General features: G+C 41.2%; 1 long non-coding RNA gene across 3 annotated transcripts; it reads left to right on the top strand.

Moving 5' to 3' along the window:
* Positions 1-19,656: 19,656 nt before the first annotated feature.
* Positions 19,657-51,956, top strand: LOC139230393 (uncharacterized). Of its 3 annotated transcripts, none has more exons than XR_011587915.1 (4): positions 19,657-20,199; positions 34,596-34,663; positions 49,584-49,722; positions 51,243-51,956. It is a non-coding gene; the product is annotated as an uncharacterized lncRNA (long non-coding RNA). The 3 variants fall into 3 exon arrangements; XR_011587914.1 differs by lacking the exon at positions 19,657-20,199 and adding an exon at positions 32,590-32,701 and having other exon boundaries at positions 49,601-49,722; XR_011587913.1 differs by lacking the exon at positions 19,657-20,199 and adding an exon at positions 32,590-32,701.
* The last annotated feature ends 20,133 nt before the right edge of the window (positions 51,957-72,089 follow it).

Genomic DNA, 72,089 nt, shown 5'->3' with positions numbered 1-72,089 from the left:
CGGCTCAAAGTGGATGAGAAGCATCTGGGAAGGCACAAGCTCCTCGAATCTCTTCACTGGGAGCAAAAGGAAGCCAAGCTCAAAGAGCAGATGTAGCACACGACAACTCAAACTCAACATCTACCCATCCCCTCAACCACTGTCTGCCCCACCTGTGACAGAGACTATAGGTCCTGCATTGAACTCATCAGTCACCTGAGAACTCATATTAGTGAGGAAACTAGTCATCTTCGACTCCGAGGGACTGCCTAAGAAGAAGTGATAATTACTGCTGAAGAACCTCTCTGATTCTGTAAAATTAATTTGAAAAGTGTAGTGATTGATTCCCTCAGAAGTAAATACATTTCTCAGATTTTTTTTAAAATCTGTATTTTATATAATTTTCCTGTTTTGTTATTTTCTATATTTCCCTTAACGGCATGTATATGTCTCAGTATTGATTTTGCTTCCTGTACAACTTTTTAAATGTAATTTATGTTTCCTGAACTTTATATGTGTCTTTGCTGTCTGTGTGTTTCTGTGAGGATTCTTCAATGCGTTTGCTTGAGAAGCCTTTGAGCGGATTTTTCTGATTACAGCCGCCGTAGAACCGCTGCAGAGAGTGAAGAATTGTTGGCTTACTAGAAATCTCCGCTGTCAAGCCTGTGAAGAGTCTGTGGGCAAGTGTACATGAGGTGAAAAGCAAAAGTCGTTTATTCGCTGCTCATTGCCAAATCCTTGCAAATACCCACAATCCTGCGAGCCCTAACCTTGTGTAAGAATCTTTTGTGTGGCACCTTAGAGAACTTCTTCTGAAAAATCAATTATACTACATCCACTGGTCAACCTTATCTACCCTGTGAGTTATATCCTGAAAAACTCGAATAGATATGTCAATCACGATGTCTCTTTCATGAAACCGTGCCGACTCTGCCTCATATTATTATGATTTTCCAAGTGCCTTGTTACCACGTTTTTAATAATATTCAACTTCACACGAAATAATGAGACTTAGGTACTAACTTGTGGTTTCACGAAGTTTTTGAAGTTCTGATTAAAATGAAATACTTATTATTTGTGTTGCATGATCCACATCAGCAAAGTGAAGGTTGAAATATTGCACAACTTTGAAACATAGCACATGACCAGCAGTTTGAAATATTGGAAACAACATATTAACTATACCTTTCCTTATTTGACTCAAACGTTCATCTGCAGAATTAAACATGTTGCCAGAATGTAATCGTTCACTCACGACACCACATGGTCCACTTTGGTAGAATTAACGTTAAAATTATAGGAACACCTATAATTGCAACTAACGGTAGCAACAATGCCACAACTTAAGAAGGAGTGTGAAATTGTGGAGAAAAGTGTGAGGACCAAAGACATTGACCTTCATCTTTGACTGCATTAAATATGGGCGATACTGCATCCCAGCCGTTTTTCACACGTCAGATGGCCTTTCGATAGACTTAAATGGAACCAAGTTGGGTGATGTAAAACGGCCTGCTGATGCGCTATAGCGCATTACACACAAAATGATGCTTCCACTCCCCCCCCCCACGCCCGTATTGAAATGTTTTACTGTAAAAAAAAGTATAAGTTCTTGCCCCATCTTATAGTGCCCGATTTGTGCTGTCACCTACAATGAATTTCTACCCCTTCAAATAACTGATTTGATAAATATATGTAAAGGTTAACAAACAAATGAAGTTGTTCCAAATACTAAAACAACCAAACATCCAATTAACTCATCAGACTTTATTAATATGCTATATTATGAACGTGATAAAAAAATGTTAGATTCTAAAAATGCTGCTGTGGGCAGTGGCAGTTTGCTAAAAAATGACTAGAACCACGTCCTCGAGTAAATTGTAAGAATATACTGGAACAACATCGCAACTAAAGGTTTGGGCAATTCTATGCAATGTCAGAGATTATCAGTGTTATATGTAATAATAACACCCAGAATAAAAAGAATCTCACAAGATCAATAGTGTGAAACATTGTAGTGCGATGGAAAGTTTTATCTAAACAAAATCTATTTGAAGTAATCATTCAGAAACATTAAAAGATCGTAAATTGGGAAGAATTCGATGGAGTGAAGCAATAGGCATACCATTCTTGTAATAGAAGTGGTACATTCACACAAATCAGAACTTCAAAAACTTCGTGAAAGGTGTTTGGATCATTTTTGAAGAATCAGAGTGCTTCAGCATAGACACATGGGATCATAGATCAGGGGATTCCCGATATAGCTAAGTCTGTAGATACACCATTTAATTTCCTCCGATTAGTTTTAATATATATGTTTGACCCAGCTATTTCTTTACGTATGACTCACCATAGTTTACGAACTTCCAGTCCTGAGCTAAGTAATAAAAATAATAATAATTATCGCAATAACAATCACAATATAGAATGTTAATTTATAGTTCGCAGCATTCCTTTGAGTAAAACAAAAATGGTTTAGAAGAAACTACAAAATATAAAGTACTGACATGGATTACCTGCTGGGAATTTGCAGTTTGACACTGCGGAGTTGAGTACAGTGTAGTAGCCAATGGATGCCAGTGTAACTGGCATCGTGTGGGTCAGTGCTCAGCAAACAGAAGATCTCTCATTCATCCCAGTCTCTCACTCGCGAGCCAATAGGGTATAATTTTTAGCGTGGGAAATTCTTGGGTCATATATAAATGCTTGCAAAACCCAACTAAAATGCAGCAAAGTTCTATTCACATCCAAAAATAAAAATAGAACATATATGCCAGAGTACAATGGAATGTTATTTTATTGATTATTGAACCTGGCAAATTTACAATTGTGTTACTAAGTTATGAGGTAATTATTCTAGTCCGGTTAGGAATAACACTAAAATTATTATTTTCAGACTTCCTGTGGTGGTCATCACAATTGAATACTCCAGCATAATTTCTCTAGATTGGCCACACAGCATTCGACTGTAAAACAGCCGAGAATTATTCAATTTAAAAACACCCTTTACAGTGACATTTTTGGAAGAGCATTCTACTCTGATAGGGCTGTCATTACCCGTGTTTCCTGAGGTCAGGTGCATAAATACTTCCAGGCACCATTGAAAGTAATAACTAACCAAGGCAATTGCCAGCCAATTATCAGCCTGTTTCCATTTCCAGCTTCTGAATCTTAAAGATAACCGTTTCACTCAGAACACCACCCAACTGAAATTAAGTTTGAAAGACTGGCTTGTAGTTTAAGCTTTTAAAATTAAATATATATTCCTTTCCAAAAAATGTCACCTTACATGGAGCAACCAAATGCCTGCGCCTGTTTGCACAAACTGTAACATTTTCATATGTAATTGCTGAGCAGTTGGTGGGCAATTAGCCCAACTCTGCGCAAGCAATTAAGATTTAAATTTAGGACCCGATGACTTGTGAAATCGGAAGTTGACATTTTGCAAGTTGCTCCTCATTTTGAAAGGTGGTATGGTGATGTAATCTAAGAGTACGTCGTCATCCCAACCACAAAGTCTTCCCCATTATCTTTAAAGCACATGGTATTGGGGGTAATATATTAACTTGGATAGAGAGCTGGTTGGCAGGAAGGAACCAGAGAATCGGCATAAATGGGTCCTTTTCAGAATGGCAGACAGTGACTATTGGGGTGCCGTAGCGCTCAGTGCTGGGACCCCAGATATTTACAATGTACATCAATGATTTAGATGAAGGAATTGAGTATAATATATCCAAGTTTGCAGATGACACTAAGCTGGATGGCGGTCTGAGCTGTGAGGAGGATGTAAAGAGGCTGCAGAGTGACTTGGATAGGTTAGGTGAGTGGGCAAAATGCATAGCAGATGCAGAATAATATGGATAACTGTGAAATTATCCACTATGGTGGCAAAAACACTAAGGCAGAATATTATCTGAAAGGCAGCAGATTAGGAAAAGGGGAGGTGCAACGAGACCGATGTTTCATGGTACATCAGTCATTGAAAGTTGACATGCAGGTACAGCTGGCGGTGAAGAAGGCAAATGGCATGTTGGCCTTCATTGCTAGGGGATTTGAGTATAGGAGCAGGGAGGTCTTACTGCAGTTATACAGGGCCTTAGTGAGGTCTCACCTGCAATATTGCGTTCAGTTTTGTTCTCCTAATATGAGGAGTGACTTTCTTGCCATTGGGAGAGTGCAGAGAAGGTTCGCCAGACTGATTCCCGGGATGGCAGGGCTGAGATAGGAGGAGAGACTGGATCGACTGGGCCTGTATTCACTGGAGTTTAGAAAGATGAAAGGGGATTTCAGAGACACATATACAATTCTGACGGGATTGGACAGGTTAGATGCAAGAAGAATGTTCCCGATATTGAGGAAGTCCAGAACCAGGAGACACAGTCTACGGATAAGGGATAAGCCATTTAGGACCGAGATGATAAGAAACTTCAGTTGTTAATCTGTGGAATTCTCTACTGCAGAGAGTTGTTGATGCCAGTTTGTTGTATATATTCAAGAAGGAGTTAGATATGGCCCTTATGGCTATAGGGATCAAGGGGTGTGGACAGAAAGCAGGAAAGGGGTACTGAGGTGATGATCAGCCATGATTTTATTGAATTGTGGTGCAGGCTCGAAGGGCCGAATGGCCTACTCCTGCACCTATTTTCTATGTTTCTGTTTTTCTATGTTTCGATTGTACAAGTGCTTACTTGTCTCAATTTCGGCAACCCTTCGCTCTGTTGAGAAACACTGATAATAATATAGAAGGAAAGTTTAAAAAAAATTATATATCTGTTATTCACACTGGCAGGAAATGAGCGTCGTTGCAAATAATTGACCTTGCCATGATGAAACTACAAAGTATTTCCCTCTGTTAAATAGACATTGTTTTTTCAGCACTCATAATTTGTCTGTCATTAGCATACAGTCAGAATTCTATGTTATACAATTGATATCTAATTACCTTTAACTAGATTTAACATATCTTGCTCTGTTTCCAAGCTGCAGTTATGCGTCTTGGGTGGTTGGGCAAAATAGGTGGCATTGCATGGGATATCTCTAATTTGCTTCTCCCGATATTAAGTTAAGTTAAAATCAATAAAACTCAATGTGGGCAGCCCATAGGATAGCGGTCGTCTTATGTTTATGCCTGAGACGACATTCCACCCCATTCCATTTCATATACCTGAATTTTGTAGCATTTTAGTCAATTCTGCCTTTTCTGAAAAAAATAAAATAAAAACTTTAAGTTAGCAAAATCAGTAAAATACACGTCGTTTTGTGCATTAGAGATACAATTTTCGATTCCCCAGTACCTGAATGCATGGCCAATCCGATCCCGCACGTTTTACGCAACCACCCAAGACAAATTTCTAGGCCATGTTTCTACAACAATGACAATTGAAATGCACATCTTCCAGATTAAGTGAAATCTAAGTTTATCGTATCACTTTGATTCAGCACCTGATATTGCGTTCCAGTGAATATTATTGACTGCAATGAACTGACTATCAGGCGCTACTTTTAACAGGCGGCTGCTCCATTAGCTTCCATTTTGCGTCACTGCCCAAGATGAATTGCTCGATCATACTCTTGTGTGTCAGTAGTGTCCTCCCTCAGTTGTGCGAAACTCAGCACAGAGCCGTATTCACCAGAAACTGTCGAGAATATCAGGGCACGCAGCCTTTGAAGAAGAGACTCTAAACTTCCATATATGGAAATACGGAACATATCGGATTAGTTTTTAAATAGCTATTTTTACATAACTACGGTGTATAAAGATTTTCGATCGGTTATCTGTTGTAAATTTACCCATGGTTGAAGTTAACTATTACAGCTGGAATATCATAGCTCAATGCTTCTGGTGCGACCAAATGGGTGGAAATTCGTGTTGGGTGCTAGTGCAAAACCAGTGGTATCACTTGAACCGCCTGCTAAAAGCCGGTCCTACATTCATGTCGTTTGATTTCAATGGGATTGAATATCGTGTGAAGTATATAACGGGTGGCTGGTGTGATGGCGCTTGTTTTATACCGCATGAAGCCTACTACAAACTTCCAAGATAATAGATCATTTTAATAGATTTACAAAATGGGCAGCCGATTAATAATTTTGGAAAGATTTAGTGTAAGATAGAGTAAAATATACGAACTTTTGTTTTCTGAGCAAGGCTATGAGTGACCCATAATTTAAGGCGTTAACAATAAAGCTGTGCAACAAACTGTTCACTTTCGACTGGTTCTATTCTCCTTGAAATTAGGAAGTAGGTAATTAAATTCTCTTTCTGTCGAACCGACTGCAAGCTGATACATCTGTCGTTGCAATGTTCGAACCAGTTAAATCATATTTGGTGGACTTCCTAATCTAAACCGGAGGCAATGAATATCTAGGAGTTCTGCAGGTTGATATAACCTAGATAACCACCAATGTAAACTAACTGGCTACAACCATCGAACAGCTATTATCACCAAACACCCTGAGATGGTGCAAAATTATTTATTATATGTTTAATAGGCAAGAACATCTAATACAAGCTTCGATCAAATGCCTGAATCTGTTCTTGCTGCATTTGCACGCAAAAAGCGTAGCCGGCCCAGCTAGTTATCAGCTACCACAGTAATAATTATGCTGATGCAAGGATTTTCGTTGTCTCCCTAGCTAAATACTGCACTAAACAGCGTAGTTACCAACTGTGCCATTGCAAATTGCCACGATATACACATTTTTCTACACAGAACTTGAAGTCAATATAACGCTGTAAATAAAGAAACAGAAAACAGAAATTTTAGTCTGTGCCTCTGGCGCACTTTGTGATAGCATACACATGCTGAGGCTTAGACGACTGATTGGTGGACTTATAAAGACCTTTCAGATTATGAAAGGTATTCATAGGGTACATGTAGATAAGATATTTTCCATCTGCGGACGAGACCAGAACTAGGGACCATAAATAAAACGTCACAAATAAATCCAAAAAGGATTTCAGGATCAGCTTCATTACCGAGTGAGTGGATAGAATGTGGAACTCGCTACTATAAGGAGCAGCTGAGGCGAATACAATAGATGCATTTGAGGAATCTAAGTAAGTATATGATGGAGAAAGGGATAGAAGAATATGTTGATATGGTTAAATGAAAATAGTGGGTGGAGGCTCGTGTGGAGCATAAACTCCAGCATGGACCAATTTGGACTGAACGGCCTTCTGCTGTTGTGTAAGTACTTTGTAATACTTGGTAATAAGGAAAAGCTGCAAACTCAACAAGAGTTTCTTATGGCCAGTAAAATCAACGTTTGGCATATCACTATGGAGAGCTACATAATTTCACATTATGCACTGCCCGCATGCACCGCGTGTCCACACAGGACAATTCCCACACAAATTATACTCGATTTTTAAATCATGTGCATAGCATAGTTCACGAGTAGAAACCTGTTTTATTCCAGGGTATATTACCTTTGTCTTTTAATTCTTTTTCCTTGTCTGTAAAGAACCAGAATTTTTTTTTATTCAAAAGAGGAAGGACAATGCAAGAATATTTTCTTATCAATCTGACAGAAAGTTGCTATTAATATATCTGACCTGTTGTATTATCCATAGTGTACGAAGCATTGCAATGTTTCTTTCGAGTCTCTTCTATTGCGTTAACGTTTCCATTATTGATGGAGTATCCCAGGTCGTCCTGGAGCGACTCCATCCATGTGATTGGCATCAAGCACTTCGAAGCGGACTGCCAGTTCCAGGCAATCCCCAAAAGCCACGATGTGCTGTGTCCATGCATGAACAACTAAGTATAATGGAGCAGAGTTGCATAGAAATAGTGCTGAGGCTGCTGGAAATCACCATTACTTACTTGGAGACGGATAGCAAATTCGAGTGACTGCACATGCACAGTTAAACGCGGAAATCGTGAAGTTGCTGTCTGCCATGCCCTGCCTCATGAAAAGGTTGTGCGATAACGATATCTCGCCGACGTGCGTGAATGGCGTTAAGTTGTTGTAATTAGGGACTAAGGACTCCTGCAAAGCTTAAGGTTATCTATTCCAATGAAAGCAATCTTTTATGGCGTGAAATGTCTTCATTATTGCCTACCTACCTCACTGGCACTGCAAATTAGCTTTTAGAAGTGCTGTGTTTCATTCCTTCAGATTTTAAGTATTGAGAGAAATTATAGCCCCGATATTGAAGAGCTGTAAACCCCGCCGATTTTTCCGCGGTCCCTGGGTGGCACATAGCTTTTTGGCACCCGCTACCACTGGGGCCCGCCGGGATCCATTTTCAGCTCGGTATTGTGGGTGGCAACAGGAGTCAGTGGGTGGTCGCGGGCATCAGCGGGAAGCGGCATCAGGAGGAGAGACTGGATCGACTGGGCCTGTATTCACTGGAGTTTAGAAAGATGAAAGGGGATTTCAGAGACACATATACAATTCTGACGGGATTGGACAGGTTAGATGCAAGAAGAATGTTCCCGATATTGAGGAAGTCCAGAACCAGGAGACACAGTCTACGGATAAGGGATAAGCCATTTAGGACCGAGATGATAAGAGGTGCAGGCCTCTCGAATCGGAGAACTTCACACCTGCACGAGATTTGTTCTTTTATTATTCTATCAGCACACACGTCATTTTTGCTGCAATTGAGGCTGCTGGGACAGCTGCACATATGTGTAAATGTTGAACATTCTCTTGTACCTGCCAGTTGCATAAGGGAGAATTTCGGAGACACAGAGCTGCAAACCTTTCATTATCCATTCCTTAAGTCATTTAGCATGAGTGGAAAAAAAAGTCCAAAGACTGTCAAGACCAGGCCCCCAGCTCCTTGGTTTAATGGTGAGGAACTGTAGCAGCATGTATCAAAGGTGGAGCGCAGAAATAAAGACCTCACCCGTGTATGTCGTGGCAAGGCTCCACCACCTCAAGAAGAAGATTGGTGAGGCCGTGTTCCCAATGGGCAACATTGAGCGAGCTGGAGACCAGTGTAGGAAACGTTGGAACAGTATAGTGGTGTCAGCAAGAGTGTGTAAACACTTATGTGACCTCTCCTGTGAAACTACAAAAGGTTATGATCCATATGTGGGTGTGTGTGTGGGTATGTGTGTGTGGGGCATGAGCAAAGGGGATAAAGGCTGCAACGTTTCTTTCTGCAGAAGAAACAAACTTCCAAGGCAACAAGCCATAGTGCCACAGAACTGGGCCCATCAGAGGTGATTGATTGGGGCATCCTGGAGGAACGTGCCTTGGCATTGGTTGGGTGACTTCCGCCGTGCAACCACAAAGGGTGATGAAGACCCCGTTCTAGAGCCTGGTAAGAGACGAATAATCTCCGGTGTGCCCCTGTAAAGATGGAACTCCCTGATGACACATTGTGAGATGAGATGGCTCACATGTTATCTTGACCTACAGCCTCCCCCACCCCGCCCCACCCCTCCTTTGGACTGAAATTATGTCCACTACTTGCAGATGGTGAGTCAGATAACAGCGATCAATGCATGCCATCCAACTTTGGCACTCAAAGGAGGAGTGTGACCCCAGCCTCTCCCACCCCAACCTTGTCCCCAATCCAAGACATGGGCTCCTCCCTCCACACTCCCGCCAACATCACCCATTTTCACCGCACCCACCTCCACTACCCAGAGTCATAAAGAAGAGGAGAGAGAGGGAGGAGAAGATCCCATCGTTGAGCCCCTTCAGTTCGGGGAGCTGGAAGGGGATGACACCAGCCTTTTGCCACGTGTGCCACCTGTCCGGAGAACCTCGGCTTCGGGCTCAGAATTCATGGGCTTTGATCCGGATGCAACACCTCCAAGCACTGCCAGATACAGAGGCTGTGGAGCTGACCCAACCAAGGCGCATCAACCCACAATGACCCAACAAGCTGCTGACGTTTCAGGATGGCCCACAGCGATTCATGAGATGGTGCAGCTATCGAGGTCGCCAATTGCTGCAGACCATGACTGGTATAGATGCCAGCTTTGAATTACTCGCTCAGCATCATTCTGACCGAATGGACTCGCTCATTATTGTCGTGGAGCACAACACCCAGTCTGCTGAGGCGATGAGGCAGGAAATGGCGCCTTGGCATACTGTGCAAGACCCCGAACCCACACTCTCAATGCACTCAGATCCAGAGGAGCCGGAGAAGATGGTGCCTTCGGTGACACCCCACTACCTTCTCTCCAAGGCAGATACATCTGCGGAGATTTGGCTGTCGTTCTGCACTACCTGCTCAAGCAGAGGCAGGGAAGGGGAGGGAAGTGGGATGCTGTCTTGAAGGCGGGAAAAGAAGAGGATGATGGGCCTCACATCAAGGGGGGGGGGTGCAGAGAGTTGGTGCTAGTGAGCAGAGGGGTGGGTGTTGGTGATGGAGATCTTCATAAAATCTGTAAGGTTAGTCACTTTTATAATTTTGTACTTTTAAATATAATCACAATGTTAACCCTCACTTAGTCAGTGTCTCATTTCCACATCATGTGTGATACCTTGTGAGAAACACACAGCTGTCCCTCAGCTGTTTCGCTGCATCTGGAATATATTGTGCTTCACTTATGATTCCACCATATAATGGGTCTTATCATCAGGACATCACGGCATGACAAGTAAGTGCGACCAACGCAGAAAGGCTGCTATTCAATCAGAGTCACTTGAACTACTTGCAGGGCACACAATAATGCTTGCAAATCAAGCCACTTGTTAAGTTGCCAAATATAGCAGAGTGCCACCCCTGAGATGACATGTTCATTAGCTACATTGCAGTCCATTATATGTATTTTCCCCTTTTCCACACCTTATGTCATGATGTCCTCAGTATTAGTTGCAGCTATGTGTCATCGTTTGAAATCTTAGAACTTTTGCATAATAACTCTGGCATGAGCTCATACCATCTCCGCAGTCACATCAGTAACTAAATAGGTTCAGCATGAAATGGTCTCCAAACTCTTGCAGGGCATCTCCATTGAGCCTTCACCTTCTTCCACAAATCATTGCCACTTCCTCTACCGCACCTCCCTTCAACTGACTGATCGGGACTAACATTTCTGAACTCTCTCTGGGCGGGTTAAGGTCCATCACCTCAATATTTAAGTGCCACTGATAATGCTGAAGGATGTGAATGATATCGGGAAGTGCAGCTCTGCAACACCCTGAGCGAATTGTGGACGGTCCTCGATGAGGGAAAATCTGGATTTCCAGTCGCTGTCATGGGCGGGCAGCAGGCCGGTGTGCTGCAGGAACCGCCAGGAGCAATCTTGCAGCGGGCGGATCGTGGGCACCACGTGGGTGGCACCGGAGGAATTGCAGAAAAAAACGTCATTTCCAGCCTAATTTCGGCGGCTGTGGGCGGCACTTCCACCAATATCGGGGCCTACATGTTTTTACTTTTTCTTTCTATCTCTTAAATCCCATCCTTCTTTCCTTCTCTTTACTTTGCTTTCTGTAGGTGGTTTCGAAATGATATCATTCTATCTGACACTCCCTGATCTAGACTCTATATTGCTCATTAATGAGTTTTCAGTATAATTGGTTAAGGAGATACTCAGTTGGTTGCTCTGTTCACACAGGTCCCAGTTCACTGCAGAGGGCGCTGTGTTTTGGGATGTTTGGCCAACAGGAACTTCAAGTGCAAAAGTCCACACAGTGTCCATGTAATGAGTGAATTCAACATCACCGCTGAAAGCAATATCTTTCTCAATGTGCATGAAGGGAATATTTTATCATTAGATTTATTGCCTTTGAATCAAATTTTCCCGTGATTCAACAAAATACTTCAAGGAGCTACATATAATAATGAAAAACAGTATAATTTCGTGATTAATTCCCGAAGCAGCTGCGAATGAGGTTGGTAAATGTTATGTTATTTATTTTACTATTTCTCTTTGGAAAATTATGTTCAGGTAAGAATATAAGAATAGAAGAATTAGCAGCGTGCTGAGCCATACGGCCCATCGAGCCTGTTCCACCATTCAATAAGATCACGATTGATCTTTGACCTCAACTCCACCATCCGGCCCGATCAGCTTATTCCTTGATTCCATCAGAGTCCAATAATCCATCTATTTCAACCATGAATATAATCAACGACTGAGCATCCATAGCCCTATGGAGTAGATAATTCCAAAGATTCACAACCCTCTGAGTGAAAAGGTACTTCCTCATCTCAGTCCAAAATGGCCAATCTCTTATCCTAAGATTATGTTCCCATTTAGCAAATCAGACTCTCCAGACAAGGGAAACAACCTCTCAGCATTTAGCCTGACAATCCCCCTCAGAATCTTATTTGTTTCAAGGAGATCACCTCTCATTCTTCTAAACTCCAGAGTGTATGGGGCCAATCGATTCAATCTCTCCTCATAGGAAAAGCCTCTCATCCGAAATGTTAGATGATGGGGGTACCATTCAATTACAGGAGAAAGAGACAGATAGTTGCCATTCATTACCAACTGGTTGGAGGATATTCCGTCAAATTACTGCAGTGTCCACTTTGCCAACAGATTTGCTGATGATCTCAAGTTGAAATAAAGTAAGGGAAATATTCGCTTATCTTTGAGATTCAATTTTGCAGGACCATATCCCAAACATTAACAAATATTTTCTCTTCATAGATACTGACGAACCTGAGCGATGGTTAGAATTTACCTTACCGCTATAATTATTTTCCACTTTCCACAGAAAGCAAATTTAGAAAACTAAATATTCACTAACCTGCCCGAAATATTTCTGGCATGTATAATATATGGGCGCTGATACGAACCTGATATTTTAAGAAGGTTTTCTAATTCTGTTGCAGAAAATAAAAATAATCAACATCATACTCACATCATGATACTTTGGAAATTGTGTTGTCTGAACAGTACATCATACATTCTTCTGGATGTGTGACAGGATTAGATTTTCATATCATCACCAGAATGATATTCAGCACCAGGTCCCGGAGCCGAGGGGAATATGTAGTTGAGAGGATAGTAAACTGGCAATAGAATCCGCACCCTCCCCACCCCCCCGCCCCCAGTCCCCACCTTCGAAACTATTTCTATTTAACGTAATGAAAGGAAAACCAATCGACTTCTTTAATAAGCATGCAACTCCACCCTACCCCTACCCTCCCTACATTTCTTCTCTGGGCTCTACACTGGTGAAGCTTAACGCCCAAGCGTTATAGACCAATTTAACTGCACCTTATTTTGGCATACTGGTCAATGAGGGCGTCGCTGGCAAGTCCAGCATTTAATGCCCGTTTTGAATTGCTATTGAGTTTATTGGATTATGAGGATAATATACAAAATTTTGGAAACTGAAAAAACAAAAAAGTATACTTCTTGGATACAGATTCAGCTGTCCCTTTCCTAGATGTGAGCTTATAACAGCGTTTGTACAGGAAAGCTATCATCCGGAGAGTCATTTTTACTTTTGTAGGATCCATTCTGCAAATTCAGACGTCGAGTGTTTGGAATTTTTGTCATAGTGTAAAACATTCCAGACGGTTTTCTTCAGGTCAAGATGAGTAGCTCCAAAAATACTCAAGAAGCTTGACACCATTTAGAATAAAGCAGCCCGCTTCATTGGCACCCCATCCATCACCGTGAACAGTCACTCGCTCCACCATTGCCACGCTGTGGCTGCAGTGTGCACCACCTCCAAGACGCACTGCAACAACTCGCCAAGGCTTATTCGACAACACCTCCCAAACATACGAACTCTAACACCTTGAATGACAAAGGCAGCAGGCGCATGGGAACACTACCACCTGCAGGTTGCCCTCCATGTAACACACCATCCTGAGATGGAAATTTAGCACCTTTCCTTCATTGTCGCTGCGTCAAAATCCTGGAACTCCCTCCCTAACAGCACTGTGGGAGACCCTTCACCACACGGAATGCAAAGATTCAATAAGCCAGCTTACCACCAGGTTCTCAATGGTTTTGAGGTATGTGTAATAAATGCCTGTGTTGCCAGCGATGCTCACGCGCCATGAATGAATATAAAGGTCCATAATAGATCAATTAATACATAATTCATTGAAAGGTCCAGCTTCTGTTACAAACCTTTTTTTATGTCCTTACCAGTCTGTTTTTCAAACATTTGATTCTCTGAAAGTAAGAAACCCAATGCGTTCAAAAATAAAATAACGAATAATACAAAAGAAACCTTTCCCTAGGTGGAGGATCCCACTTTTTCACGTCCGCTTTCCTTGAAGTTTTTTCTCGAATCACCCGTGCTACAAATTGGATATAATGAATGGATGGTCCGCAATACCAGTATGACAATGAGCTGGTAAGCTGCAAATCTATCCCACTGACTCAAAGGCTCACATGCTAAGAACTACTGATGAGTGGCAAAATCAGTAGCACAACTCACTTCTAAATACCTCGTGGTTATCCTCTTGATACCAATATGTGTACATACCATACTTCATCAAAAGTAGATTCTGCCAGCTTTAAATGTAAAACTGTTGTATCCATTGCTTCATTCTCCACATCCCAATCATAGGCATGGCAGCGTAGTGAATATGTTGCTCTACCAGAAATCCAGACAACGTGACTTCAGATCTCTCGAGGCATTCTGGCAATAATAATTGAGTTCAAAAACAATTGGAAATAAAAAGAAATGCATCAATAAAAATGCCCATGTAGAAGTTGATTGTCGCAAAAACCCAACTGGTTCACTTGATGTCTTTTAGGGAACCAAACCGGACGGTAATTCCAGGCCTTTTTATGATTCCAGCCCCACAACAACGTGGTTATCTCGCAACTGCCCTTTGAAGAAGCCATGCCAGCGACGCTACATCCCTAGAATTAACAATTATATCAAAGGTCCTCCAGCAGTGACTATTTCAGGACGTGTTCCTGTATTCAGCATCGATGTAGTTTCATGGAACAAAGTTATTTTATATCTGAAGCCTTCTTCATCAGTCAAGGGACTAAATTACGCCAACAACATAGACTTTGCTTTTTTAATACACAGCTATGCTAATCCAGTGCTTAATCGGTCTGCGGGATAAATTGCAACGGTTCATGTAATAACATGCCTGCACGGTCCGTAACCATGTTTCCTTTTTCAGCATTAATACACCTGACCCGTGAACCAGAGGGAGCACTTCTGCTGCACATTTAGAAGTCGATGCGATAAAGATTCTTTCTGGACACATTCCTGCATATCTACCTGAAATGAACTTTAATGTTATCGAAGCAGGATTAGCATGGCAAGTGCACCGTTTAATCCACCTCAACACAATCCCAAAGAAGTATGCCCTGACTAACGTTGGCATTTACGGCTTGTGCAGAAATCTGAATGCATCAGCAATTCGGAGAAAGACTGAGCCCATTTTGAACTGTATTATCCGACTTGGAGACGTCCACCAACTTAGCACAATTGTTATCCAATTGTAAGTAGAGTATACTAGATTCACTGCATGTCCACAAACATAATAAAATAATTTTGCTAAAACAGCGCTAACATTCATTGACAATTGCATGGAGCAGGAGCTCAAAAACCTTAGTTGCAGAGCATGGAATTGAAACATAGAAACCTAGAAAATAGGTGCAGGAGTAGCCCATTCGGCCCTTCGACCCTGCACCGCAATTCAATAAGATCATGGCTGATCATTCCCTCAGTACCCCTTTCCTGCTTTCTCTCCATACCCCTTGATCCCATTAGCCGTAAGGGCCATATCTAACTCCCTCTTGAATACATCCAATGAACTAACATCAACAACTCTCTGCGGCAGGGAATTCCATAGGTTAACAACTCTCTGAGTGAAGAAATTTCTCCTCATCTCAGTCCTAAATGGCCTACCCCTTATCCTAAGACTATGACCCCTGTTTCTGGACTTCCCGAACATCGAGAACATTCTTCCCTCATCTAACCTGTCCAGTCCCGTCAGAATCTTATGCGTTTCTATGAAATCCCCTCTCATCCTGCTAATCTCCAGTGAATAAACGGCCAGTAGATCCAGTCTCTCCACATATGACAGTCCAGCCATCCCTGGAATCAATCTGGTGAACCTTTGCTGCACTCCCTCAACAGCAAGAACGTCCTTCCTCAGATTAGAAGACCAAAACTGAACACAATACTCCAGGTGAGGACTCACTAACGCCCTGTACAACTGCAGTAAGACCTCCCTGCTCCTATACTCAAATCCCCTAGCTATGAAAGCCAACATACAATTTGTCGTCTTCACCGTCTGCTGCACTTGCATGCCCACTTTCAGTGACTGATGAACCATGACACCCAAGTCTCGTTGCACCACCACTTTTCCGAATCTGCCGCCATGCAGATAATATTCTGCCTTCGTGTTTTTGCCCCCAAACGGATAACCTCACATTTATCCACATTATACTGCATCTGCCATGCATTTGTGCTCTCACCTAACCTGTCCAACTCACCATGCAGCCGCTGAACGTCCTCCTCACAGCTCACACCGAAATCTAGTTTCGTGTCATCCGCAAACTTGGTGATATTACACTCAATTACTTCATCTAAATCGTTAATGTATATTGCAAAGAGCTGAGGCCCCAGTACTGAACCCTGCGGTATTCCACTAGTCACTACCTGCCATTCTGAAAAGGACCCGTTTATCCCGACTCTCTGCTTCCTGTCTGCCAACCAGTTCTCTATCCACTTCAGTACATTACTACCAATACCATGCGCTTTGATTTTGCACACCAATCTCTTGTGCGGGACCTTGTCAAAAGCCTTTTGAAAGTCCAAATACACTACATCCACTGGTTCGCCCTTGTCCACTCTGCTCGTTACATCCTCAAAAAATTCCAGAACATTCGTCAAGAATGATTTCCCTTTCATAAATCCATGCTGACTTGGTTCAATTCTGTCACTGCTGTCCAAATGCGCTGCTATTTCATCCTTAATGATTGATTCCAACATTTTTCCCACTACTGATGTCAGGTGAACCGGCCTATAATTAGCCGTTTCTCTCCCTCCTTTTTTAAAAAGTGGTGTTACATTAGCTACCCTCCAGTCCATAGGAACTGATCCAGATTCAATAGACTGTTGGAAAATGATCACCAATGCATCCACTATTTCTAAGGTCACTTCCTTAAGTACTTTGGGATGCAGACTATCAGGCCCCGGGGATTTAACGGCCTTCAATCCCATCAATTTCCCTAACACAATTTCCCGCCTGATAAGGATATCCTTCAGTTCCAACTTCTCACTAGACCTACTGTCCCCTGGTACATTCGATAGGTTATTTGTGTCTTCCTTCGTGAAGACAGAACCAAAGTATTTGTTCAATAGGTCTGCCATTTCTTTGTTCCCCATTATAAATTCACGTGAATCCGACAACAATGGCCCTACGTTTGCCTTCACTAATCTTTTTCTCTTCTAATATTTATAGAAGCTTTTGCAGTCAGTTTTTATCTTCCCTGCAAGCTTCCTTTCGTACTCTATTTTCCCCCTCTTAATTAAATCCTTAGTCTTCCTCTGTTGAATTCTGAATTTCTCCAAGTCCTCAGGTTTTTTGCTTTTTCTGGCCAAATCATATGCCTCTTCCTTGGCTTTAACACTATCTTTGATTTCCCTTGTTAGCCATGGTTGAGCCACCTTCCCCGTTTTATTTTTACACTAGACAGGGATATACAATTGCTGAAGTTCATCCATGTGATCTTTAAATGTTTGCCATTGCTTATCCACCGTCAACCCTTTAAGTATGCTTTGCCAGTCTATTCTAGCCAATTCACGCTTCATACCATCAAAGTTGCATTTCCTTAAGTTCAATACCCGAATTAACTGTGCCACTCTCCATCTTAATAAAGAATTCTGCCATATTATGGTCACTGTTCCTCAAGGGGCCTCGCACAACCAGATTGCGGATTAGTCCCTTCTCATTTCACATCACCCAGTCTAGGATGGCAGGCTCTCGAGTTGGTTCCTCGATATATTAGTTTAGAAAATCATCCCCAATACATTCCAGGAAATCCTCCTCCACCGCATTGTTACCAGTTTGGTTAACCCAATCAATATGTAGATTAAAGTCGCCCATGATAACTGCTGTACCATTATTGCACACATCCCTTATTTCTTGTTTGATGCTGTCCCCAACCTCATTACTACTGTTTGGTGGTCTGTACACAACTCCCACTAGCGTTTTCTGCCCTTTGGAATTCCGCAGCTCCACCCATACCGATTCCACATCATCCAGGCTAATGTCCCTCCTTACTATTGCATTAATTTCCTCTTTAACCAGCAACGCCACCCCATCTCCTTTTCCTTTCTGTCTATCCTTCCTAAATGCTGAATATCCTTGGATATTGAGTTCCCAGCCGTGGTCACCCTGGAGCCATGTCTCCGTGATGCCAATTATGTCATACCCGTTAACTGCTATCTGCGCAGTTAATTCGTCAAACGTATTCTGAATACTCCTCGCATTGAGGCACAGAGCCTTCAGGCTTGTCTTTTTAACACACTTTGCCCCTTTAGAATTTTGCAGTAATGTGGCCCTTTTTGTTTTTTGCTTAGGTTTCTCTGCCCTCCACTTTTACTATTCTCCTTTCTATCTTTTGCTTCTGACACCATTTTATTTCCCTCTGTCTCCCTGCATCGGTTCCCATCCCCCGCCACATTAGTTTAAGTCGTCCCCAACAGCACGAGCAAACACTCCCCCAAGGACATTGGTTCCAGTCCTGCCCAGGTGCAGACTGACTGGTTTATAGTGGTCCCACCTCCGCCAGAACCGGTTCCAATATCCCAGAAATTTGAATCTCTCCCTTCTGCACCACTGCTCAACCCACGTATTCATCTGAGCTAACCTGCGATTCCTACTCTGACGAGCATGTGGCACTGGTAGTAATCCTGAGATTACTACTTTTGAGGTCCTACTTTTTAAATTTAACTCCTCGCTCCCTAAATTCCTCTCGTAGGACCTTATCCCATTTTTTACCTTTATGCACCACGACAACTGGCTGTTCACCGTCCCTTTTCAGAATATCCTACACCCGCTCCGAGATATCCTTGACTCTTGCACCAGGGAGGCAACATACCATCCTGAAGTCACGGTTGCGGCCGCAGAAACGCCTATCTATTCCCCTTATAATTGAATCCCCTATCACTATCGCTCTCCCACTCTTTTTCCTGCCCTCCTGTGCAGCAGAGCCAGCCACCGTTTCAATGAACTTGGCTGCTGCTGCTCCCCACTGATGAGTCATCCCCCTCAATAGTATTCAAAGCGGTGTATCTGTTTAGCAGTGGGATGATTGCAGGGGATCCCAGCACTACCTTCCTTTCACTACTCTTCCTGTTGGTCTTCCATTCCCTATCTGTTTGTGGACCCTTCACCTGCGGTAAGACCAACTCACTAAATGTGCTCTTCACATCATTTTCAGCATCGTGCATGCTCCAGAGTGAATCCACCCGCAGCTCCAGTTCCGCAATGCGGTTTGTCAGGAGCTGCAGGCGGATAGACTTCCCGCACACGTAGTCATCAGGGACACCGGAGGCGTCCCTGACTTCCCACATCATACAGGAGGAGCATAACACATGTCCGAGCTCTCCTGCCATGACTTAATCCTTAGATACACTTAAATTGGCAACAACAATGCTAAATGTTACTTACTGATATCGAAAAGAAAAAGAAAAACTACTTACCAATCACCAGCCAATCGCTTACCTCCCTGGCTGTCACGTCACCTTTCGATCGATTTCTTTCTACTTCTTTTTGTCTCCCCGCTGCAGCTGCACAAGCACGCCTTTTGCAGGCCGCTGCCGCTCCGACCCCGGAACTCCCGCCTCTCCGACGCTGTTCGCACTCTGGGCCTTTTGTCGGCCGCTGCCGCTCCGACCCCAGAACTCCCGGCTCTCCTCGAATTGAATATCGGGCTGGATCTATAACAAGTGGATGACCAGAAACCACCCGTTTTGTGCTACCGTCAAGGACTAATTCCAACCCAAAATTATACCACTGTTAGTTTGCTTTGTGGCTCCATTGTGGTTATTATTTGGTCACGGCCGCAAATGAGTATTGATTCCGCCATATCCGAACTTGCAAAAATCCCAATCTTCAAGATTCCTGTCTATATCTTATATGACAAAATGCCTATATGACAATATAGTCCATATTCGAGATTTCCACTTTTGTTAAGAGCAATGACCGCAATATGGATGCTGCAGTTACCTATATCTTGACGTCTACCGAATTCTGTAAATAGAAAAAAAAAATATTTTAATTCTGGGTTTAGATTCGTATTAATTTGTCATGGTATCGTCTAAAAAGGACTGAGAAGGAATTATTTTTGTATTCAGGTAAGTATTATTCTGCTCTTTGTGGCCGCTTTATAAATGCATTCATGTTATTTTAATTCAATTCATAGAAAGAAAGAAACAGAGAAAATAGTTGCAGGAATAGGTCCTTTGAGCCTGCACCACCATTCAATAAGATCATGGCTGATCATTCCCTCAGTAATCCTTTCCTACTTTCTCTCCTTACCCCTTGATCCCTTTAGCCGTAAGGACAATATCTAACTCCCTCTTGAATATATCTAATGAACTGATATCAACAACTCTCTGCGGTAGGGAATTCGACAGGTTAACAACTCTCTAAGTGAAGACGTTTCTCGTCATCTCAGTCCTAAATGGTCTATCCCTTATTGTAAGACTGTATCCCCTGCTTCTAGACTCCCCCATCATCGGGAACATCTAACCTGTCCAGTCCCGTCAGAATCTTATAAGTTTCTATGAGATCCCCTCTCATCCTTCTAAACTCCGGTCTTTGCTCATATGTCAATCCCGCCATCCCGGGAATCAGTCTGCTGAACCTTCGCTGCACTCCCTCAATAGCAAGAATGTCCTTCCGCAGATTAGGAGATCAAAACTGAACACAATATTCCAGCTGAGGCCTCACCAAGGCCCTGCACAACTGCAGTATGACCTCCCTGCACCTATACGCAAATCCCCTAGATATGAAGGCCAACATGGCATTTGCCTTCTTCACCACCTGCTGAACCTTCATGCCAACTTTCAATGACTAATGAACCATGATACCCAGGCTTCGTTGCAGCTCTCCCTTTCCTAATGTGCCGCCATTCAGATAATATTCTGCCTTCGTGTTTTTGCCCCCAAAGTGGATAACTTCACATTTATCCACATTATACTGCATCCACCATGAATTGCCCACTCACCTAGCCTGTCCAATTCACCCTGCAGCCTTTTAGCGTCCTCCTCAGAGCTCACACCACCACCGAGTTTAGTGTCTGCTGCAAACTTGGAGATATTACACTCAATTCCTTCATCTAAATCATTAATGTATATTGTAGAGTTGGTGTCCCAGCACTGAACCCTGCGGCACTCCACTAGTCATTGCCTGCCATTCTGAAAAGGACCCGTTTATCCCGACTTCCTGCTTCCTATCTGCCAACCAGTTCTCTATCTACATCAGTACATTACCCCCGATACCAATGGGGTTTTTATTTTGCACAACAATCTCTTGTTTGGAATCTTGTCAAAAGCCTTTTGAAAGTCGAAATATACCAGATCCATCGGTCCTTCCTTGTCCACTCTACTAGCTGCATCCTCAAAAATGTCCAGAAGATTTGTCAAGCATGATTTCCCTTTCATAATCCATGTCACTGCTTTCCAAATGCGCTGCTATTTCATCTTTAATAATTGATTCCAACATTTTCTCCACTACTGATATCAGGCTAACTGGTCTATAATTACCCGTTTTCTCTCCCTGCTTTTTTAAACAGTGGTGTTACATTCGCTACCCCCCCCCAGTCCATAGGAACTGATCCAGAGTCGATAGACTGTTGGAAAATGATCACCAATGCTTCCATTATTTCTATGGCCACTTCCTTAAGTACACTGGGATGCAGACTATCAGGCTCCGGGGATTTATCGGCCTTCAATTCCATCAATTTCCCGAACACAATTTCCCACTTTATAAGGATACCCTTCAGATCCTTCTTCTCATTAGACGCTCTGTCCCCTAGTATTTCCTAAAGGTTATTTGTGTCTTCCTTCGTGAAAACCGAACCAAAGTACATGTTTAACTAGCCCGCCATTTCTTTGTTCCCCATTATAAATTCACCTGAATCTGACTGCAAGGGACCTACATTTGTTTTCACTAATCTCTTTCTTTTCACATATCTATCGTCAGTTTTTATGTTCCCAGCAATCTTCCTCTCATACTCTATTTTCCCCCTCCTAATTAAACCCTTTGTCCTCCTCTGCTGAATTCTAAATTTCTCCCAGACGTCAGGTTTGCTGCTTCTGTTTCTGGCCAATTTATATGCCTCTTCCTTGGATTTAACACTATTTATAATTTCCCTTGTTAGCCACGGTTGAAACCCATTCCCCGTTTTAGTTTTACTCCAGACAGTGATGTACAATTGCTGAAGATCATCCATGTGATCTTTAAATGTTTGCCATTGCCTATCCACCGTCTTTACGTATCGCTCGCCAGTCCATTCCAGCCAATTCACACCTCAACCCATCGAAGTTGCCTTTCCCCAAGTTCAGGACCCTAGTGTCTGAATTAACTGTGTCACTCTCCAGCTTAATAAAGAATTATACCATATTATGGTCACACTTCCCCAAGGATCCTCGCACAACAAGTTTTTTAATTAGTCCTTTCTCATTTCACATCACCAGTCTAGGATGGCCAGCCCTTTAGTTGGTTCCTCGACATATTGGTCTAGAAAACCATCCCTAATACACTCCAGGAAATCCTCCGCCACCACATTGCTACCAATTTGGTTAGCACAGTCAATATGGTGATTAAAGTCGCCAATGATAACTGCTGTACCTTTATTGATGGATCCCTACTTTCTTGTTTGAAGCTGTCCCCATCCTCATTACTACTGTTTGGTGGTCTGTACACAACTCCCACTAGCGTTTCCTGCCCTTTGGTATTCCATCGCTCCACCCATACAGATTCCACAAACTCCAAGCTAATGTCCATCCTTACGATTGCATTAATTTCCTCTTTAACCAGCAACGCCACCCTACCTCCTTTTTGTTTCTGTCTATACTTACTAAATGTTGAATACCCCTGGATGTTGAGTTCCCAGCCTTGGTCACACTGGAGCCATGTCTCCGTGATGCCAATTAGATCATATCCAATAACTGCTATCTGAGCAGTTAATTCGTTCACCTTATTCTGAATACTCCTTGCACTGAGACACAGAGCCTTCAGGCTTGTCTTTTAACACCCATTGCCCATTTAGGTTTTGCTGTAATGTGGCTCTTTTTGCTTTTTGCCTTGTGTTTCTCTACCCTCCACTTTTAATTTTCTTCTTTCTATCATTTGCTTCTACTCCAATTCTACTACTCTCTATATCGCTGCATAGGTCCCAATCCCCCTGCCATATTAGTTTCACCTCTCCCCAACAGCACTAGCAAACAGTCAGCCTAGGACATTGGTTCCGGTCCTGCCCAGATGCAGACCGTCTGGATTGTACTGGTCCCACCAACCCAAGAACCGGTTCCAATGTCGCAGGAATTTGAATCCCTCCCTTCTGCACCACTCCTCAAGCCATGTATTCAGCTGAGCTATCCTGCAATTCCTACTCTGACTAGCAAGTGGCACCGGTAGCAATCTTGAGATTATTAATTTTGAGGTCCTACTTTTTAATTTAGTTCCTAGCTCCCTAAATTAATCTTGTCGGACCTCATCCCATGTTTTTCCTATATCATTGGTACCTATATGCACCACGACAACTGGCTGTTTACCCTCCTCCATCGAAATGTCCTGCATCCGCTCCAAGACATCCTTGACCGTTGCACCAGGGAGGCAACATACCATCCTCGAGTCTCGGTTCTGGCTGCATAAACGTCTAACTATTCCCCTTACAATATAATCCCATAACACTATAGTTCCCCCACAGTTTTTTCTGCCCTCCTGTGCAGCAGAGCCACCTATTGTGCCATGGACTTGGCTGCCCCTGATGAGTCATCCGCCTCAACAGTTCCCAAAGTAGTGTTTGTATATTGCAGAAGGATGACTGCGGGGGACCACTGCACCACCTCCTTCCACTGCTCTTCCTGTTGGTCACCCATCCCCCATCTGGTTGTGGAACCTTTACCAGCGGTAAGACCGACTCACTAAACGTGCTATTCACGTCATTCGTAGCATCGTGAATGCTCCAGAGTGAATCCACCCGCAGTTCGAGTGCCACAATGCGGTCAGTCAGGAGCTGCAGCGGGATACACTTCTCGCATATGTAGTCGCCCGGGACACTGGAAGGAATCTTTAACAATTACACATATTCAAAATTTGTAAGATTGTTTCGCAACTGTGCGTGGAAACGTTCTACAGTAAAAATTTATTTTCACAATAAGCTTGCAAGTAATTGAACTCCATAACAACCCATTAAAACAATTCTGCAGAGATATCTGCAAGCAATTCAGAAATATGTTTGTACATAGAAACGTAGAAGCATAGGAAATAGATTCAGGAGCAGGCCATTCTGCCCTTCGAGCCTGTACTACCATTCATTATGATCATGACTGATCATGCAACTTCAGTGCCCACTCCCGCCTTCTCTCCTTACCCGCTGATCCCCTTAGCCGTAAGGGCCACATCTATCTCCCTGTTGAATATATCCAACGATCTGGACTCAACAACTTTATGTGTTAGAGAATTCCACAGGTTCACCACTATCTGGGTGAAAATGTTTCTCCTCATCTCGGTCCAATATGCCTTACAACTTATCCTTAGCCTGTGACCCATGGTTCGGGACTTCCCCAACATCAGGAACATGCTTCCTGCATCTAACCTGTCAAGTCCCGTCATATTTTTATATGTGTCTATGAGATCCACTCTCATTCTTCTAAATTCCAGTGAATATCAGCCTAGCTGATCCAATCGTTATTCATGTCGCATTCCTGCCATTCTGGAAATTAGTCTGGTGAACCTCCGCTGCACTCCCTCAATAGCAAACATGTCCGTCTCCGGATTAGGATATCAACACTGCACACAATACTCAAGCTGTCGTCTCACCAAGGCCCAGTACAACTGCAGTGAGACATCCCCGCCCCTGTACTCAAATCCCCTCGCTATGAAGGCCAACATGCCATTTGCTTTCTCTACTGCCTGCTGTACCTGTATGCCCACCTTCACTGACTGATGTACCATGACACCTAGGTCTCGTTGCACCTCCCCTTTTCCTAATCTGTCACCATTCAGATAATAGTCTATCTCTCTGTTTTTACCACCAAAGTGGATAACCTCACATTTATCCACATTATACTTCATCTACCACGCATTTGCCCACTCACTTAACCTATCCAAATCACTCTGGAGCCTCATAGCATCCTCCTCGCAGCTCACACTGCCACCCAACTTAATGCCATCCGCAAATTTGGATATACTACACTTAGTCCTCTCGTCTAAATCATTAATGTACAATGTATATAGCTGGGGCCCCAGCACAGAACCTTGCGGTACCCTACCAGCCACTACCTGCCATTCTGAGAAATAACCATTTACTCCTACTCTTTGCTTCCTGTCTGCCAACCAGTTCTCAACCCACGTCAGCACACTACCCCCCAATCCCATGTGCTTTAACTTTGCACATTAATCTCTTGTGTGGGACCTTGTCGAAAGCCTTCTGAAAGTCCAAATACACCACAACAACTGGTTCTCCCTTGTCCACTCTACTGGAAACATCTTCAAAACATTCCAGAAGATTTGTCAAGCATGATTTCCCTTTCACAAATCCATGCTGACTTGGACCTATCATGTCACCTCTTTCCAAATGCGCTGCTATAACATCCTTAATAATTGATTCCATCATTTTGCCCACTACCGATGTCAGGCTGACCGGTCTATAATTCCCTGTTGTCTCTCTCCCTCCTTTTGTAAAAAAGTGGGGTTACATTTGCTACTATCCACTCCATAGGAACTGATCCAGAATGTTGTAAAATGACTGTGAATGCATCCGCTATTTCCAAGGCTACCTCCTTAAGTACTCAGGGATGCAGACCATCAGGCCCTGGAGATTTATTGGCCTTCGATCCCATCAATTTCCCCAACACAATTTCCCGACTAATAAGGATTTCCCTCAGTTCCTCCTTCTTACAAGACCCTCTGACCCCTTTTATATCCGGTAGGTTGCTTGTGTCCTCCTGAGTGAATACCGAACCAATGTCCTTGCTCAATTGGTTTGCCATTTCTTTGTTCCACATTATGACTTCCCCTGATTCTGACTGCAGGGGATCTACGTTTGTCTTTACTAACCTTTTTCTCTTTACATATCTATAGAAGCTTTTGCAGTCCGTTTTAATGTTCCCTGCAAGCTTCCTCTCGTACTCTATTTTCCCTGCCCTAATCAAACCCATTGTCCTCTTCTGCTGTATTCTTTACTGCCTGCTGTATATCCTTGCTTCGATAAGGAGACCAACCTCTGCACAGTACTGCAGTTGTGGTCTCACCAAGGCCCTGTACAAGCGTAGCAAATCTTCGTTACACTTATACTCTCGCCCCTTGCAATAAAGGACATCATGCAATTTGCCTTTCTTATTACTTGCTGTACCAGCATGCTAGCTTTGTGTGTTTTTTTGCAGAAGGACACCGAAGTCTCTCTGAACACCAATATTTAAGAGTTTCTCACCATTTAAAAAATATTATGTTTTTCTATTCTTCCTGTCAAAATCAATAACCTTACATTTCCCTACATTACACTCGATCTGCACCTTACTGCCCACTCTAGTCGTCTATCTCTATCGCTTTGCGCACATTTTGTGTTCTCCCCACAGCTTACTGACGAACCTAGTTTTGTATCATCAGTCAACATTACACTCGGTCCCTTCATCTCGGTCATTAATGTAGATTGTAAATAGCTGAGGCCCCAGCACTGATCCTTGAGGCGCCCAACTAATTAAAGCCTTCCAACCTGAAAATGAGCTGTTTATCCCTTCACTCTGTTTTCTGTCAAATGACTGATGTACCATGACACCCGGGTCTTTTTGCACCTTCCATTTTACTAATCTGTCACCATTGAGATAATAATCTGCCTTCCTGTTTTTGACACCAAAGTGGACAACTTCACATTTATCCACATTGTACTGCATCTGCTATGCATTTGCCCATTCATCTAACCAGTCCAAGACTGGCAGCCTCTTAGCATTCTCCTTGCAGCTCGCACTGCAACCCAGCTTCGTGTCATCTGCAAACTTGGAGATATTACCTTCAATTCCTTCGTCTAAATCATTAATGTATATTTTAAATAGCTGGGATCCCAGCACTGAAAACTGCGGCACCCCACTAGCCGCTGCCTGCCTTTCTGAATAGGACCCGTTTATTCCCACTGTTTGCTTCCTGCCTGCCATCCAGTTCTCTATCCACATCAATACATTACCCCCAATACCATGTGCCTTAATTTTGCACACTAATCTCTTGTGTGGGACCTTGTCAAATGACTTTTGAAATTCCAACAACACCACATCCACTGGTTCTCCCTTATCCACTCTACTAGTTACATCCTCAAAAAATTCTAGAAGTTTTGTCAAGAATGATTTCCCTTTCACAAATCCATGCTGACTTGCAACGATCCTGTCACTGCTTCCTAAATGCGCTGCTTTTACATCTTTAATCATTGATTCCAGTATTTTCACCACCACCAATATCAGGCTAACCGGTCTATAATTCCCTGTTTTCTCTCTCCCTCCTATTTTTAAAAAGTGGGCTTACATTAGCCAACCACCAATCCATAGGTACTGATGCAAAGTCCATGGAATGTTGGAAAATGACCAACAATGCATCTACTATTTCTAGTACCACTTCCTTTAGTACTCTGGGATGCAGACTATCAGGCCCTGGGGATTTAGTGGTCTTCAACTTCCCTAACACCATTTCCTGACTGTTAAGGATTTACCTCAGTTCCCCCTTCTCCATATAGGTCCATTCTAACCAATCTCATTCGGAAACAGCCCTTTTATCACATGAATCAATCTAATGAACCTCTGTTGTACCTCCTCCAAAGCAAGTATATCCTTGCTTAGATAAGGAGACCAAGCTCTGCACAGTACTGCAGTTGTGGTCTCACCAAGGCCCTGTACAAGCGTAGCAAATCTTCGTTACACTTATACTCCCACCCCTCGCAATAAAGGACATCATGCAATTTGCCTTTCTTATTACTTGCTGTACCAGCATGCTAGCTTTATGTGTTTTTTGCAGAAGGACACCGAAGTCTCTCTGAACACCAATATTTAAGAGTTTCTCACCATTTAAAAAATAGTATGTTTTTCTATTCTTCCTGTCAAAATCAATAACCTTACATTTCCCTACATTACACTCGATTTGCACCTTACTGTCCACTCTAATAGTTTATCTCTATCGCTTTGCACACATTTTGTGTTCTCCCCACAGCTTACTGACGAACCTAGTTTTGTAACATCAGTCAACATTACACTCGGTCCCTTCATCTCGGTCATTAATGTAGATTATTGTAGCCGGATTCATGCGTATTCTGTATAATTTCTACTATTGATTTCAGTAGTATAATGACAGGTGTTGGGGTTATGTGCTTTGTATCTGAATAACAATACCGATAGTTAGTCGTACTTTTATGTACTTGTTGTGTTGCTTAGCGTCTGTGAATTGTTCCATCCCGAGGATTAGAATGTTTTGTTTCGGCACATATTGCACAGACTTGAAAGTCTTACTGTTTTGATTCCTCCTTTTAGTAAATCTGAGATTACGCTGCTATCTCTTTGGCTAACTTATAGAATTTAACACCAAAAAATCGAAAGGAAATAGAAGACCTATCTGGATGTTCTCGGTGATCAATGTCTGAGAAGGCTTTATTTTTCCATGGTCTACATCAGACAGACCATAGAATGGCAGCTTTTTGAACATGACTTGCTGCCTCTTTTCTGTCAGGGATACTAACCTATCAGTTTCGAGGAATGTGGCAACAATAGTCCTTAAATTCAATGGATTGAGATGAATCCAGAGGGCCTCTTGTGATAGTCGTCACATCAGTCAGCAATGCATTATTATATTCGATAGATCACAGATACTTTGTTAAGACTGCGTCTGATTTCATTCAGCTCCTCATGGACATAGCAGGCACTTATAAGTACAGCAAGTAATCAGGAAGGCAAATGGAATGTTGGCCTTTATTGCAAAGGAGATGGATTATGTACAAGGCATTGGTAAGACCGCACCACGAGTACTGCATACAGCTTTAGTCTCCTTATTTAAGAAGGATATACTTGTGTTGGAGACAGTTCAGAAAAGGTTCACAAGGTGGATTCCTGAGATGAAGTGGTAGTCATATGAAGAAAGGTTGAGCAGATCGGGCCTATACTCATTGGAGTTTATAATGAGAGGTGATCTTATTGAAATGTATAAGATTCTGAGGGGGCTTGACAGGGTAGATGCAGAGAGGATGTTTCCCCTCATAGGTGAAGCTAGAACTAAGGGGCATAGTTTCAGAATAAGGAGTCGCCCATTTAAGACAGACATAAAAAGGAATTTTGTCTCTCAGAGGGTTGTGATTCTTTGGAATTCTCTAACCCAGAGAGCTGTGGAAGCTGGGTCTTTGAATATATTTAAGGTGAGATAGACAGATTTTTGAATGATAAGGGAGTCAAGGGTTATGGCGCGCGGGCAGGGAAGTGGAGTTGAGGCCAGGACCAGATCAGCCATGATCTTATTGAATGGCGGAGCAAGCTCGAGGAGCCAAATGGCCTACTCCTGCTTCTAGTTCTTACATTCTGATGTTCAAAGCACAATGTGGTGGGTGTGCAGATCAAGAAAAGGTGTGAGAGTGTGAGAAAAATTCCATGCGACTGGATTCTCTGACGTGTAGAGTGCCATTGATGGCATCCACCAATATCTGCAAGGGCTTCGACTGAAAGCCTGTTCAACTTCAAAAACAGAAATGAATTAATTTCCTAAGTCTTAAAACAGTGGCAGTTGTACTATCCAGGCTATTTTGCATATATGCAGGTTGTCGGTATTATTCATTTATTCTCAGAAAATACGGGATATCGGTAATACTCAATAAACACAAAGTGAAAATGTTTAGTAGAAGGCCAGCGATTTGCACTTCAATCTCGGCTCCTGGCAACATTTTGGAGTCCAAGGACCTAGGCCAAACCATAGAAAAATGAGGCCTTAGATATCACCAAGATCGTTGGTGTGCCATCAGAAATTCCAAATCTCATATCTAGTGCCTAGACTGGTCAGTGGATCTGATGTCCTAGAATAGCATGCTGTTGCTTTTATACTGCTTGCACAACTAATGGCTACTAGGCTGATATTAGAAGATCACTACTGTGGTGGGATTGGAGGGTGGTGCATTGATATCAATACACTAGCACAATTGCAAACAATAGTGATGTCTGCGTACTCTGCATGCAACTCAATAATAATAGGCACGGCTCGGTTCATCTATTGGTAAGTGTGAGCGCAGGCTGAATGCTTCCGATTGACCCCTGAAATTCATAAGCTACGGTGTTCATTAGGCTACGAATGTGACAGCTGACTTTAGAGTCTCTTCCTAACGTCTGGAATATTCATTTATCGTCTTAATTTCCATAGTCACCAGGTTATATCCCACACCACACCATCTATTGCCAATGCGAGTAGTTGATGCCTACTACTTTCCGACCACACACGCCATATAAAAGTGTTCTCTTCTGAATCATTGATCTTTCAAAAACGCAGCTTGTTAAATTTTGGCCCTGGCCTCCTCAGCCGAGAGCATCCAGGAGAGACAGAAGTTCCCTCAAAATTCGTTCCGAGCTCAGAAATTCCCACCTCTGTAATTCATCCAGTGATGACCTATCTATTTCAGTGGCACCCTCATCGTGAGTGGCTTTTTCTAGACTGGTGCCTGAGTAAACAATATACAATTATGGCGTTGCTAAATCAGGTGGAACAACGTGCAAGATATCACATTAACTATGATTAACTATGAGTTGAACAAAATGTGTCAAATTAATGTGATATTTCCTCTGTCCTCAATCATGCATCATACCAAATCAATGTGTATGCTGCAAATAGCATTACGTTCGGTGGAATGTTTGGAGTGCAATTGTCCTGCGGCATGGATATAAATGGAACAGAATATCAGCTGTAAGTTATAATGCGCTGGTAATGCGATACAGTTCACTTTGCATTATTGTCCAACACAGATATTTAGTCGTCTGAGCGTTAAGGTGAACAAACGAGATAAAAATATTTTGCTTCCTGCAGCTTGTCACAACAATATCATACAACCTGAATCAAATCGTCCATATACTAAAAGTAAAGTTCAATCGAACAGATAACCTTAATTTGAAAGCAGGGCAGTAGACAGACTGGAAAATAGGAACAGAACCACCACAAACACTTACCCTCAATTTTCTCTTTCAGCTTCACTTCTGCAACAACGAATAAAAGTGATTACAATTACAGGGCAAGTTATCAGACACGTTACTGGTATAAAATACAGCAATAAATCACAAAAGCTATTCCCAAGCATACAATTACAATGGAAAAAGAGGCAAGAGCGAACGGTAGCCTACTTTGTGGTCTGCCCTATTTTCTTTCCTTGAAGGAGAAAATTCTGCAGGAAAATGAGGAAAGAATATCGGGAGTGTGACTGACTGGATTGCTTTTCGAAAGAGCCAGCACACACTCGGTGGGCCGAATGCTTTTTACTTCTGCGTTGCATTGTTATATTCTATTAATCTATGATTCTATGTTATCACTAATGCAACATTTCCTTCTTCATTGAAATCAAAATCTGGTGCAATGTAAAACGTGCTGCTGATTAGCGAAAACCCATTTTGCGCTATCGTGCAGTATGAATTTGAACACGACCTATTTCTGTATTGGTGGATTTGTAAAGGAATCTCACATAAACTAATAATGTACATAGTCACATCATGTGGGAGGATATTATAATGCGTTGGCTAAAGCCTATGGGGTAAACATTCGTTTTGGTTGTTGGTACATGTGCCGCATTTGCTGCCTGTTATACACCTCATCCGATATTCAGTTAAATTGACGTTATTGGGGGTAATTTTAAAGTTAGGTGAGAGTGCAAAATCAATGGGAAACCAAATAGGGTGAGGTATATAATGGCAACAAACTTCATAGCGCCCATTTCCCAAGCTTTGAAGCAATTCTCTCGTACCTTATTTCGAGCAGCCACATAATTCACTCCCTTATGATGTTACAATGACTAATAGATACTCTTGTAAGTTCCTGCTTGTAGTCCGAATTGCGGATCAGTCCTTCATTTTCCCCTCGGTGTCATTATTCCAAACAACTTCTGGTGGAACCGCCCCTCTGTAAAATACATTGCATCTGATTTGTGATACCACCGAATCATGAAGTCAGAGACTAGAACAGTTCAGCATAGAATTAAAACCATTTGGTCCATCGAACCTGCGCCGACTCTTTCGAGACCCCTTTTTCTGCATTTTTTTCTCCTTGAAGTATTTATCCAATTCTATTTTAAGTCTACTACTAAAAGTGTATCGACTAACCTAACAGGCAATGCAATCCAAATCCTAACTATTTGCTGTGTAAAAAGGTTTTCATCATGTCGCCTCAGGTACTTTCCTTACCTTAGTACATGTGTGATATTATAAAGTTGTTAGATAACACATTCCTATTGCATGGTTGATATGTAAGGCATTAAATATATTGTTTTAATGTATTTATTCACAGACTGTAGACGTCGCTGGCAGGACAGCATTATTTGCCCTTGAGAAGGTAATGGTGAGGTGCCTTCTTGAACTGCTCACCCACACTTCTATTAGGTTGAGAACTCTAGGATTTTCAACAAGCGACCAGGAACGAATGGTAATATATTTGAAAGTCAGAATGGTGTGTGAATTGAAGGGGTACTAGAAGGTGTTGGTGTTCCCATGCGCCTGTTCCCCTTGTCCTTCTAGATGGCAGAGGTCGCGGGCTTGCAAGTTGCTGTTGAAAAAGCCTTGGCAATTTTCTGCAGTGCATCTTGTTGAACCGCATTTCATTGCTGATGAATGGACTAAATGTTTAACGTAGTGGTTGGTGTGCCAATCAGGCGAACTGCTTCGTCCTGGATGGTGGCGATCTTCTTAAGTGTTGTTGGAGCTATACTCATCCAGGCAAGAGGATAGTATTCCATCACTTCCTGACATGTGCCTTGTAGATGGTAGAAATGCTTGTGGAGATCGTGAGTGGAGACTCTCACGGCAGAATTGAACAGATCTTGTATTTATGCGGTTTGTTCAGTTAAGTATCTGGTCAGTGATGCCATTGAATGGCAAGGGTATGTAGTTGCACTGTCTTTTTGGAGATGGTCATTACCTGGCACTGGTATGGTGTTATTGGTACTTGCCAATTATCTTCCAGGCCAGGATATTGTCCAGGGCTTGCTGTATGTGGGCATGGACTGCTTCATTATCTAAGGAGTTGCGATTGGAACTCAACACTCATCATAGGCAGTGCCTCAAAACCGAGGAAGACACACTCTAAAAGTGAGTTCTCAGGGGACTGTAAAATCCAGTATGGGAATTCAAGTCTCTGTCACAGTTGAGCCAGACAGTCGTTGAAGGAAATGGTGGGTGAGGAGTCTGGTTTTCAGCACGCTCCTTCTGCTGTCTGCGTTTGGTTTCTGCATGCTCTCGATGATAGGATGCGAGGTGCTCAGCACCCTCCCGGATACTTTTCCTCCACGTAGGGCAGTCTTTGGCCAGGGATACCCAGGTACCATTGGGGATGTTGCACTTTATCAAGGAGGCTTTGAAGGTGTCCTTGAAACATTTCCTCTGCCCACCTGGGGATCGCCTGCCGTGTGGGAGCTCCGAGTATAGTGCTTGCTTTGGGAGTCTTGTGTCAGGCATGCGGACAATGTGGCCCACCGAATGGAGCTGGTCGAGTGTGGTCAGTGCTTCGATGCTAGGGATGTTGGCCTGAGTGAGAACACTGACGCTGGTGCGTCTATCCTCCCAGGGGATTTGCGGGATCTTGCGGAGACATCGTTGGTGGTATTTCTCCAGCAATTTGAGGCGTCTACTCTAGATGGTCCACGTTTCTGAGCCATACAGGAGGGTGGGTATCACTCCAGCCCTATAGACCATAAGCTTGGTGCCAGATTTGAGGGCCTGATGTTCGAAAACTCTCTTCCTCAGGTGACAAAAATGGTGCGCTGGTGCACGGGAGGCGGTGTTTGACCTCATCATCGATGTCTGCTCTTGCTGATAGTAGGCTCTCGAGATATGGAAAGTGGCCCACGTTGTCCCAGGCCATGCCGTGGATTTTGATGATCAGGAGTCAGTGCTGTGGGACGGGGTCAGCTTGGTGGGGGATCTTTGTCTTATGGATGTTCAGTGTCAGGCCCGTGCTTTCGTACGCCCCGGTGAAGATGTTGAACTGAACACTGGGTGATCATCAGCAAACATACCGAATTTTGACATTATGGTGGAGGCAATATCAGTCATGAAGCATCTGAAGTTGGTTGAGTTTGACCGCTGCGGTGAGTAACTCCTGCAACAATGGCCTGGTGCAGAGATGATTTTCCCATTAATCAGAATCATTTTTATTCGTGCTGGGTATGACTGCAATTAGTGGGGAGTTGAAATCCTCATTCTATTGGCTTCAATTTCACTGGAACTCCTTGCTGGCACTCTCTTATAAATGCTGCCTTGATGTCAAGAGCAGTTACTCTCACCTTACCTGTTGAAATCATATGTTTTTTCTATTTTTGCAGTTGTAATGCGGTGTTCATCCAAGTGGTTCTGGTGTAACTCAAACGAAGCATCGGTCAGCAGGATATTGGTGAGTAAGTACCACTGATAGCTCTTTCAAAGTCACCTTTCATCACTTTACTGCTGATAGAGAATAGGCTGATGGAACGGTAATTGGTCGAATTGGATTTTTCTTGCGTTTTGTGGACAAATCATGTCTACCCAAATTTGAACTTTGCTGGCTATGGTTAGTGTTGTAGCTGTATTAGAATGAGCTTGACTAGAAGCATAACCAATTCTGGAGCAAATGTCCCCAGCACTAAAGCTGGAATGATGTCCATGTCCATAGCCTTTCCTGTATCCAGTGCGCTAAACCATTTCTTCATATCGCCTGGAGTGAATCGAATTGGCTGTAGACTGGCATCTGTCATGGTGGGGCTTCAGGAGGAGGCAGCGTTGGATCATCCACTCGGCACCCCTGGCTGACGATGGCAATGATGCTTTAGTTTTGTATTTTACACTCGTGCTAGGTTCTACAATATTTGAGTATGCAAACGTTCACAAAGACTCCTCTTCCCGTTAGCACTTTCATTGTCCAACACCATTCACAAATCCACGTGGCAGGACTGCAGAGCTTTGATCTGATTCATTGATTGTGAGATTGCTTATCTCTATAGCATGCTGCATCCGCTTTTCAACATGCATTTAATCCTGTGTTGTAGCTTTAGCACTTTAACCCATCATTTTCAGATACACTTGTTGCTGTTCCTGACTTGCTTTATTATACTTGTCATTGAACCAGTGTTGGTCGGTTGGCTTAATGATAATGGTAGCGTGAGCCATATACTGGGCCATGCAAATACAGCTGGTGGTGAAATACAATTCTGCTACTGATAGCCTCATGGATGCCGATTGTTGAGCTGCTAGGTCTGTTCTGAATCTATTCCATTTAGCACGGTGATCGTGCCACTCATGATCGTTTTCTGCAACAAAATCTGCTGTATGCCCATACTATCTGAAAATTGCCACTCCTAACTTTATTTCACTCGTTGCTAATTTAACATTAGTTTCAAGAGAATGTGAAAAATTACTATTTTATTTTTCAAAATCGTGATGCATACACGATTTATATAAAGGTTTATATAAAGGTCACACTTAATTAAACCATATTCATTTGTTATCTTATAAAACATCTAACACAATGGAGAATATGGTTAGGACACATAATAGCACAAGAAAAATAATGTTGAAAGCAGAATCCAAAATAGCTTTACTTAGGGGAATAAATAATTATTCCTTAAAAAAACAGATCAAAATGAATAATTATAAATTTCATCTGCCCACTGTGCTGTAAAAATACAAGTTTTTTGAAAAGGGTAGATTTTCGTTTCACCTCCGAGATAGAAAATATTGTTTGGTGGAGTGTGCATGGTCAAATGTGGTTGAAACGTCATGCCACTCTTTCAAAGTCTGCTGGAATTGTCTTCCATTAATTTTGATGTAAAAGAAAATCAGGATCATTCGGTAAGGAGCTTCTGAAGCTCCCTAATGATTTTCCTACATTTTAATTGCTATACTCCTCTCAGTCAATGCTTCATGCCCAGGCAGTAAAGATGAGTTTTTGTCCCCATGAGTTTACAGCACAATGCAGTACTTGCTCCTCAAAGAGATGTACCCCTACCTAAATTGTCACGTGCTTTCTCTAGGTCTGAAAACAAACACACAAATATTATTGTGAGACTGAGTATGCACTATAATGTTTTGTTACACAAGCAAAGGGCGGTTGTGCAGGCAATAGTAATGGTATCATCCTAGTCCCCATTAACACCATTTATAGTAACCCTGCAATATTTTAATGTCACTTAAGACGTGAATAACTGCAAAAATGTTACATAAATGTTTGCCAGGCTAATACATTTGGAAGCATATCGCTAATTTAAAATACAAATCTGCGTAGATTTTGAGGGGTCACGCTGGTTGGAACCGGAATGCTAGCGCACTCCCATAGGACGACTATATACTTCCTGCCCTGTTCTTGCCATCGATATGGCCGTGGCTATCTTACCCAAGGCCTACCACTGGGAAGCTGCGGTCAATCCAGTAGGCAAGCCAAATTTCAATGCAAACCAGGTTGCTTTAAGTTACACTGGAACCCATTGCCATTTCAGGATAGTACTGGATGCAATTTGCTACACACACAGTCGACCCAGTATGAGCTTGGTCCAGCAGAAGATGCCCACAGTTAAGCTTATATTTATGCGTGCCTGCCAGCAGGAGCAGAAGTGATTCTTCAGACTCTGCAAAACCACTCTACGCCACTGCAACTGCAGGTTTTCTCTTTTGGATCCCATTTCTCGCAAATCCTCTTGCAGCCAGGGTAGCCATTTGGTCGCCTGTTATTGCAACTGTTTTTGCGAGTGGCCCTGCGGCGCACAATTACAGTCATAGGTTTCCAGTATGATGCTAAGCAGACTCTGCCCTCAAAACGGACCGAGACTGCCAATAGCGTTATCGGCAGCGTACAACGTAATTCACGTGTCAACTGACCGACAGTTAACGATCACCTCAAAAGTCATGGGGTAAGTTAACCTTTGGGCGCCAGTGTAAAATGGCCGATATCGTTCTGGGCACCCGTAATGTGATCCGCCGGTATTCTTTTGCGTTAAGATCAATGGAAGGGACTACAGTGGTGTTCAATTGATGGCTAATTCGATTTCATTGGGATGAAATTCGACCTGGGCAGGGACACATTTGTTGACCATTATCTCAGACTGCTGCGATTTCTCTTCTATTGAAGTAATTTACCTGCAAACCGGGAAGAGCAGGCGACTGATACAATACTGCTCATTTTGCATCCCGCAACTTTGTCCAATTTCAGCACCAGTATATTTGAAACAATCACACAAAATTAAAATTAGAGCCATTTTATTTTTCATTTTGGTGTATTCAGCAGTTGTTATAACTAGAATAACATAATCTGCTGCTTAGAATGTCAACAATTAAGCAAATACTGTTCATGCATGTTGCATTTTTGAAGTATTTGAGGCAACGTTCATACAATCAACTGAACAAAACGATGAAAAGTTAATGGAAAGAAAAATTGACTGGAGTGTGAAGCAGATGGCTGATGCAAATCTATCACTTCCCGCTGTGCTGATTATGTTCAAATTATTCACATCTCTCCTGTGGTCATTCATCACATGTTCTAATATTGGCGCTGTTATAGATCATTGTGATTATAATCTGAACATATTTATATGTACTTTCAACCAGCATTAACACTGACAAAACTGATCAGTCTGTGATCAATTACATTAGTTAATATATTAATGTTTTTTCACAAATAATTCATAAATTATTATTTCCACATTCTAAAATGATCGATTAATTTAAAATTATGAAATTTTGTGGTGATTAAGGTCTCTCCGTAGCTCAAATTACGAACATATTTCACATGTAAAATCCTTGGGGATGTCGTTTAACATAATTGAAACAATACTTTGAACTATATTGGGTATGTACATAAGCACATGCACATACATATTAATTATGTATAGTTCCCAGATTCCTTCAGTGGTTGCAGTGTATGCTTCAATCATTCCATAATTAAAACAGGTAACTATTCTTATATTTGAGGATGAATAATAGAAACAATTCAAGTGTCATTACCTTTTACTTGAGCGATCTTATTAACTAAACCAAAAAATGCATAAATCGATTAAATGCATGGCCGCTGAATTGTGTGCATTAGTCAACATATTTACATCGACACATTAAATTGTAACAGCTTACGATACATTCTTTCACTGAATATGTCTTGCTTTAAAAGGTACACATCTAAGGTTTTAAACTCATTTTCTGACAAATTTGGCAGAAATATTCTGTGGTATTAACACAGGTGCATGGAAACATATGGCCTTAGAGCTGCAACTAGAGGGACGTTGCATATAGCTTCTAAGACCGAGGCTACCGTGGGTAATATAGATAGCATTAATAACAGTGTATCAGAATTCATTGATTGCTGCTGGAATTGCGAATTCCCATGAAGATAGATTTGGGTTTAGCTATTCAGTATTCCGTTTTATTATCCTCTAAGGAACCATTGTTACAGCTCAGACATGAACACGACTTATTTGTTTGAACTGGTTGAGATAGATCTCCAACATCGAATTGCGGCCTAGTGAGCTGTGATTCTGATTCTGGAGGGGAGGGGTAAGGCAATAAATGAAGCAAATTGATAATAAAATGACCAAAATGTGGGTTGACTTCCATGCTGACTGACCACTAATTATTTACACATTAAAGTGAGTCGTGGAAGAACGTGGAAGGCTAATGCCTAATCTGAACTTACGAACAGGAGTAGGCGATGCAACCCATCGAGTCTGCTCTGTCATTCAACGAGATCATAGCTGATCTGCAACCTAACTGCATATAGCCGCTTTTATCCCATATCCCTTAATAGATTTGATTAATAGAAAGCCATGAATCTACGATTTAACATTAACAATTGATCTACCATCAATTGTGCTTTGCGGAAGAGAGTTCCAAACTTTTACCACCCTTTGTGTGTAGAAGTGTTTCACTCTTGAAAGGTCTGGCTCTAATGTTTAGACTATGCCCCTAGTCCTAGATTCCCCTTCCAGTGGAAATATTTTATCTCTACCTACCCTTTCTGTTTCCTTTAACATCTTGAAACTTCGATAAGCTTAATATAATTAATGATTATAATTAATACTTGCATCCTCTATTTAGTTCCATACACCTCATTCCATACTAAGGGTTTAACTTTATTTATCAATGCCTGTTGATAATCTTTGAAGATAATGAAGCCAACACTCCTGCGGAGGCATTGCAAATCAAGCGGCACATATTCGGCAGTCTGTCTCTGATCCAAAACATTAGTGGCAGCAGACGACAGGTGGGAAAAGCAGCAATTCACCTCTGGCGACTTTCTTCCCATTAGCACTAATGGCTGGAAATTTGGCAGTCATGCAACAGTTATGTTCTAACGTGCAGTCTCCTATAGGCAGGATCTTTTCAGGGTGGATCAACCTTATAAAGTTCAGCCCTGAGTATCTCATCATGCTGGACAACATATTACCACATCAAATTGATACTTTACTGAATTGTATTCGAAGTAGGTCACTTCCTGCAATAAATCAGAATAAGTCAAATACATGGTGAGTTTCTATTGATTTACTGTCAGTTTTGCTTCCTCTCTGAAGTTGAATTTCACCCTTCTTATTTATCACATGGGGGCAGTTTAACTTCAACCAGCCCTGATTTGTAATTTTAAGCCCAGTAATTTACGCTAAATATCGGAGATATATCCTGAAAGTTCAGTTCAATAGATTTAACCTTTGATAATGTACTTGCTTTGTGTTGTAGCAGATAACTGTATCTCAAAACCACAACGGCGTCATTAAAGAAGAATGAATGCATATCTTCCATAAGTAAGCCTAAAAACGAAAGAGCGTTAGTGGGTGCTTCGTGTAAGGAATGTAGGAATATCAACTGGCGAAAATTGTCAAGCGCTGTGCATTTCCTTTCAGCAATTTAATAGTCCGAAAAATCTAGCCTGCTTTCATCGCCATATGGTTCACCCACCCAAAGTCCAATATAGGTAGTGGCCCGATGATGAAATAGCACCAGTACAAATTATCACTAATGTAATAAAAGGTGAAAACAAAAATGGCAGAAAACAACAAATCCCAATTTGGAAATTACATTAACTAGTGGAGCAGCACAATATTATCACTTGGAGGTGATTTAGGAAGTGCTGAATCGAAAGACATTACTTAAATAGGGAAGCTTTCACTGGTCTTAACAAAACGGTAAATGGGTAATTCAATCGAAACACAGAGTCAATAAACTTCAAAATTGCAGCTATAGTGCAAAAGAATAACCGGGGGTTAATGTTCAATTAAAATTACCCCGAGCAATTTCTGCATTGGGGCCATTACTACACCACCAAATATTATTCACCATTGATTTCAATGGACAGTAAACTAGGGCGGCTTACGAAACCAGCATTGCACGCAAGCCAGTCAGTTTCTTGACACCCCATTTGTGTTATTTGGATGTGCCATGAACGATGTAAGCACCTCCAAATCGGGACCTTTTGAAGTGGATTTAAAGTTGGGTGGGTAGCACACTCGCCTCTTAGTTAGAAGGTTGTGGGTTCAAGTAGCACTCCACGGACTGGAGCGCAAAAAATCTAGGCTGACACTTCAGTGCAGTACTGAGGAGAGCTTCACTGTTGGAGGTGCTCTCATCGGCATAAGGTTCTCCCACCCAAATTCCAATATTGATAGGATGATGAAATAGCACCAATGATTTTGGTGAGCGATAATCTTCGTCGTCTGCTATTTGTTTTCCGTTTATCTGCAATAGATTGTGCTGAAAGTGTAAGAAAAGGAGGGGTGTGAGGAGGCCCGTCTGGAACATAGAAACCGACATGGACCAGTTGCACCGAATGACCTCTTTTTATGCATTCTTGTAGATTGGATTATCCTCTCTGGCAGCTGTTTGTTTCATTTATTTTTACGATCTGTCATAAATCCCGATAGATAGATTTTTGAATGATAAGGGAGTCAGGAGTAATGAGGAGCGGGCAGAGAAGTGGAGTTGAGCCCAAGATCAGGTCAGCCATGATCTTATTGAATGGCGGAGCAGGTTCGAAGAGCCAAATTTTCTACTACTGATCTTATTTCTTATGATCTTATGTTAATATGATTTTATATTCTTATGTTCTTATGTTCTTACATTCTTATGTTCCGCCATCAATGCCAGAACACTAAGCCTATTGCTGTAAGGTGTACCTGCTTGATTACGATGTATGATCCTAGAGCAAGTCATGCCCATAACGTATCAAATGACAATTCCTAGAGGAAATATTACATTGATTGTTGTTGGTTAAGCTGCACCTATGTTTATTATATATATATATATTATACATATATATAATATATATATATAGAGCAGCACCTGTCTGAAAAGCGAGGCCCATAGCATTGCTCCAACGTGACACACATACATTTCTGCTCCCTCTTCAGCTAATGTACGTAATGCCATAATGGGCATAATAATGAGCATTTGCACTTTAATTTAAACAGCAGAGATTTGCAATTGGATCTGTGGCACAGCCGACCTCTGAACAGGAATCTTACCCTGGTGCACGTGGCTCGCACAGTGTGGCCTCACCGATATCACCACTTGCCGATTTAACAAGTACAGAGGTCTACATTTTGAGCCATTGCACCGGAAATTCTGGCCTCCGCAGGTATATACAGAGTTTGTAAGGACCCGGGAAGGCATCGCAAATGCCGATTTCCAACATGCGCATGTGCTGAAAAGCGGCTTTTCCGATCTGTCAGCTTGACAGATCCTCTGCATCACGGAAGAGAGGACATTTGCGGTATTTACCCATATCTTGCCCAGAAAATGTCCTCAAAACTCTTGTGCCTGTTAAAATCAGGCGCATAGCCTACTTTTACAGGTGAAAAATTTATGAAAAACACTTAAAACATTAAAAATAAAATTAAAAAGCAAATTTTTTTTTAAAACACGTCCCACTATGTTAAATTAATTTTTAACCATAATTTAAAAAACATTATAAAAACTCGGGAAAAAAATCCTCTAAATATTTTTTAACTGTAATTTCAATTAATTTTAATTATGTGAGGTGTGATTTTTATTTTTTATTTGGTGTTATTGTGTTTGGGTATTTTATCTAAATAATAGTTTTGAGCACTCGTAGACACAGGATGGTGGGACTGACCTATCAAGAAAGACTGGATCAACTGGGCTTGTATTCACTGGAGTTGAGAAGAGTGAGAGGGGACCTCATGGAAACGTTTAAAATTCTGACGGGTTTGGACATGTTGGATGCAGGAAGAATGTTCCCAATGTTGGGGAAGTCCAGAACCAGGGGTCACAGTCTAAGGATAAGGGGTAAGCCATTTAGGACCGAGATAAGGAGAAACTTCTTCACCCAGAGAGTGGTGAACCTGTGGAATTCTCTACCACAGAAAGTATTTGAGGCCAATTCACTAAATATATTCAAAAGGGAGTTAGATGAAGTCCTTACTACTCGGGGGATCAAGGGGTATGGCGTGAAAGCAGGAAGTGGGTACTGAGGTTTCATGTTCAGCCATGAACTCATTGAATGGCGGTGCAGGCTAGAAGGGCTGAATGGCCTGCTCCTGCCCCTATTTTCTATGTTTCTATGTTTCTATGGGAACCTGGAGGATGGGAGCGCGCTTTGCAGCGTGGGAAGAGTAGGCCTCCGCAGGAATTCCACGTTCCTCCACGACTACCATGTACTTTCCGAAAAATTCTCTGGTCAGAGGCGTTCATCCGAAAGAAGCTTCCGACCGGAATGTCAGGGTGTCTTATGTCTTCGAACAAATATGAAATACACCACGGTGTAGATTTTTACCTGTAACACCTGGACAACATCTGGTCAGATAGTTGGCCTGTCCGGTATCGATTCGCTTGATTTTCATTCGTTTGAGATTATTTGGAGTGAAAATAGGGCAGTTTTGATGCAGGTCAGGCAATTGGCCAAAATAGATTACCTGCCATATGGTTAAAAAAGGAGGGAGAGAGATAACAGGGAATTATAGACCGGTCAGCCTGACATCGGTAGTGGGTAAAATGATGGAATCAATTATTAAGGATGTCATAGCAGTGCATTTGGAAAGAGGTGACATGATAGGTACAAGTCAGCATGGATTTGTGAAAGGGAAATCATGCTTGACAAATCTTCTGGAATTGTTTGAGGATGTTTCCAGTAGAGTAGACAAGGGAGAACCAGTTGATGTGGTATATTTGGACTTTCAGTAGGCTTTCGACAAGGTCCCACACAAGAGATTAATGTGCAAAGTTAAAGCACATGGGATTGGGGGTAGTGTGCTGACATGGACTGAGAACTGGTTGTCAGACAGGAAGCAAAGAGTAGGAGTAAATGGGGACTTTTCAGAATGGCAGGCAGTGACTAGTGGAGTACCGCAAGGTTCTGTGCTGGGGCCCCAGCTGTTTACACTGTACATTAATGATTTAGACGAGGGGATTAAATGTAGTATCTCCAAATTTGCGGATGACACTAAGTTGGGTGGCAGTGTGAGCTGCGATGAGGATGCTATGAGGCTGCAGAGCGACTTGGATAGGTTAGGTGAGTGGGTAAATGCATGGCAGATGAAGTATAATGTGGATAAATGTGAGGTTATCCACTTTGGTGGTTAAAAAAAAGAGAGACAGACTATTATCTGAATGGTGACAGATTAGGAAAAGGGGAGGTGCAAAGAGACCTGTGTGTCATGGTACATCAGTCATTGAAGGTTGGCATGCAGGTACAGCAGGCGGTTAAGAAATCAAATGGCATGTTGGCCTTCATAGCGAGGGGATTTGAGTACAGGGGCAGGGAGGTGTTGCTACAGTTGCACAGGGCCTTGGTAAGGCCACACCTGGAGTATTGTGTACAGTTTTGGTCTCCTAACCTGAGAAAGGACATTCTTGCTATTGAGGGAGTGCAACGAAGGTTCACCAGACTGATTCCTGGGATGGCGGGACTGACATATCAAGAAAGACTGGATCAACTGGGCTTGTATTCACTGGAGTTCAGAAGAATAAGAGGGGACCTCATAGAAATGTTTAAAATTCTGACGGGGTTAGACAGGTTAGATGCAGGAAGAATGTTCCCAATGTTGGGGAAGTCCAGAACCAGGGGTCACAGTCTAAGGATAAGGGGTAAGCCATTTAAGACCGAGATGAGGGGAAACTTCTTCACCCAGAGAGTGGTGAACCTGTGGAATTCTCTACCACAGAAAGTTGTTGAGGCCATTTCACTAAATATATTCAAAAAGGAGTTCGATGAAGTCCTTACTCCTAGGGAGACCAAGGGGTATGGCGAGAAAGCAGGAATGGGGTACTGAAGTTGCATGTTCAGCCATGAACTCATTGAATGGCGGTGCAGGCTAGAAGGGCCGAATGGTCTACTCCTGCACCTATTTTCTATGTTTCTATGTTTCTATGAAAGTGTGTCCGAAGTTTATCAACAGGAAAATCGTCTTTGTATCAAATGCTACAAAGAAGCTGAATACTATAACTTTTTCCTTTTCATTTTTGTTGGCAAGATTTTCCATGTATTATCATTTCCCGAAGCATTTCTCGATCATCTGTTGGTGATTGTGTAACATTCTCGAAGTAGTGTGGTCAGGCTGTTTTGTATCTAGCTGCTTCACAGTATATTACTTCCTTGCACTCACAATATACCAGCATTAAGTCATTTGTGACAGAATACCAACGAGATCAATGTACCCATAATAAGCAGATTGGGGATATTTTATTTATCCAGGAAAGATAGTCGTTGTGCAGTTTTGTTACTTGCCCGTAAAGAAGATACAACCCAAGTGACATGTTACAAGGAGTATTTGCATAAATGATAACTAAATAAATAAACAACAAAGCGGGGCAATTCTGGCCGCTATTAAAGCGATTTTAGCATTCATTTGTTGCTGGAGATTTGAAGAGGGCTTTTAAACCAGATCGGAGATTTCTGGGACACTTTTTCAAGACTTCACCATACTTTATCAATATTTATTCTGAAAATTTTTTGAGGACTTCATTAAATAGTGCATGCTATACTACGCTACATTATTAGACACCTTATAGGAGTCGCCAAGAGCAAGGGTATTCTGAACCCCAGTGCACCACTGACCCCCCCAATGCCTGCTCCCAACCAAGCCTTCGACTATCTACCATCAAGGGCGCTACCCAGCGCCAAGCCTGCGGCCAACACCTCGCCTTCGGCAATGAGGCCCATATAGCAGTGCTTGGTCTCCAGGCATCTTCGAACCCCTTGGCACTGGAACAAGACCTTGATCAGCTAAGTCCGTGTGGTAGCCAGTGTTCAACGACCACCCTACATTAAAAAAAAATCAGCACAAGCATCTTCCACTCCTCTAACATGAAGTTCTGGACCTGAAACGTCAGGACCCTCATGGATAACCCCAGCAGCGACAGACCAGAATGCCACCCACCTGTGAGAGAGACTGTGGTTCTCATATTGGACTGTATAGCCACCAAAGAACTCCTTCTAAGAGAGGATGCAAGTCTTCCTCGATTCTGAGGGACTGCCTATGATGATGATGGCCCATTCCTCTAGACCTCCTCAACTAGGACCTACAGTTCCGCGGCCGAGAACCTGTACACCCTTTACTTCGGTACCTGAGCTACCCTGAAAATTGCCACTGTGTGCCAGTCAGCACTGTCCACATTTTCAGTGGAAGTGGGTTCGTGGAGCTATGAAAATTGAGTCCAATCAGCACTTGAGTGAAAAATCTGCAGCTTGTCTGATTTATCTCCTGCCGGCAAATTGAAATTATGGTAATTAGCAATTCGGACTAAAATTGCGTACCAAAGCTAGACTTTCAAACAGGAGTTGTTTATTAGCACAGCACCAATTCAGTGCTAGTTTAGACCCATTCACCAAAATAAACACAACTTTAGCAATTGGTGGACAGCCAGGCTGTGTATTAATTCTATTGTAATTGATTTGGCATAACTGGACGATGCTTCCCAGCAACGAAATCAGATTGTATAATACAGATAGGTCAATGCCTTACCGGATGATTGTGAAGCAATACTTCTTCGTGTCTTCACAACGTCTGTAAATATTGCATTGTTATAAGCTTACATCATATATTGTCCATTGTGTTCAACAGCTAAAGATTGTTGTCCGTTTTGATGAATAATTTACCATGGGAACATCAATACCTATTCTAATGAACGATCGTATGATAAACGGCAATGCATATTTTGTAATCATTTCATGTCTTTCTTGCAGTAGGTGATTCCCCGTATTGGATCGTTAATTTTGACTTTTAACAAAATTATTTCCAAGCAAAAGCAAATTGAAAACACGATATTGTCCATCATCTGGCGGATATAGGAAGTGTATGCTATCATTAAGGAAAATAGTACAACAATTTTCATCTAACTGAGCTGGAAATCGAAGGAAAACTAATTTTGTGCATTGATGCATGTTGTTTACCTTTATAACTTACGCTTACAGGACAGAGCACAATCATAATTATGAATAATATATTTTTGATATTGCAAGCACTTGAATGTAGTAAAATATGTGAGGATTCATAGTAACTAAGGGATAATCTGAATCAGTGACAGTCGAGCTTTGAATATTTCCTTTAAACTGTTAGCAGAGGGGAGGCTGTTCCATACACGATCATTGTGAACGTTAAAATGTAATTTTTTATTTCCATAATGGCGATTAGAAGTAGCGTCTGCCTGCCAGAAAATCTTCTCGTGTGACTACTGTCCCGAATTAAAATTCTAAACTAAGCAACCGTTATAATTCGGGTCAGTAACTGAAATATATCCATGCAGCAACCATTGTATAAGCTGCTTCTAAAAGTTTCCACACGAGTAACAGATATGCATCTTCCAAAACAATTCTTATTTGTTAGCTGTAAGAAGCGGAGACTTACAAACAAACACTGAAATGGAGGTGTGAAAAACCACAGAAAGATAGAGCAATGTAATTAAATAGACAGAGAATGAAAACAAAACCGCAGAAAGATATAGACCGAAAGGACAGTGTATGTTTGTGAGAGGGAGAGAAGCATGGGATTGCACCAAATGTTGTCTGTAAGCGCCAGTTCCATAGTAAACGAGAATCATTTTATAGAACAATACTTAAGTAACAACAATGCAATTTAATGTTTAAACTTGCAAATTGTAATATGGTTTGAACATTTACCTTTCTCTCCGTGTTTCAGGCTTTCCTCTATTGAGGAAAGGACAACAGTATATAAACCATCCAAAAATGCACTAGTTCGTTAGCATAAATTAAATAAAAATAAAAATCAGGTGAACTATTTGGATAAAAAATATTTGGATGTGCACTTAAAGTACCGTAACCCACAGGGCTACGGACCAAGAACTAGAAAGTGGGATTAGGCTGGACAATCTTGCTTGGCTGGTGCAGACACGATGGGCCAAACTGGCCTCCGACCATGCTGTAAATTTCTACGATTCTATGATTCTATGAATGTCTTCAATGGGCAATTTTTTCCATTAATAGGGCGAAATTGCTTACAGTATGAGAAACGTATACGCAATTTATTGCAGGATACTCTGCGCTACTTGCTGGAGAACCGCCTGCCACTCCCGTTGTGTTCCATTTATGCTGAGTTGATACCCTGACCAACACGAAGTTGATAATTTGCATAATTTGCCTAAATCTTAAAGCTTAACTTGTCGATTTTGAAAAAGATTATTCAAATAGAATAAAACACGATCAAACAGTGTAGATAGATATTTCGTTGGGTTCAGATCAGGGAGAATTTTGCTGTATTCGAAAACTGCACCGCCATTGACTATTATTTTACGTTTAGGTATTCATGAAGTTCAGCAACACTTTTCCTTACGTGTCTTTTGCAAAGCTTGTGTCATGTTATTCAGTTCTGAAAAACAAACGTGAAGCATCGTGTTAATAAAATTGAGTCTCAATATTATTATTTTAAGTTCACTATTTTATAGTAGTGAATACAGGAACAGGATTATTTTAGCGATGTTAAGCCTTTACCCTAATTTTCAAAAGGAATCTCGGTGAATGCAATTTCTCACTGCTGGTGCAGGCCTACCTGAAATTCTGACACAGATATCAGAGGCGTTACACTTATCTATAAGCACAGGAGCTACTTTCATTAGTCCTGAAATTTGTTCAACCTTTCGCAACAGTAAAGTGAGCGTCTTATTTCTTGAAACCTGAGCAAAACATCTTCGGCTAGAAATCTGTCTTGGACAGCCAGGTAAAGCGGGTGGTATCGATATGACCGACTGTTGTATGTTGCGCCTGATATTGAGTATCATTGGCTTCCATAGAACATCAAGCAAGGTGTATAATAGACAGCCTATGCAATCCCGCCCTTGTAGCACAACCACCCAACATCAGGAAGACTTGATTGAGGTGTAAATCATTATGAGGGACCTGGATAGAGTGGATAGGAAGGACCGGGTTCCCTTGGCAGAGGGGTCAACAACCAGGGGGCATAGAATCAAAGTAATTGGGGAGGTGTGGAGAAGATATGAGGGGAAATGTCTTCACCCAGAGGTTGGTGGATCTCTGGAACTCACTGGCTGAAAGAGTGGTAGAGACAGAAACTCTCACCTCATTTAAAAAATATTTGGATGTACACTTAAAGTACCGTAATCCACAGGGCTACGGACCAAGAACTAGAAAATGGGATTAGGCTGGACAATCTTGCTTGGTGGTGCAGACACGATGGGCCAAACTGGCCTCCTACCATGCTGTAAATTTCTACGATTCTATGATTCTATGAATGTCTTTAATGGGCAATTTTTTCCAGTAATAGGGCGAAATTGCTTACAGTATGCGAAACGTATACTCAATTTATTGCAGGATAATCTGCGCTACTTGCTGGAGAACCGCCTGCCACTCCCGTTGTGTTCCATCTATACTTTATTTTTAGCCTGAGTTTTACTTATCTCGCATATTTTTACGTTTCCTTCAATTTCAGCTAGCTATATTAGCTTGAAGACAAGTAAATTTGCCTGAAGTACTTGCCCTAATTAAAATGATTTCAGGTGTCAAGAGAGCAAGACTGTGTTGATAATGTAATGCGAAAAATGTTGGTTACTGCGTTTGACATAAATACATCTAAAGTGCATGGGGTGACAACTGTCTAAATTACTCATAAGAAGAGCAGCATTGAGAAAAGGCTATATTTTCAGGCTATTGATGCTTAAAAGAAAGTAAATATACAGCACGTGTTAAAAAGACTGGCACATGGAAAAAAAGAAGGAAAGAAAGAAAGAAAGAGTTTAGCAAGCTGGATAAATGAGAATGCAAAGTTACATTACTATTTACATGTATCAGACTAACGTAAATAAGTGATAGAGAAAATATATGAGCTGAAAGTAGTTCCAATTGATCATATTAGTAATGGTTCTTTTTATGCACTTAGCCCTTTCTTTCTCATAGAAATCTTCTTCTGCGCAGCAAAAATAGGATTCAGACATCAATTGACAGCCATTGTGACACATTATTGGATTAATCAAACGAATCGGTGAAAGGTTTCAACATGTGGGGTCAGAATAATCTAGGTAATACTGATGATTGCAGTTTATACAAATAGATTGTCATGTTTATAACATAAATGATAGATTACAGAAAGCTGCATAAGTTGTGGATGATAAGATTCCAATTTATTAACTTGGAACTATGTGGAGCAATGAGCGCCATTCCATCATATCCCCTGGTTAAACTTACCCCCACTTAAAATAAAAAATATACATTGGAGCTTCTCACTAAATTCACATTTGTGCACATGGAATGGCACCGTATCACTCTGTCTTTTCCATATAATTAGAGAGTATAAATTATGGTTGCAGTCGATTTTGTTCATGAATCTGCGCTGGTGATTTTTTTACCATTTTATTTTCTTAAGAAGTCATTGGAAAACGAAATTGGATGCAGTGTAAAATTGAAAGCTGATTCGCTGTCACCTATTTGGCGCTACCGGTCAAGATAGATTTCCACTTACACAAGTCAAACGTCCCACCCATTCCAGTATCGTGGTTAATCTCAGGTCCTTTGTTTCTGTTGTTTTTTGTATCTCTCAAATACCTGGCTCTCAAAATAATATACAATAATTTAATTGTGATCCAAGTACCATTTTGTTCAAGTTAAACATTAATCTGCTTTTGTAGTCCATAGAAATTTGTCTTGGAGCAATGGTGCATAAATGGGCGGTCTCACATCAGTGCTTGTAATATGCCACTTATGTAGAACCATATCGAACTCCTCCATGAATTCCACATAAGCTAAATCACACACTCCTCTACTACTTTAGCCACTATCTTAAAAAAAACACGTGGGTTCGTTACAAATCTATGTTGGCTCTCTCTACTCATCTCTAATTTCTCGAAGTGCTCAGTCACTTTGTCCTGAATTGCAGCTACGACTATCTACCCCATAACAGATGTTGGCCTAACAGGTCTATAATTTATGTTTGCTCTCTCGTACCTTTCATAAATAATGGAGTTATTTCTGAAGTATTCCAATCTGAAGGAACTCTCCTGAATCGGGAGAGCTTTGAAAGATTATGGCTAAAGAATCTGCAATGTTTGCAAGTACTTCCTTTAAAGGCGTGACGTGGAAACAATTGGATTCCTCAGATTTGACAGTCTTCAGTGCCTTTTTTTTATCAATAACATTTTTCTGCTTGTTTTAATTTTCATGTGATCGCGCATTCATCATTAATTTCCCTGCAATTTCAGATATATTATCCTCTTTCTTTAGGTGCAGTCTGACACAAAGTAATTACACAATGAGTCTATTATTTCCTTATTTTCATTTGCAATATAAGCCCCATCTTTTTGAATGGTCCACATTACTCGTTACCACCCTATTTATACTTGTATAATTGTAAAGTAAAAACTTTCTGTTTTCTTCTTGATATCACTCGGAAGTTTTTGTATTACCATTTTGCAGACAGCATGAGTGGGAAGTCAATCAAAACATTCTGATATATTTTCACCTTTACCACCCAACAGAAAAAGGACGACATCGGATCGGACACCCTGTTTTAACCTGGTCTGTTTTTTGTTTCCGTTGTACACAGGCAAACCCGGGGGCCTGTAAAAGGGTGGTTAATAGGCTTCCACGTGCCTTCGACCTGGCGCTTGAAGTGTGAATTCATCCCACTGAGTCTGCAGTAATCATTCGCGCATGAACTATGAAAAAAGCACCATGTATAAATCTATTTCTGCCAGTGGAAATTCACTGTGTGTTTGTGAAAGCCGTTATACCGTGGTGATGTTTGCCCATTGCACATATGTGAACGAGAATGATTCTGACTTGAAGAAAACAGTCAGCATTAGCATCCAGGATCACTGCCTATTTTCTTTCATTGCTGGGTATGGAATTCCAAAGTGATTTACCAAAGTTAATTCCTTGGCCGTAAGTCTAGTTTGATGAATTAATTTCAATCTCATACTGTTTCCGAATTGAGGCCAGTGACTTAGTGCACATTAGGCCAGTGTAGTATAATGAACAGTTTCAGCAGAGTCAGAAAAATTGCCAACATTCTTTGATTACAGCAAAGGAGATTTTGAAAAGTCAAGTTGGCGGTTCATCTATGTAAATGGTGCCCACCACAGTACAATTAAATATCAACGACCATGCCAACCAACACAGGAGAGGTAGTGTGACTACTCTGCAATGTTAACTTTGCTACACAGTTTAAATGAATGTATTAAATATCGTGAATAAGTAAACAAGAAAGTCTCGAAGGACAGTTGAACCCTTATGACAAAAATACTGAATGCAATTAAAACAGGCATTTTTTTTTTTGCTCACTTGTCTCTTTCAAACTTGTTCTCAGTTGTTCGATTTCTAGAATGGTATAAACCAAGAATCGTCGCTTGTTGTGTTTTACTGTTAAATATACTAAATGTGATTTATTCTGTATTCTTATTTGGGTCCTCTTCGTTAGTTTTGTTGCCCACTGGATCACTGGATCTTATAAAGTTAGGGGGGGTTCATAACAGAGGCAATTACAATAATGAAACTTACACAATGTAAATAGTATTGGATTGTTTCCAATGATTGGCGAGAACACACGGAGGGTTGAATACTGTCTCACAATTACAAAGAAGAAACAAAGGGAATTTCGGAAAACATGCCTTTACACCGAGTGCATTTAGAATGCAGTATCCCGTGTCAAAAACCATGTTGCAGCAAATTATAAAATGCATTCGAGATAGCTACGTATAAGATGAATATTAAGGATACCAAGAGCCAGCAACAATAAGGTAGATTGTTAACTTTGTCTCTAAACATACAAATGGTCTTGTGAATCAGCCGCCCCTGATGGAAACTGGAAAGATTTCAGTCCCATTTAAATAGATGAAAATGAAGATTAGACAGATTATAAAACGAGCTGCCGATCCAGCACAACAGTTTTACACCTGACTGGCATGTTGGAAATTACCCCAGTTTCATTATACATCGAGTAACATATGTGGGAAAGCACCAGTATAGACATGATAGTCCAGGTCGATAAAGAAACAGAAAAGCAAAATACTGCGGATGCTAGAATCTGTAATAAAAACAGAAAATGCTGGAAATCTCAGCGGGTCAGGCAGTATCTGTGGAGAGAAAGCAGAGTTAACATTCCGGGTTGAGTAAAAAAAAAAGAACATGTGAAATGGAGGCATTTTCAAAGCTTCTATGACTTTTTGTATTCACTTTACCTCTGGTTTTCAGAACATCGTTCAGGTTTTCTACTTCTGAAAAGTGAAATGAAAATGTCTGATATTGCCTCTTAAACACGGGAGAGAAATATTTATCAACGGTATTCGTATTCGACCTATTACAGACATGGATATAATAATGTGGATTGGCAAAGCGAGGCTCCAGATAAAGGGAAAGCAGACTTAGAGACTAAAAAAGTGGTTAGACCAACTGCGTGTCCATATCAAGCTTGCTCTGCCACAGGGTCCACTGGAAATACTAGCAAGATGGCGCAATCACAGTTTGAGACATGCAGATCAATGAAATGTTGTAGACTTAGAAACATAGAAAATAGGTGCAGGAGTAGGCCATTCCGCCCTTCGAGCCTGCACCACCATTCAATAAGATCATGGCTCATCAGTCACTCAGTACCCCTTTTCTGCTTTATCTCCATATCCCTTGATCCATTTAGCTGTAAGGGCCATAGCTAACTCCTACTTAAATATATCCAATGAACTGGCATCAACAACTCTCTGCGGTAGGGAATTCCACAGGTTAACGACTCTCTGAGTGAAGAAGTTTCTCCTCATCTCAGTCCTAAATGACTTACCCCTTATCCTGAGACTATGTCCTCTGGTTCTGGACTTCCCCAACATCAGGAACATTCTTCCTGGTTCTAACCTGTCCAGTCCCGTTAGAATTTGACATGTTTCTATGAAATCCCCTCTCATCCTTATAAACTCTAGTGAATACAGGCCCAGTCGGTCCAGTCTCTCCTCATATGTCAGTCCTGCCATCCCGGGACTCAGTCTGGTGAACTGTTGTTGCACTCCCTCAATAGCAAGAATTACCTTCCTCAGATTAGGAGACCAACACAATATTCCAGTGAGGCCTCACTAAGGCCCTGTTCAATTACAGTAAGACCTCCCTGCACCGATACTCATATCGCCAAGCTATGAAGGCCATCATACCATTTGCCTTCTTGACCGCCTGCCGTACCTGCATGCCAACTTTCAATGACTGATGTGCCATGGCACCCAGGTCTCGTTGCACGTCCCCTTTTCCTAATCTGCCATAATTCAGATAATATTCTGCCTTCGTGTTTTTGCCCCCAAAGTGGATAACCTCACATTTGTCCATATTATACTGCATCTGCCATGTGTTTGCCTACCGGGGACTGGGAGAAATTTAGAACTCAGCAGAGGAGGACAAAGGGTTTGATTAGGGAAGGGAAAATAGAGTACGAGAGGAAGCTTGCAGGGAACATTAAGACGGACTGCAAAAGCTTCTATAGATATGTAAAGAGAAAGAGGTTAGTAAAGACAAACGTAGGTCCCCTGAAGTCAGAATCAGGGGAAGTCATAACGGGGAACAAAGAAATGGCAGACCAATTGAACAAGTACTTTGGTTCGGTATTCACTAAGGATGACGTAAACAACCTTCCGGATATAAAAGGGGTTAGAGAGTCTAGTAGGAAGGAGGAACTGAGGGAAATCCTTATTAGTCAGGAAATTGTGTTGGGGAAATTGATGGGATTGAAGGCCGATAAATCCCCAGGGCCTGATGCACTGCATCCCAGAGTATTAAGGAGGTTGCCTTGGAAATAGCGGATGCATTGACAGTCATTTTCCAACATTCCATAGAGTCTGGATCAGTTCCTATGGAGTGGAGGGTAGCCAATGTAACCCCACTTTTTAAAAAAGGAGGGAGAGAGAAAACATGGAATTACAGACCGGTCAGCCTGACATCGGTAGCGGGTAAAATGATGGAATCAATTATTAAGGATGTCATAGCAGTGCATTTGGAAAGAGGTGACATGATAGGTCCAAGTCAGCATGGATTTGTGAAAGGGAAATTATGCTTGACAAATCTTCTGGGATTTTCTAAGGATGTTTCCAGTAGAGTGGACAAGGGAGAACCAGTTGATGTGGTGTTTTTTGGACTTTCAGAAGGCTTTCGACAAGGTCCCACACAAGAGATTAATGTGCAAAGTTAAAGCACATGGGATTGGGGGTAGTGTGCTGACGAGGATTGAGAACTCGTTGGCAGACAGGAAGCAAAGAGTAGTAGTAAATGGGCACTTTTCAGAATGGCAGGCAGTGACTAATGGGGTACCGCAAGGTTCTGTGCTGGGGCCCCAGCTGTTTACATTGTACATTAATGATTTAGATGAGGGGATTAAATGTAGTATCTCCAAATTTGCGGATAACACTAAGTTAGGTGGCAGTGTGAGCTGCGAGGAGGATGCTATGAGGCTGCAGAGTGACTTGGATAGGTTAGGTGAGTGGGCAAATGCATGGTAGATGAAGTATAATGTGGATAAATGTGAGGTTATCCACTTTGGTGGTAAAAACAGAGAGACAGACTATTATCTGAATGTTGACAGATTAGGAAAAGGGGAGGTGCAACGAGACTTGGGTGTCATGGTACATCAGTCATTGAAGGTTGGCATGCAGGTACAGCAGGCGGTTAAGAAAGCAAATGGCATGTTGGCCTTCATAGCGAGGGGATTTGAGTACAGGGGCAGGGAGGTGTTATTACAGTTGTACAGGATCTTGCTGAGGCCACACCTGGAGTATTGTGTGCAGTTTTGGTTTCCTAACTTGAGGAAGGACATTCTTTCTATTGAGGGAGTGCAACGAAGATTCAACAGACTGATTCCCAGGATGGCGGGATTGACATATCAAGAAAGACTGGATCAACTGGGCTTGTATTCACTGGAGTTCAGAAGAATGAGAGGGGATCTCATAGAAACATTAAAAATTCTGACGGGTTTAGCCAGATTAGATGCAGGAAGAATGTTCTCAATGTTGGGGAAGTCCAGAACCAGGGGTTACAGTCTAAGGATAAGGGGTAAGCCATTTAAGACCGAGATGAGGAGAAACGTCTTCACCCAGAGAGTGGTGAACCTGTGGAATTCTCTACCACAGAAAGTTGTTGAGGCCAATTCACTAAATATATTCAAAAAGGAGTTAGATGTACTCCTTACTATTAAGGAGATCAAGGGGTATGGCGAGAAAGCAGGAATGGGGTACTGAAGTTGCATGTTCAGCAATGAACTCATTGAATGGCGGTGCAGGCTCGAAGGGCCGAATGGCATCTATTTCCTATGTTTCTATGTTTCTACCCACCATGTCCAAGTCACCCTGCAGCCTCTTAGTATCCCCCTCACAGCTCACACCGCCACCCAGCTTGGTTTAATCTGCATACTTAGACATATTGCACTCAATTCCTTCATCTAAATCATTAATGTATATTGTAAAGAGCTGGGGTCACAGCACTGAGCCCTGCAGCCCCCCACTAATTACTGCCTGCCATTCTGAAAAGGGCCCATTTATCCTGACTCTCCTCTTCCTGCCTGCCAACCAGTTCTCTATCCACGTCAGTACATTAACCCCAATACCATGTGCTTTAATTTTGCACACCAATCTCTTGTGTGGGTCCTTGTCAAAGCCTTTTGAAAGTCCAAATACACCACATCCATTGGTTCTCCCCTGTCCACACCTCCAGTTACATCCTCAAACAATTCTCGAAGATTTATCAACCATCATTTCCCTTTCATAAATCCATGCTGGCTTGGAGCGATCCTGTCACTGCTTTCCAAATGCGCTGCTATTTCATTTTTAATAATTTATTCCAACATTTTCCCCACTACTGATGTCAGACTAACCAGTCTATAATTACCCGTTTTCTCTCTCCCTCCTTTCTTAAAAAGTGGTGTTACATTAGCTACCCTCCATAGGAACTGATCCAGAGTCGATAGACTGTTGGAAAATGATCACCAATGCATCCATTATTTCTCAGGCCACTTCCTTAAATACTCTGGGTTGCAGACTATCAGGCCCCGGGGATTCAGCGGCCTTCAATCCAATCAATTTCCCTAACACAATTTCCCGCCTAATAAGGATTTCCTTCAGTTCCTCCTTCTCACTCGACCCTCGGTCCCCATTATTTCTGGAAGGTTTTTTGTGACTTTCTTCATGGCAGAAAACTTCTGTATATTCCATGTCCAAATATCAGTTTGGGCAAGATTCGAAAGTGATTGCATCGCAACGAATAATACATGTTATAAGCTCTGTCTTGTAGTATCTTGTGTAATGCAACTTAGTGGTAAACAACCTGAAGAAAAATTCCTTGGTGCACATGTGATTAATATATATGTGTTTTGAAGCCGATCCGAATCTATTTGAGAATTATATGTCATACCACTGTATGGGAATAATGGATAGAAGTTGCATTACACAAGATACCAGCACGTCAGAGTCTATAACGTGTATTATTTGTTGCTATGCAATCACTTTCGAATCGTGCCCAAGCTGATATTTGGACATGGAATGTACAGAAGTTTTCTGTCATTGGAACATCACTGTGATGTCATTATTTTCACTTTAGAGTATATATATCCATTTATCCTGGAAAATGGACCAATTGCAGCGCCCTACCACTGCAGAAGAATTATATAGTTCTCATCATGCCTGTAAAACCGCTAATTCCTGATCTGCATGGTTTATTTAAAGTTCCATGTCCAGTCTTAAAGCATGAAATCATCGAAGTATGTGTGCCTTCTGTAACACTATGACTTTTAAGTCAAATTCTTACTCTCAAAACTGGAACAGACAATCATTGTTACAATACTGGTCGATCATCAGTGGTACTGCATAGTGAGAATCACAAAAGAGTGTAGTCACCAGGAGAAGCGAGTTTAGAGAGCAAGATATAATGGGACTGGAATCCACAGATGAAATTCAATACCTATGTTAAAATCTCACATTCTGAACTTATTTTTATATTCATTGATATTATCGTTTTATTGTGGCAATTGGAAAACTTGCTCCAACTACAAGCTGAGGAGCTGAAAGAAGCAAAACTGAAGTGCGGCTGCACCACCACAGCTGGGACAGTATAATTACAACGTATAAAACTTGCATACATGTTTGGAGTATAAATATGAAGGTAAAAATTGATTACAGAATAGTTATCAATAAAATGTTTGAATAAACGTAGCTCTAGCAGTTAGTTTTTGCAGGCAGAAAATACACCCCCCTGTGACATTTTAATAAACTACAAATAGATATAAATGAATGCAAAAATAATTATAATTCTTACAAATCCTTTTCATAGAATTATATTAAATAATATGATAAGGAGAAACGATAGAACATTTTACGTATCTATCATTTTCCCCCTCAGCATTTACCTCTTTTTTCATTAACTGTTTTTTCTAATGAAGCAAAGAACAAATAGTACAATGGAAAGAGTGGTCACAATGGGATGAAAGATTTTCCTAAAGCCCCATCTTTTCATATTATTATATTTATAAACGTTTTGAATTGTTCCAATAAATATTTGACAAGTTACAAACAGCGAAATACATATATGTCCGTTTGGATTTACCTGAGGTTTTAAGAATTTCATTCAATTTTTCGATTTCTGAAAAGCGACATTTTTTTTTTAAATCCGCGTTTGGTATTGATTCCTAAACATGAGTGAGAACAATTTGGTGACAGCTTTCTTATTCTTCAGATTAAGGGGACACATAGACAGTAGAACTGCGTGTGAATTGGGAAATCCAGGTTCAAGAAAGAAGGAAAGCAGACGATATAGTGTAAAGGTGAGTGAGAACAATCGAATGTCCATCGAAATCTTGTGCTCGCACAGGGTCAAGTTGAAATATTTGCAGCATAGGTGAATAACAATTTGAGACGGGTACATATTAGTGCAATGTTCCAGACTTAGTGGTAAACAACTGGATGTCAAATTTGTTAGTGTGCATTTGGCTAACATATAGATGCTTTCAATATTTGTCTAATTATTATAGATACGGTGAGGATTGAGATCAGTTCAAATTCATGTTTGTTTAACAGCAATAATTACAACTGAGTAACAGTGCCTTGCCTATGTTTCTAGAGCAAACACAATTTATGCAAGCTCTGAGCGAATCGTGCAGCAGTGCTGTAACGAATCCTAACTGCATTATTTTAGAAGGCATTTCCAATTTTATTAGGAATAAGAAACAGAAAATTAGTAGGTCCGCCAGAGCAGTTGCCAAGTCGGTAAGCACTGCATTATGTCATGAAGAAAACAAGGAGTGTGCCAATAGAATTTGAAGTAATATGACAGATAACCTGCCAAGGATGCAGTGTGAGTGAGGGTTAACATCCTTGGGATAAACGAAAGTGCCTCTATAGGCCAGTGAAACTGATCAAATAAGCCATTTAATTTCACGATGAGGTAAAATAGAGTTTATCAGCAACATTATGAGTGCTACCTGCGTTGAGAAACAGATAATTATTCAAATCGTCTTGTGTAATTCCAGAGACTGGGGTAATTTTCAACATCGCCACATAAAACTTTGAGAATTCGCCATTTTAATTTAATTTTCAGTCAATCTGCTTTTTGCTTTTCAACACATGGAGATATACAAGTATACAAATCTGCATTGGACGGTAGCGCAAAACAACTGCTAATACATCAGCTGCCATTTTGGGTGTGAATATCGGACAGGGCATATAATGTGCGTTTGTTGCGATACAGACCATTTGGAGGTACTGCCCCAAAATATGACCATTGCACTTTTTTTTCAATACTAATGTTTAAAATGTTACTGCAAGTAATCGCTTTTATATATTCCTTTACAGAAATTATAGTAACAATATAGATGTAATGAATGCAAGGATGGACGCTAAATCACGACGATAAATTTTACATGTTGATATTGACCAATGTTTAGGGACATTACAAATCTATAAATAAGCGACTTCATTTTTCTTTCATTTACCTTTCTCTTGCACTCTAAGTTTTTTCTCTAATGCAGGACAACAGTTCATGGTTTTCAATAAACAGCAAATGTATTTGTTCACCAAAATGCACAAAACGAAATAAGATCATTATTGCGTAAATCAGCTTGTATGATATGCAGTAGGGCGAATTCTGCCGTACTGTTATATTTATTAACACGACTTTATGAATTAATAGAAATGTAATTGAGCAGATGTTGTTCTGGACCTAGCACACGACCTATTTGAAGGGGCTGAGGATCAATTGAAATAAGTTCGCCGGCCTTATTAGCGTTCGGGACGAGCTGCTGGGACAGCTCGAGCCTCTGTGAATTTGTAATACAGATTGAGGATGAGGAAGTTGTGTCAGAAACGAGAGTACTATGCTTAAACAAAGGGGACTACAGTGAGATGAGGGCAGAGTTGGCTAAAGTAGACTGGAAACAAGGACTAAACGGTGGCACAATTAAGGAACAGTGGAGGACTTTTAAGGAGCTCTTTCATAATGCGCAACAAAAATATATTCGAGTGAAAAAGAAGGTTGGCAAGAGAAGAGATAACCAGCCGTGGATAACCAAGGAAATAAAGGAGAGTATCAAATCAAAGACCAATGCGTATAAGGTGGCCAAGGTTAGTGGGAAACTAGAGGATTGGGAAGATTTTAAGCAACAGCAAAGAATGACTAAAAAAGCAATAAAGAAAGGGAAGATAGATTACAAAGGTAAACTTGCGCAAAACATAAAAACAGATAGTAAAAGCTTTTACAGATATATAAAACGGAAAAGAGTTTCTAAAGTAAATGTTGGTCCCTTAGAAGATGAAAAGGGGGATTTAATAATAGGAAATTTGGAAATGGCTGAGACCTTAAACAATTATTTTGCTTCCGTCTTCACAGTGGAAGACACAAAAACCATGCCAAAAATTGCTGGTCATAGGAATGTGGGAAGGGAGGACCTTGAGATGATCACTATCACTAGGGAGGTAGTGCTGGACAAACTAATGGGATTGAAGGTAGACAATTCCCCTGGTCCTGATGAAATGCATCCCAGGGTATTACAAGAAATGGCGGAAGTTATAGCAGATGCATTTGTTATAATCTACCAAAATTCTCTGGACTCTGGGGAGGTACCAGCGGATTGGAGAGCAGCTAATGTTTAAAAAAGGGGGCAGGCAAAAGGCAGGTAACTATAGGCCGGTTAGTTTAACATCTGTAGTGGGGAAAATGCTTGAAACTATGATTAAGGAAGAAATAGCGGGACATCTGGATAGGAATAGTGCAATCAAGCAGACGCAGCATGGATTCATGAAAGGGAAATCATGTTTAACTAACTTACTGAAATTCTTAGAGGATATAACGAGCATGGTGGATAGATGTGTACCGATGGATGTGGTGTATTTAGATTTCCAAAAGGCATTCGATAAGGTGCCACACAAAAGGTTACTGCAGAAGATAAAGGTACGCGGAGTCAGAGGAAATGTATTAGCATGGATAGAGAATTGGCTGGCGAACAGAAAGCAGAGAGTCGGGATAAATGGGTCCTTTTCCGGTTGGGAATCAGTGGTTAGTGGTGTGCCACAGGGATCAGTGCTGGGACCACAACTGTTTACAATATACATAGATGACCTAGAGGAGGGGACAGAGTGTAGTGCAACAAAATTTGAAGATGAAACTAAGATTAGTGGGAAAGCGGGTTGTGTAGAGGACTCAGAGAGGCTACAAGGAGATTTGGATAGGTTAAGCGAATGGACTAAGGTTTGGCAGATGGAATACAATGTCGGAAAGTGTGAGGTCATCCACCTTGGGAAAAAAAACAGTAAAACGGAATATTATTTGAATGGGGAGAAATTACAACATGCTGTGGTGCAGAGGGACCTGGGGGTCCTTGTGCATGAATCCCAAAAGGTTAGTTTGCAGGTGCAGCAGGTAATCAGGAAGGCAAATGGAATGTTGGCCTTCATTGCGAAAGGGATGGAGTACAAAAGCAGGGAGGTGTTGCTGCAACTGTATAAGGTATCAGTAAGGCCGCACCTGGAGTACTGCGTGCAGTTTTGGTCACCTTACTTAAGGAAGGATATACTAGCTTTGGAAGGGGTACAGAGACGATTCACTCGGCTGATTCGAGAAATGAGGGGGTTAACTTATGATGATAGATTGAGTAGACTGGGTCTTTACTCCTTGGAGTTCAGAAGGATGAGGGGTGATCTTTTAGAAACATTTAAAATCATGAAAGGGATAGACAAGATAGAGGCAGAGAGGTTGTTTCCATTGGTGGGGAGACTAGAACTAGGGAGCACAAACTCAAAATACGGAGGAGCCAATTTAAAACCGAGTTGAGAAAGAATTTCTTCTCCCAGAGGGTTGTGAATCTGTGGAATTCTCTGCCCAAGGAAGCAGTTGAGGCTAGCTCATTGAATGTTTTCAAGTCAAAGATAGATAGATTTTTAAGCAATAAGGGAATTAAGGGTTACGGGGAGAGGGCGGGTAAGTGGAGCTGAGTCCACGACCAGATCAGCCATGATCTTATTGAATGGCGGAGTAGGCTCGAGGGGCTAGATGGCCTACTCCTGTTCCTAATTCTTATGTTCTCATGTTCTTATGTTCTCTGTGGGCAGCCCGCCTCAGCAAAGGCATCAATGTCAGATTGCATGCATTGGCAGCAGCAGGCCTCTGGAATGTTCTGAAATGGGGGAACAGAGCAGGCTGGTGTGTGTGGGCGAAGCCGGCTGGGGTGAGAGGAGTGGGGCGGGGAGGGGGGCTGGGTCTGGGTGTGTAGTGTCCCGCGCCTTCCCGAACACGAGATTTTTTTAACCTTGCCTATTGTTGGAATCCTGGCTGCTGAGCACTCATTCAGCCCATAGTTGCCGCGCTAAACTCAACCTAATTTATCTCGGGCTTCTACAAGAGGCTTCTTTCTTTCACTTTATCTATCTGTTTTCTTTTTTTCTTTCTCTTTCTCTCTTTTGTTCCTTTATTTCTTCACTTTTTTGTTTGTTTATTTTCTTATTTCGTTTTCTCTTTAATTTTTCTTTTGCTTTCTAACTTTCAACTTTCTTTCTGTCCTTTCCCCTTTCTTCAATCTTTAACGTTGCCGGTCTGTCTATGTATCTATCTTTATATCTATATATGTCTATTTATCCATTTGTCTCTATCAATCACTACTTAAAAAATAATAATGTATTCTTCTTATTCCCCTTCATATTAGTAACCTGGTCGCTACTCAACAGGAAGAGCGCAGAATTGCAAGTGTGTTAAAGTTACAGAATTTCGCCTCGGTAACAGTAAATAGTTTTTAATTGATTTTGCAATGTCACTGTTTCTCTGCAGAAAGTAAACAGGCATTAATGAATAGATCGTATTAGACATTGATTCATATTCACGCTAACATCAGAGCCATGCTTCCGAGCTCCGACTACCCATAAAGAATTGAATAAGAAATCACTCAGTTTTAAGCTAAATGATTAAATAAACATCTAATTATTAAAGAAGGATCGTTATCTCACCTGCGTGTTCTAAAAAGTGGCTCAATTTTTGAATTACTAATAAAGCAAAATGAAATCACTTCAGCTTTCATATTAAACCATATATGCTTGCAGCTTAGAACTTGAAATTATTATTCGTTTCATTTGAGATAAATTACAGCAACGCTATCAGTAATTGTAGAAATAGTTTTACTATTTTTCTCTGGAGTATAACTGATTAACAAGCCTTTTCCACCTTCAGCTAGCCAATATATTTCAAACGTTATTCTGCTATGTCTGTCAGTATCTGCAACATATTTTAAATTTAGTTTCAGTAAATATTCATGGTAAGCAGCGCATGTTGTTCTTTTATGTAACAAGCAAGGGTGCAGTTCATTCAGGAATAACAATTAACGATTTTCAGCTGCAAAATTTTCTGGGAGATTGAGAATTAAAGAAACTAATTTATGACATCCTTATTAATTATGGATACTAGACAGGCAGTTTGTAAAGTGGGCTGCGAGTTCGCTTATGCACTACCGTGAAAGACAAATTTCTCCTCAATGCCCCTGCTAAAAAGGCAAGGTGTGAGATAAATGAACTATTAAAAATCCAATGGCACATACAATCAAAATTCTCGTCCTTATTTTCAAATCGCTTTGTGGCCTAGTCCATCCTCTGTAAACTCCTCTAGCCTTACAAACCACCACGATCTCTCTGCTTCTCCAATTCTGCCCGATTTTAACCACCGCATTGATGGCTGTCGCTTCAACTGCTTACGTCCTACGCTCTGTGAATTCCCGTCCAAAACCACTCTACCTCTCTCTCCTTGTTTAAGATGCTTCCAAATTCTACGGGGTGGGGCGTTGGCGGAAATTTGTTGCATTGGGGCTCCCGTTCGCACCTCTGGGGGCAGTAATGGGGTGTTAAGTTGTTACGAACCAGATGCGGTGAATTCACCGATGCCAACAAACTGCCCTAGTGCTTTTGCACTGAAACTAACACTTAGCATCTCACTCTCTTGCACCCCAGAGATCGGGCATCATTTTGTGTGCAATGGTCCATTACCACCCCGGATGTGATATTTACTGCCGCCTTCTATAGCTTTGGCAGCATCAACAACGGCAGCTACAGGAGGCACTGTTGCTTCGGCTGGCCGCTTGGGGAGAGATATTTAAAGGCACAGATGCTAACGTAGGGCAAACTTTATTACTGGCACCTGTCTGGTGCCTTCTGATTGAGTTTCACTGCTAATTTCTGCACGATTCCTCAGACCTCCACTCTCGTACATAAGAACATAAAAACGAAAGAACATAAGAAATAGGAATAGGAGTAGGCCATGCAGCCCCACGAGCCTGCTAGGCCATTTAATACGATCATGGCTGATCTGATCATGGGCTCAGCTCCCCTTCCCCACCTACTCCCCATAACTCCTTATCCCCTTATCAACTAAGAAAATGTATATTTCTGTCTTAAATGTATTCAATGTCACAGCTTCCACAGCTCTCTGAGGCAGCGAATTCCACAGATGTGCAACCCCCTGAGAAGAAATTTTTCTTCATCTCTGTTTTAAATGGTTGGCCCCTTATTGTAAGATTATGTCCTCTAGATCTAGTCTCCCCCATCAGTGGAAACATCCTCTCTGCATCCACCTTGTCAAGCCCCATCATAATCTTAGACGTTTCGATAAGATCACTCTCATTCTTCCTAATTCCAATGAGTATAGGCCCAACCTGCTCAACCTTTCCCCATAAGTCAACCCCCTCATTCCCGCAATCAACCTAGAGAACCTTCTCTGAACTGCCTCCAAAGCAAGTATATCCTTTCGTAAATATGGAAACCAAAACTGCACGCATATTGCAGGTATGGCCTCACCAATATCCTATATAGCTGTAGTAAGACTTCTCTGTTTTTATACTCCATCCCCCATAGAGCGATTGGGGCTGTTATGCACATGGAACAGGCCCCGTGGCCTCACAGAAATAGCACGATGATAGATTGAAAAAAGCATTAGCCCTTCCCTTTAAGCGAGGTTAGGAGCCTTTAAAGATGGCAACGCTGCACTGAACATTGTTCTTTACTCTGCCCTGCTGTCACACACTTCAGCGTTTTAACGGAAATGGGACTGCTTGATTTAACATTCCACTTCTCTTTTGGAGTGCTAAAGCTGAAGTTCCCAGAGCAGCAAATCATTTTCGCCTGACGATAATTTTGCAGTTCTTCAAAAGTGGGTGCCCCAAATGGACCACGCTACAATTTCTAGCTCTACATCTTTGGCCAAGCTTTTGGTTAACTGTTCTAATATCCATTTATGCGGCTCTGTTTCAACTTCTGCTTGATAATCGCTCCTGTGAAATGCCTTGGTACAGTTTCCTAAAGGTGCTATATAAATGCAAGTTGTTATCTTTGATGTTTTGCAAAACCATACAGACTGGGAACAGATCTAAGAAATGACAGCAAGATTTGAAAGGGAGCTTGTATAAATTATTTACATAGAGGATGGGCAGAATTTTTTTTATCCTTTCCACAATCCGTTGCTGAATGCTATCCCATGTAGAGCAACTAATTGGCTGCTTTTCAAAGAAGAGATTGCAATTTTAATTGGGTTATATTTAATATATAAGCTTGGTAGGTCGAATGGTATTTTGGTGTAAATTTGGAATTCGACAACTGCAAATTAATCATTGTCTGGGAGAGTGCAGCGAAAAAACTCTGTCGCCGAGGCTCGCAGGCTGCTAAATTAACCTGACAATTACTTATATTTCTGCTTCCCGCCCATGCAGTTTTGATTAAAATCAACTTTTGTGTTCTATAATATCATATGGTTCTTCAAATAAAGTATCAATTGAAAATGAAACATTTTATGAAGTGTTTAATATAACAAGCATTTACCCGTGTCTTTCTGAATGAGAGCTTTGTCTATGAAGTGGAATATATTAGTTTATAACGAGCATCATCGAATCTTTTGCTGAATTATGCTTTCACAAATCTTTTCTTTTAAACGTGGATGAATAATGCACAGAAGGGCCCCACGATTTCACCAACTATGGCAGCAAATACATAGGTGAAGAAAACAATTAATCGACTTCCGAAAGTTATCTTGAGCAAGTGAAATGTGCTGCACTACATTACAACACTGCGATTTAAATCAGCTTGTTGGATATATATGAGCAATGTATTTCCTTCTCACCTTTCTCAGACAATGCTACTTCAGTAGTGCCTTTTTCTAAAACAACAAAAATAAAATACTTCAGCTTGTTGTGCCTAGTTCAGTTTTCTGAGCTAATCTATTTGTCAAGGCAAATTAATTTTCATATCTCTTCTGCAAATAAAAAGCTCCACTCAGCGAGCTTTGAAGGTTAGTCCATTCTAAAATTCCCCACATCGAGTAGAAAAATTGAAGAAGTTGAGAAAGTAAATCGTCTGCTGGTACTAAACAAATATTACATATTATAGCTCAATTGAAACCCGCACATGCTAGTCGCAAAACGTTGCATCAGATACTGATGTTGGAAAGTTTATTGCCTTTGTGTGAAATTCCAAAATTAAATTAAGTTAGTAAATTGATGAAGTGGACTAGAGAAACCGGCGAAGTTATATTTGGATATGTAGGTATATGAGAAAGATGGCTACTAAAAGCTATTTTCAGCAAGTATTTGTGAAGCACACAAAGAGTGGTTATAACCATCTTTCAATGCTGATTGAAAGTTCCTCAGTTTACATTTTGTTATAAGAGGAAAAAGACAAATACTCAACCAAACATAATAGGTCTTTGACCAAAACAGAGCATGATTGCAATTGCTTCAGCCGATTTCATATTGATGGTGTAACTAAGAGGAGATCAACTTCTCGAGTTTGTTAGTAAACCGCTCCCCCCCTGCCCCCATCCCCAACCACCCTCAAAAATAAATGTTCATGATATGTACATAGAATCCACTTTTCAAAAACAAAAGTTCCAAGATAAATCAAAAGAAAAGTCATGATCTCTCTTTTGGTGACTAACTGAGAGCAATTTATTATTATTTAAATATAAACAAGCTAACGCATTTGTCAATATAACAAAGGAATCTACTTTCAAACTGTTAGAAGGTCAACTTAATTGGAAGGTGCAAAAGCAGCTAAAGACCGGAGCCACGCTTCTCCTATGCAGTAAACGTCTGAACTTCAATAACTCAAATAGGATCAAAGCACACAAGACACTAGAAACAAGAACGAACAAAGGATTCGTACATATCACTCAGTGTGGCAGCTATCCCTGTGTACATGGTGCAATGCAATGAACTACAAATGTTCCTGTCACTTATCTCTTCTGAGTGGAAAGTAAATGAGACCACTGGGAAATGAAAATGTAATCATACTGGCTGCAATTACTCGAAAGTTAACTTCTTCAACTTAATTGTAGTTGACGAGGATGTGCTCAAATATTACCACAATAGGGCAATTTTTAAATGCTTGCAAATATCTTAAACCGTTATGCATTGATTTCAAAACAACCATATGCCACATAATAATAACCCCCCCAAAAATCCGTACTGAATGTTGAACTAATTAGAAACGAATGTTTTTGCTCACGTATGTTTGTTATGCTTTCCCTTAGATATTTCAGCTCTGAAAAGCAAGTCAAAATATTTTGAAATATTTCACACTAATGACTGAAAAGCAAATCTTGTGTTATATATTTCACACTCATGGCGTATGATACTGTAATTCAATGGAGGCTCCGAATAAAATGCAGAGGAGAGGTACAATAAAGATCCATGCCACCATCAGCATCATCCAGAATCAAACTATAGCATTTTATCCGTGAAATTCTGTCTGCGAGATTGTGAATGGGTTGCAGTACAATCACAGAATCGGAAGAATGGCAGCGACATGTAGTTTTGTTTGCAATGGTTTCCTGCAAAAGGGTCCTGGGATTGATAACCCTGACGAGGAAGGCAAGGCAGAGATGGGACCATGGGAATTAGTGGAGCAGCAACATCAGCAACGTTAGGAGTAAGAAACAGTAAAAACAGAAATGACCAATGCTAGCGATTTTCGACAGCGCCATATTTAGAACATCGACTCGAATCAGTAAGTAAAGTCAAACACCTCTATTACGGCCTCAGAGTGCAATCAATACTGCCTCGGTTCGAAGTAGTCACCTTTCTCTTGCAGACTGAGTACATTTTCTGCAGAATAAAACAGTGTAATAAATGTGCAGTATTGACGAGGAATATATTCATATTCCAACGGATATGAGATGAATTAGAGCAATCCCTGCGTGTAATGGAGTAATGTGGATGGCATACCCTACAGCAAATATATCTGAACAATGATATTGCTACAGAAAAGAGTGCATGCAAATTAGTCCTTTGCAATAATGAAATGTTGCTAAAAAAAAATTTAAAAACCTGCGTGGAACGGAGCTAAATACCCATAAAATAAGTGCATTTTTGTGCACAAATGTTAAAATAATTGCGAGTTATTTTTTTCACCTTTCTCAGTTAGAGTTCCAATGATGTTTTTCAGTTCTGAATGGAAATTAAAACTTGAGCATTATTTTTCTGTTGTGAATTCAGTTTGTTTTGACTTGTACTGCTTTCTCTCTTTGTCCTTCAATAATTCCATATTCCTGCAGGCTGGAAATTATTACACACAGTACCACAGCAAGTCTATCTATATGATATTGCTTTGTGCTTTATGGTTTCGGTTTTTAGGCTCAACAGTAAAGAACAGATATGAACCGATAACTCTGACCTAATCTGCCCGGCAGGCGCAGGAGTTTTTGAATCATTTTACACTGTCAGGATATAATTTTAAATTCAGGCATTAATGTAGCCTGGGTGAAACAGATTAGTCATTCACTGTGTTAGAATTTCAGGTTACACAGCCAATTAACCCTTCTGTCCTCGTTTATAATCAATTCGTACCTGACACCAATATGTTACGATCAGTATTGTATTTGTAACACAGCAGATATCAACATGGCAACAATGCCTCAAGCCGTAGTTTACAGTATCACACAGATTACATTATATACCAATTAGCCTGACATCTGTGGTTGGGAAGATGTTAGAGTCCATTTTTAAAGAAGCAGTAGCAGGACATTTAGGAAAAGCAAATTTCGGTCAGGCAGAGTCAGCATGGATTTATGACGGGGAAGTCGTGTTTGACAAATTTGCTAGAATTCTTTGAGGATGTAACGATCAGGTGGATAAAGGGGAACCAGTGGAAGTGGTGCGTTTGGACTTCCAGAAGGCATTTGACAAGGTGCCACATAAAAGGTTACTGCACAAGATAAAAGTTCACATTTGGGTAATATATTAGCATGGATAGAGGATTGGCCCACGAACAGAATACAGAGAGTTGGTAAAAATGGTTCATTCTTAGGTTGGCAATCATTAACCAGTGGGTTGCCACAGGGATCAGTGCTGAGACCCCAACTATTTACAATCTATATTAACGACTTGTAAGAAGGGACTGAGTGTAATGTAGCCAAGTTTGCCGATGATACAAAGATGAGAGGAAAAGCAATGTGTGAGAACAACACAAATAATCTGCAAAAGGACACAGACAAGCTAAGTGAGTGGGCAAAGATTTGGCAGATGGAGTATAATGTTGGAAAGTGTGAGGTCAAGCACTTTGAGAGGAAAAATCAAAGAGCCAAGTTAATATTTCAATGGAGAAAGATTGCAAAGTGCTGCAGTATAGCGGAAACTTGTGCTTGAAACACAAAAAAGGTTAGTATGCATATACAGCAAGTGATCAGGAAGGCAAATAGAAGCTTGGCCTTTATTGCAAAGGGGATGGAGTATAAAAGCAGGGAAGTCTTGCAACAGTTGCATCGGGTATAGGTGAGGCCACACCTGGAATACTGCATGCAGTTTTCCATATTTACTAAAGGATATATTTGCTTTGGAGGCAGTTCAGAGAATGTTCACAAGGTTGTTTCCAGAGATGAGGGTGTTGGCTTATGAAGAAACGTTAAGTAGGTTGGGACTGTAATCTTTGGATTTCAAAAGAATGACAGGTGATCTTATCGAAATGTATAAGATTGTGAGGGGGTTTGACAAGGTGGATACAGAGAGGATGTTTCCACTGATAGTGGAGACTAGAATAGAGGGCATAATCTTAGAATAAGGGACAACCCATTTAAAAGTGAGATGAGGAGAAATTTCTTCTCTCAGAGGGTTGTGGATCTGTGGCATTCACTGCCTCAGAGAACTGTGGAAGCTGGGCCATTGAATAAATTTAAGACAGAAATATACAATTTCTTAACGATAAGGGAATAAGGGGTTATGGAGAGCGGGCAGGGAAGTGGACCTGAGTCTATGATCGGATCAGCCATGATCGTATTAAATGGCAGAGCAGACTTGAATGGCCATATGGCTTACTCCTGCTCCTATTTCTTATGTTCTTATGATCTTTTAACCAACCAGTCACTGGGTGGTGTATCCAACTTGCGCAGGCTGCCGTTGATTCAGGGTGCTCTTCTCCCTCATTGGCGAACACTCAAAAACCCACTTCTTATAATCATTTTTTCTTGACCACCTGATCGTGTTCGACCACTCACTAGTCGCGCCTGGGGTCTCCATCTCACCTATGCGTCTTTAAACCTGCTCTCCTGTTATTTTTTCTCGCATTTCCCAACTTCCCTTATCTTGTGGTTCCTGCTAATCTTCATCCGTTGGTGTGACTATTCTATGGCCTTGGCTATTTGCTAGTGACAAATATTGTTCGTTATTTTATACATAAGTATTCAAAGAAAACCGCCTCGCTGTCTTGTTTGTAGCTAAAGTATTTTGCCCCAGACATATTTTATGCCATGTATTAGCCATATATAAATTAAATCCAAATGTAACAGAAACATACGAGAGTTAACATTAAATATTAAGTACGTTAGTTGATAGGTGAATTATAAGGAAATCCATACATAATAGAATTATCATCATATTCCATAACGTCTCACAATTTTAATTCAATGGAAAGCAAAATCGGGGGTAATCAATTGTCACTCGTTTCACACTATCGCTAAAAATTGCCCTCAGCTTGAACCCTCTATTGACTAAAAATGAAACTAAAATCCTGAAAATGCGGGCAGATACTAGACGGCCAGTTTTCCACGTGGTAGTACAACTAAAAACTTGCCCCATCATATTGCTCAACACATGCTGGATCGAACGTCGAACTTTCCTACTGTAATTCGCTGAGCTTCGCTTTAGATAGAGAGTCAAGCCATCTAATAAGCACTTCAGTTTTCATAATATGTTTCTGTCGCTGCATAAATATATTTCTGATGGCATATAGGAAAGTTCAGTTAATTTAAAGTGAATATGTATATCTCCGTATGTCCCAGTAGGGAAAGTTGTCTAGTGTTATGGTTTAAACGGATTCACATTCAATATTTCAGAACACACAGAAATTGATTTTCATTGGTAAGTGTTGTATTTTCTTCAGGAATGTACCTTTCTCTTTTTCACTAAGCGTGCTTTCTGATAGGGGCAGAAACACATATTTAAAACGAACATTGTAACCAATATGAATTATTTGGGGTATTCAGGAGTCTGTCTCTTTATGCTTTATATTAACTGTTGTGACATTGAGTATTCAGTTTCAAAGTAGCACAGATTTTGAATATTGCAGCATCTACACAGGGCAGACTTTTGTTACACGACTATTGATGACACGAGATAACACTTTATGCTAGTATAAGAAAACAGCAGTTTATATTACTATAACAGAGAACGTATGTTAAGAGCGCAACAGAGTACTTTATTGGCTATCTATTTTTTAATTTCTTACCTTCATTTTTTAAAGTTTCGATCAGTTTTGCTAATTCTGCAACGCAAATATATGACACTGAAAACTCTTGGAAGTTATTTCGATCCACAACACCCGTTTTACATCTAGCTGTCAATTTGAATATAAACCCCAAAGAAATTAAAATCGTGCAACGCTTTGTACAGACAGCTGATCCACCATTCCAAATATACGTCCAAGTGGCAAGATGAAAATTT

Source organism: Pristiophorus japonicus, chromosome 19, assembly GCF_044704955.1.
Source record: "Pristiophorus japonicus isolate sPriJap1 chromosome 19, sPriJap1.hap1, whole genome shotgun sequence".
Classification (NCBI taxonomy): domain Eukaryota; kingdom Metazoa; phylum Chordata; class Chondrichthyes; family Pristiophoridae; genus Pristiophorus; species Pristiophorus japonicus.
Note: the sequence above shows the minus strand (reverse complement) of the source record. Positions and strands in the feature narration are given on the sequence as shown.